The 72,089-nt window shown below is 38.0% G+C and overlaps 3 protein-coding genes and 1 pseudogene across 4 annotated transcripts in view; 3 read left to right on the top strand and 1 right to left on the bottom strand.

Annotated features, from left to right (window-relative positions):
- LOC141590534 (uncharacterized) overlaps positions 1-978 on the top strand; it is a 6,930-nt gene extending 5,952 nt beyond the window's left edge. Inside the window, exons 4-5 of the mRNA XM_074411119.1 lie at positions 1-79; positions 919-978. The exon at positions 1-79 is cut by the window's left edge and continues 700 nt beyond it. Coding sequence (XP_074267220.1) covers positions 1-79; positions 919-978 — 139 coding nt within the window. The remainder of the gene's footprint in view (positions 80-918) is intronic.
- A 37,355-nt stretch (positions 979-38,333) lies between these two features.
- On the top strand, positions 38,334-42,447 carry LOC141592559 (NAC domain-containing protein 17-like). Its single transcript, XM_074413292.1, has 4 exons — positions 38,334-38,665; positions 39,680-40,263; positions 40,878-41,457; positions 41,891-42,447. The coding sequence occupies exons 1-4, from the start codon at positions 38,467-38,469 to the stop codon at positions 42,280-42,282; spliced, it is 1,755 nt and encodes a 584-aa protein (XP_074269393.1). The 5' UTR covers positions 38,334-38,466; the 3' UTR covers positions 42,283-42,447.
- Positions 42,448-43,479: 1,032 nt separating this feature from the next.
- Positions 43,480-52,361, bottom strand: LOC141592560 (putative uncharacterized protein YDL057W). Of its 2 annotated transcripts, none has more exons than XM_074413294.1 (8): positions 52,174-52,361; positions 50,492-50,610; positions 50,145-50,227; positions 49,649-49,770; positions 45,271-45,438; positions 44,537-44,630; positions 43,837-44,045; positions 43,480-43,753 (listed from the first exon to the last, which is right to left on the bottom strand). In XM_074413294.1, exons 1-7 carry the CDS (start codon positions 52,328-52,330, stop codon positions 43,844-43,846), a joined length of 945 nt encoding a protein of 314 aa, XP_074269395.1. In that variant the 5' UTR covers positions 52,331-52,361; the 3' UTR covers positions 43,480-43,753; positions 43,837-43,843. The 2 variants fall into 2 exon arrangements, with proteins under 2 accessions (XP_074269395.1, XP_074269394.1); XM_074413293.1 differs by having other exon boundaries at positions 43,841-44,045; positions 52,174-52,360.
- A 9,108-nt stretch (positions 52,362-61,469) lies between these two features.
- LOC141590533 (uncharacterized) lies at positions 61,470-69,637 on the top strand (annotated as a pseudogene).
- The last annotated feature ends 2,452 nt before the right edge of the window (positions 69,638-72,089 follow it).

Below are 72,089 nucleotides of genomic sequence, written 5' to 3'. Positions count from 1 at the left end.
TCGTCTCCAAGATTTGATTGTGTGGTACTCTAAGGGCAGAGGAACTACAAAGCTGCAGAGGAACTACAAAGATTTGATTGTGTGGTACTCTTATTTCAACCAATACCTAACAAAAATAAAATTAAAGACACATTAAATAACTTATTATTTTTTAAAATAAAAAAATTCTTATAAAAAGAGGATAAAATTAAGTCAATTTTTATTATCTTCTACCCAAAAAAAGTACTTACAGTAAAAAAAAAAAAAAAAAAAAAAAAACATTTACATATCTCTAATTTTCAAAAAATTATGGATTTAAATGAATATTAGATTTCAAATTATGCCACTGATGATGAATTTGCTCAAAACAATCCAACTTTCGATTTAAATCAAATCTCCCAAAATTATGCCTTCTCCACGCTTCTTCGTTTGTCTTTGTTTTTTTTGTAGCCGTAGAAGGAGAAGGTTATGTTGACTCATCTAAAATTTGATTCGAGAGTTAAGACATTAAATTTAGATTTATGGGATTGAATAATTTTGGGAGATTTGAAAAGTTGAATTATTATAAGGAGAGTTTGTTAAATCATGAAAATCTTGAGAATAAGGATTATTAGGAATATTTGAATTATGTTGAGAGTTAGAATAATTTTGGATATTTGGGTTATTTGTTGATCTTGGACTATAAGATGGAGAGTTTGGATAATCTTCAGAATTCGACAAATCAATGAAATTTTTATCCTTTTATTTTGTTGCTTATATTTTTTGTGGTACTTTTTTTTGTTATTTTAATTTGATGAATTAAAGGTAATTAGAGAGAAAATAAAAAAAAATTAGAATGAGCATGGAAATATATCAAATTTATACTTTGTTTATAGATCATAAGAAAATATGAATATTGTTAATTTTTATTTTTAACTGTCAGATTTATTTTTATTGTAGTCACGTGGCATGTGGCATAGACCTTTCGACATGATAGATTATGATCATAGTGACCATTGATAAACATTAAATAGATTGACTAGGTCATGTAGAGTGATTATGAATATAAGAGTATTATTATATAGATGACCTAGATCATGAGTGGCCTTTGATAAACATAGTCTAAGACCATCCCAAAGCAAGGTCAATTGTTTGGTCATGACCTTGCTTGGTCATGGTTAATGAGTTAATTAAGCTAATTAATTGGTGACCAAATGGGTTAAATTTTGACCAAATACAATAAAAGGTCAATTTGTGACCATACTTGAACAAAATTGACCACTTTAGTGACCTCATATGTGACCAAATTATATTGGTGGAACAATTTTAAAATAATAAAAACTACTACACTTCCAATGCTACTACTACTACTACTGCGTGATGAAGTACAGCTAGCTTGCCAAAAAAAAAAAGTACAGCCAACTTGCACTTCAGTCTTCACTCTTGTCATACTATTGCCAGTGAATATTCATTCATTACTCCACTTCCCTTCATTCACTCAAACTCTTATTTCAACCAATACCTACCAACAATAAAATTAAACACACATTAAATAACTTATTATTTTTTAAAATAAAAAAATTCTTATAAAAAGAGGATAAAATTCAGTCAATTTTTATTATCTTCTACCCAAAAAAAGTACTTACAGTAAAAAAAAAAACCAAACACATTTACATATCTCTAATTTTCAAAATATTATGGATTTAAATGAATATGATATTTCAAATTATGCCACTGATGATGAATTTACTCAAAACAATCCAACTTTCGTTTTAAATCAAATCTCCCAAAATTATGCCTTCTCCACGCTTCTTCGTTTGTCTTTGTTTTTTTTGTAGCCGTATAAGGAGAAGGTTGTGTTAACTCATCTTAAATTTGATTCGAGAGCTAAGACATTAAATTTAGATTTATAGGATTGAATAATTTTGGGAGATTGAAAAGTTGAATTATTATAAGGAGAGTTTGTTAAATCATGAAAATCTTGAGAATAAGGATTATTAGGAATATTTGAATTATGTTGGGAGTTGGAATAATTTTGGATATTTGGGTTATATATTGAGCTTGGACTATAGGTTGGAGAGTTTGGATAATCTTCAGAATTCAACAAATCAATGAAATTTCTATCCATTTATTTTGTTGCTTATATTTTTTGTGGTAATTTTATTTGTTATTTTAGTTTGATGAACTAAAGGTAATCAGAGAGAAAATAAAAAAAATTAGAATGAGCATTGAAATATATCAAATTTGTACTCTATTTATAGATCATAAGAAAATATGAATACTGGTAATTTTTTTTTTAAATGTCAGATTAATTTTTATAGCTTTTACAATTACAACGGTATAATTTGTATAAAAATTAAATGAGTCTCTCACACTTTCTGCACAACCTAACGTTGCAGTGTAAGTGTAATTTTACTATGAGCCACGTGTCAGTCTTTAATTGGGTTTTTTTTGGGAGGTACTATCACCCTATTGCATTGTGATATGTGGCGGTCTTCAGTGTGGGTTTGCAAAGTGTTCCACCTGACAACCCATTTTCTCTCATTTAACAAGAACGGTCACATGCAAGGTTTTAGTTTTTCTTTTGTTTTTGCCTCTATATTCATCATGACCGGCCATGATTTTCATTGATTAAATTAGACTAAATTTATCATAGGCCACTAGCAACCTGGTCAAGATGTTAAAAAAAAGGAAAAGGCATAAAAAGGCAAACAAAAGGATGACTTGGTTGAAGAAAATGGTTGTCTGGCAACCATCAAGGCCAAATTTGAAGGCCGCAGAACAAAACAAAAGTAGCCAATCACCACATGACATGTGACATAGACCTTTCGACATGATAGATTATGGTCATAGTGGTCATTGATAAAACATTAAATAGTGGCCTTTGATAAACATAGTGTAATTGAGTTTTGACCATGTTTATCAATGAAAGGTAATGACCTAGGTCACACATACAAATATTACTTTTATATTAATGACCATCTTATTTGACCTACACCATTTATTTGATGTTTATCAATGACCACCTTGACCTACTCTCTCTCTTACTTTTTACTCAAGCTTCTCTCTTACCTTTTATTTTACCATTAAATATATTTTTCATGTCAAAATTTCACAAAAATTGAAAATATATAGTATATGGATCATAATTTTTTTTCGTAAGTAAAAGGTTATTTAAAGATTAAAGTGATTAAATTGAAAATATTTGAAAAAGGTATCAAATATTTACTATAAAGTTTGGTGTAACTTTTATATTTTTTTTTAATATGTAGAATTTAAATTAACATCGTTTTAAGATTAAAATAACTAAAATTTCAATGTCCCAATCAAAAGAGGGTTTTGGTACTTGCTTAATAGCTATTTGAGAAGGACGAATGAGAGGATGCCATGTGGCCGTGAAGAAGAATGGCAACAAATGTGGTCATGCTAGTTGTCTCACAATCGAAATATGCATTGATAGATTGACCGTTCACCACATTTATTTATTTTATTTTTTGAAGGAAAAGATTAATTCATTAATAAAACGACAAACGACACTTACAAAAGATAGGTATAATCGAAAATAATTCTAATAGAACCCAAAGGACAAATTTCTCCTGTAAAACTAAGGATCTCAAAACATGATATGACAATTCAGCTCGTCCTTGTATCGCTCTCTTCATGTAGCTTTTAAGAGGATCCTTCATTTGATTCATTGATGGTGAAAATTTACCTTCTACTGACACCATAGATCGCTGTCGAATAACACATATCCATGGTAAAGTCATATAATGAATCATCAACAAACCGTACTTATCTATAATTCCAATAATAATACTAAACCCTAGAAAGACAAGGACTGAAAAAACTCCGAAAATAAAGACGGAAAAACGGATCTTGCCAAAAGGGAGACTTTTATTGATTAATTCATAACATTTCATACTAGTAATTGATAAATGAAACTATTTGAGAGGCTTACCATCGATCGATGGTCGATGGAAGCCCCAAATTTGGTTGATGGAGGCTAGGGTTTTTTAGAGAGAAGGAGGAGAGATTTTTTGTCTTTTCTACGTCACCACATTTATTTTCATTTCCCTTTTCTTTTCTTGCTTTTTGATAGCATGACCGGTCATCAAATATTTGATAAAGATGGTCTTTGTAACACCCCCATATACCAAAGAGCCTTAACCAGACCTTCCTTAGCATATAAAGGCGTTACCATGTCGGTTGCCCGAGGTAAGTAATCATCAAAAGTCGATAAAAGAACAATTATAGTTATATTACAAGTATTACAACCAACTAATGAAATAAAAGTACAACTCGTCAGCTACACGTTATCTCTATCAGGACTCGTGATGACACCCCCTGCCAGGACTCCAGCTATCAACCACATCAACACCTGCTAAGACTGACTGCTCACCATAAGGGATCACGGCAGACACACAAACAAACAAGACAACCACACAAGGTCAGTAACTGAGACAAGACACAACATAAACCAACAACAATCGTCAACACAATACAAACACAACCAGTCACACACAATCACACCCACTCCAATCAATCTCAGTCACCGACTGTCCATTGGACCAGCCCTGCCAGTGGGGGACCGCAACCGTTCCCACCTAAGCCCCACTCATCATACCGAGGGATAACCCTGTCCCATTAATGTACACATCCCCTCCCGTGGCGGGTTCCACGGAGGGCGAAACTAGGGCGTGAAGCCACTCCCGCAAGTGACTCCACTCAGTCGAGGACGCACCTCGAGAACCACAGACAAACAATCACATACAGCTGCAATACAACAACAACCGACATCCAACATACACCAACCAACTACCATGGATACTCGACTATACGGTCACAACAACAATACAACATCACACAACAACCGACACTCTAGACATTCAATAAAACTGAGTAGGCGAACCTACCTTTAAGCGACTACGACGATTCCATGTCCATACACGCAATACCCAGCAACCAAGCAACGCCTATACACACAATATACTCATCTATCACTACCATTCTAACCCTAACTAAAAAACAAAGGTACGGATGATGATGACGACATACCAACATGAGGAAATCTGGCAAAGGACCGCTACCCGACTCAAGCTATGCACTCCTAAGGCACAAGGACCTTCAAAGGCTCCCATGGAAGGCATATGGTGAAGGGAAGAGGAAGGGACGACATCTAGGTTTAGAAGAAAGAGGCGGAAATAATTTGCAGTTTTAGGAAAACACGATTATAAACTCTCGCTGAAAAGACGCTACTCGATCGAGTAACTAACGTACTCGATCGAGTGGCCCCTACTCGATCGAGTATCCAAGCTGCTCGATCGAATAGCCTTTACTCTATCGAGTACCACCCACAACTCCAGACACAAAGTAACTATGACACGTACTCCTATGCACCATTACCGCTCTCAAGGTCGGTCAACGCTGGTCAACGGGTCCCTAAAAGGGCGAGTATTACAGTCTTCCCCCCTTAAAAGGAACTTCGTCCTCGAAATTCAACTCACCTATCCCAAAGCACAAGATACGGAAACAAGGCGACATCACTACTCCTTCGACATAGGTCACTATTCCCCAGAATTACCATCCCCCATGTCATCATCATCAATTGTCTAACACTCCACCTAGATCGACTTCTACTCTCTACCACATAAAGTACCAACCTCACAACATGAATCAGCACAACCAACGACTACACTGCTACTCCCAACTCTTAGCCACACACTACGAGATTACACCTTCACTAGTACACGACCATCAACACGAAACATGTCACATTAACACAACTATGTTACCCAACGATATGATTCTATTCAAACGCATGACATCACAACTATCTCTCTATGACCGCTTTTTCATAGTACCTTATTTAACCAGTACTTCAACATACAAATTACTCAACAAACAATGAAAATAATTATAGCTTTGTACTAGGAATGTAACCGAAATAATAGAAACATTATAAACAAACAACAAAATAATTGTAATATCGACCTTTTTATTTTGCGACATTACTCTTCCCCTCTAAAAGGAACTTCGTCCCCGAAGTTCACCACCGAATTATTACTCATATTACTTAAAACTTACCTCTTGTCATATAACCAACACATACAATGCCTTATGGACATTACTCATTAATTACACAAATATTAATTCATAAAATCATTTGCTACTTTATTCGAATAATTAGCCATAGTTACAATGCATGTATATATCAATTGTATATATGTATGGGAAATACGCGCCTCCTGTGAAATATAACTAGTAGACGTTGAGGAAAATGAATGCAATAAGAACAAACTACTACTTTCACTATTCATTACGGATCCGCATTCAAAACCCAAACACTACTTCCAACATATATATGAAATTAACGGTCCAAACATGTTACTAATCATAAACAACCATATTAAACATCGACACATGCAATGATATAACCATTAAAACAATTTTAATTAACGAAATATTCCTGTAACAGTGTCACTCGATCGAGTATATAAGGTGCTCGATCGAGCTGGCCCTACTTGATCGAGTGTCTTAGCTACTCGATCGAGTAGCCTAAAATCAGAATACTTCATCCCCGTCACACCTACAGCTACTCGATCGAGTGAAGGGCACTCTGTCGAGTGGCCACAGGTCAAAATCCTCGAAATCTTCTGTCATAACACAATATATATATATATATATATATATATATATATATATATATATATATATATATATATATATATAATGTCACACAAACGCGAGTCGGGATGACAACCCGACCCCCAGAATCCTGCAAACAAGTTTAATCCTAACAAATACGGCGTTACGGCCATCCATACAAACCAAATGCAAGAAGTACGAACTGAAAAGACTACTACCATCCAACACAACCAAGAACCATAAACAAAGACAAAGAAACGGAGTATCACTCCTGCTGCTGCTGCTCCTCCATCATCTCATCCCCAGCTCCATCCCCTCTCGAGGTGCCTGCTCCTGATGACCCAAGACCCGCGTCGACCCCCGCTCCCGCTCCTGGACTCTCATACCATGGGGTCAAACCACCAAAAGCAAAGGACTGTGGTGTCCTCCATGCTGCCATGTCCACTCCATAGGAGTAGAAAACCTCACTGTAGTCCCCAACTCCGCTCCACCACACTGGATGTGGTCCCTCAGTCCCAATACCCTGAGCATATGCCATCTTATTCATGTTTCGGAGCGTCAAGGTAGAGGACACTCTCTCTACCAAGTAGCTCGAACGTGTCTCCGGGGTATCAAGATAATGGTAACAAGGAAATGGGTACTGAGGTGGTGCTACTGGCTGTGGCTGGGTCTTAGCCGTCCTCTCCCTCACACAACGTGGTCCCCTCCCTAGCCTGGGTCTATCCCTTGCCGCTCTCACATTCTCCCCCTTCCTCGGCTCGGGCATAACCTGAAGGATCGTCTCGTCGATGAGGTATGTCTGACGCTGCCGAGGTACATCATCATCCTCTTCCTCATCGGAGTCAACAACTACCACCTCTGGGTCTAACGGTTCTGTCGGTGGAAGGTGCTCAGGGGCCGATATCCTCATCCAGCTCATACCCCACACCCTCCAAGCTAGGCTACCATCCTCCAATGTTCTCAACCATTTCAGGTCGAGGTAGTAATATCTGTCCATGGTAGGCACTGAAGTGGCTAGAGGAACATACTCAGAAGAGGCCTCAAAGGAGGTTAGCTTTTCAGCCAACCGAGTGGCAAAAGCACCACAACTCAAGTGCCGAGTGGTAGAAGAAGCCATCAACGCAAGGCTGGCACAGACCATGGCAGAAGCATTAAAGACCACCTTCTCGGTCCGCTCCGGGTTAAGATAAGCCATCAAAAGCAATAACTCGTGAGAGTTCAACTTACTCATGTCAGGCCTCTCATAAAGAAGATTCGATATGGAACGAAGAAAGATCCCCAAGGTAACATGCTGCACATCATTAATTAACATGTTGCTGGCGGTGGGAGCTGACTTCCCAGTAAGGCAAGGCATAAGGCGGCAAACCCCGCACTCAGCTGGAATCTCGCGGATGGATCCCTTGGGAGGCTTGGCCAAACCAAGGTGAGAAGCAAAGAGGTCCATGGTTAACACAAAACTCGTGTTCATAAGACGAAATTCGACAGACTGCTCATTCGGCTCGTATTTAAACGAGCTCATGAACTCCAAAGTCAGGAAGGCATAGGAATGTTTCCTTAAACGATATAGCCCCGTGAACCCCAAGGTCTTAAAAATGTGACGGACATCCGTCTCAATCCCTAGGTCATCTAGAAGTGTGGTGTCCACACAACGAGTGGGTCTCATCTTCCGTTTCTGTAAAGCTACAAACCTCTCCCTCTGCTTGTAGTCCACAAAAACTATTGAAGGGTACTCCGGTACAGATGGTACTACTGGTCCACTACCCTCCCCAATTTCGGGCTGTGAAGCCCTTCCCCTCTTACTCTGACGGGTTCCCAGGTTTAGTCTCGGCATCTGTTTCAGCATACAATTTAAACATACTTACATAGGCACTTGAAATATGTAATTTGCACAAATTGAACATTGTATAATCATCTATGTACACACTTTCCTCAACCAATTCCCAATTTTGATATATAATTTCAGTTTATTGCATCTCAGACGGTCTCCATAGCTTAGAAAATTTTAGCATAGTTAACATGAATTACTCGACTACTACAACTGTCATGACATGGCTTAATTACAACTCCATATATACTTGAAAACATGTGAAACATTCATGTATGCTCCTAAAAAGGGCAACTAAGTACACACCATCACAAACAATCAACATTATGAGTAAACTTCTCATATCTCATAGTCAGACGGGCTCTACAGCTGTAACAATTTTTGACATATTTAGCAAGAATTAACATCGCTACTACTATATCAAAGGTTTAACTCTTAAACATATATTCATATTCAACACAAAATCTCAATCATAGAGAACGAATTTCAATTTGGGGCACTTTTAAGACGGAGTTTTAAGGCAAATTTCGGGGTGAAAATCACAAAATTCAACTTTCAACATGATATATGCAACATATACTACTCAATTTCATCATCCACTATGTAAAAGGCACCGAAAAATTCAATTTGATTTCACAAACCCTAGAAAATTCGTCCTAAATTTTGCAATTTCTATTCAAATTTTAGCACAATACGCAACAACAATCATAAAAGGGAAGCATGTGGATCATATTACAACAATTACAAGCAACATTTCTTCCATATAAACCGAAATTTCAGATTATTTCACCATCCCAATTGATTCCAAGTGATGAAAACATGAAATTAGGAAAGAAATTCATACCTTGATCAAATAGGAAGTGCAAGAACAAATCAAAGTAAGGAAAACTACCCAAATCAATCACCACAAACACAAGGCACAAGAGCTTTAGAGAGGTTTAGGAGGTTAGGGTTTGCCAAAAGAAGAAGAAGAAATAGGAAGAATGAGGAAGAATAAGGGTTTTATGAAACCTGCGGAAGTCCTTGTACTGTAGCCTACTCGATCGAGTGCCTAGGGTACTCGATCGAGTGCCCTCTACTCGATCGAGTAGGCGCTATTTCATCGAGTAACCATAGGAAATTTCTACATCTCAACGTCATAGCTTCCTAACTAGATCGAGTGAGGTCTACTCGGTCTAGTAAGCACTCGCACTCGGTCAAGTAAGATTGAGTACACAGTCAGAATTACAAAATTAACTGAAGGTTCCTGCAAAACAATATCACGTGTCGATTCCAAACCAAGTTCGAAAGTCGCCACTGGTTATCGTACTCATTCATATATTACCGTTTCTAACCAAATATATCATACAGTCTTATCGAATGAAATTCACATCACATTATTCTATTATGAACTTCTCTCAACACGATTTACCTGCTACCGAGTCATCCATGCATGCAACTATCTCATTATATCATGTCTAAATTTGTTTTACTACCTTATTAACAAATTTATACTCACGCTATTTGAAACACATAATTAACGACAAATTCCCATGTATTGTCCAAGTGTATTAGCAACATATTCATGCCTCAACATAAACAAATTATTCTACACGAATTAATCACCACACAAGCGGAAACTTTCAACCATTAAACATTGCATATACCCATTACTATTTTGAAAATTCTCATTATAACTCAACACTTCCTTAGCTATCATTATTATGGCTACGGTAGGACTTATAAACTCGTATAGGATCACCATCACTAACAACCTGAAGCAAACACCAGCATTACCACATTTCATATCACGGCACACACCTCTACTCTTTCCATACACTTCTATCATATAGAACCTTCTACGTTTCTTATCATCGTCACATACGCACCTTAACTCCACCACAAATTCACCATACACGATTATAACGTAACTAATGTACCGATACTAACTTCAGCAAAGACTCAACCACAAACAATTCTCACATAACCACCATACACGTTAAGCACATACTTATTGACTCCACACTTCCATACCCAGTGACTGGCTTAAGCACAATGGGGCCAAGATTTTGAAATGAGGGAGCCTACTCACCCAAAATCTAGCATCAGCTGGGGCTCCCATTATACATACACCGGGTTCATTTTATTAGACTCACTACGTTCATTAGGTTCATTTGTTACAGGTTCCGAAATCGTTGCTCTGATACCACTTTGTAACACCCCCATATACCAAGGAGCCTTAACCAGACCTTCCTTAGCATATAAAGGCGTTACCATCTCAGTTGCCCGAGGTAAGTAATCATCAAAAGTCGATAAAAAAACAATTATAGTTATATTACAAGTATTACAACCAACTAATGAAATAAAAGTACAACTCGTCAGCTACACGTTATCTCTATCAGGACTCGTGATGACACCCCCTACCAGGACTCCAGCTATCAACCACATCAACACCTGCTAAGACTGACTGCTCACCATAAGGGATCACGGCAGACACACAAACAGACAAGACAACCACACAAGGTCAGTAACTGAGACAAGACACAACATAAACCAACAACAATCGTCAACACAATACAAACACAACCAGTTACACACAATCACACCCACTCCAATCAATCTCAGTCACCGACTGTCCACTGGACCAGCCCTGCCAGTGGGGGACCGCAGCCATTCCCACCTAAGCCTCGATCATCATACCGAGCGATAACCCTGTCCCATTAATGTGCACATCCCCTCCCGTGGCGGGTTCCACGGAGGGCGAAACTAGGGCGTGAAGCCACTCCCGCAAGTGACTCCACTCAGCCGAGGACGCACCTCGAGAACCACAGACAAACAATCACAGACAGCTGCAATACAACAACAACCGACATCTAGCATACACCAACCAACTACCATGGATACTCGACTATACGGTCACAACAACAATACAACATCACACAACAACCGACACTCTAGACATTCAACAGAAACTGAGTAGGCGAACCTACCTTTAAGCGACTGCGACGATTCCATGTCCATACACGCAATACCCAGCAACCAAGCAACACCTATACACACAATATAATCATCTATCACTACCATTCTAACCCTAACTGAAAAACAAAGGTACGGATGATGATGACGACATACCAACATGAGGAAATCTGGCAAAGGACCGCTACCCGACTCAAGCTATGCACTCCTAAGGCACAAGGACCTTCAAAGGCTCCCATAAAAGGCATATGGTGAAGGGAAGAGGAAGGGACGACATCTAGATTTACAAGAAAGAGGCGGAAATGATTTGCGGTTTTAGGAAAACACGATTATAAACCCTCGCTGAAAAGACGCTACTCGATCGAGTAACTAACGTACTCGATCGAGTGGCCCCTACTCTATCGAGTACCACCCACAACTCCAGACACAAAGTAACTATGGCACGTACTCCTATGCACCATTACCGCTCTCAAGGTCGGTCAACGCTGGTCAACGGGTCCCTAAAGGGCGGGTATTACAGCCTTAGTCTTAAGTAAGATCAACTACAGTGAGAATCTTCTATACATAAAAGGGAAGTCATTTAGAAGCATGTGATTGGTCCTTTAATTACAGAATTAAAAACAGAATTTTTACCCCATTACCCCCACTACTTAAGAAACACATTTTATTTCAATGTTAAATATGAGAATTCCATAAGATTTTTTTATGAAATATTTCTAAAAATTTAACATATTACCTCTAAATATTCGGAAAATTATGAATTTACATTAATTGAAAAATATAATTTTTCTTTAAATAAATTCAATTAGATGTAATATAACAATAGCCATTAAATAATTATAGATTTATATTAAGATATTTCCAAGTAATGAAGTTGTTAGATCTACTAATTTCTAACTTGTAAAAGTTTTTAACATTCGATTATCAAATTCTATAAATTTTACCATATGAAAAAAGTTAAAACATTCGAGTTTTTTGGGTCTTTCAAATTCAAGTCAAGTCCTAAGGCGTCACGCCGTCATTTTAGACCCCCTATCCCTAGTCATTTAGGATCTAGACATTTTTAATACCTCGACTCACATACTCGAGTCCAACACACCGAGTCCTCCTAATGTCACGTTCGGGTACACACATACCCAAACCTCGAGTCAAGTCTGTCCTAAACATACGTCTTAGCATCACACAAACTTTAAATCTGTCAATAAGGTCATTTGTCTAAATGTCACTCCGTCAAAGACACTCGAGTCTAAGGTCAAAGTCAAACACCGTGAGTCCAGACACGAGAAGTCGCTCACGACATTTCATGAATTCACAAGTCAAGAGTCTAGTTATCCCGTCTCATCCTCATATTTTCTTTTATATATCCCTTGTTTGTCGCCTTAGTATGCGTGATCTCATGTCGAATCAAGTTGTAGCGCGCATCATTTTCTTCTCGGTAGGAATTCTGCGATTTTCAATGAAAATGTTCAAGAACGTTTATCTGTCATCGTCGAAGAACTAAGTTCTGCAGTCATGAAGCTTCAGGCCATCGTTGAAGACTTGAGCACTCGTGTCGTCAATATGGAAAACTAAATCGGCATAATGAAACCTTTAACATCTTCTCGTACCCCAAGGCGGTTCATAGCTTCAACACGACCCATCCATCTAAGCAAGCCAATGAAGATAAGGGAGTCAACCTCTTGGAAACGCCACCCAGAAGGCCGGGACGAGCTCCTAAGGAATTTGTTGACCTCGGAACCACATATGAAGTAGCTCTACAAAGACTGGTCTCCCAGGGAAAACTCCATCCAATCGGTCCAATCCCAGACCCTGAAAAGATATTGTCTAGGTGGAAGGGCAAATCGTATTGCTAGTACCATCGAGGTAGGGGACATGATACGGAGGAATGCTTTTGTCTAAAGCATATTATCCAAGATATGATCGAGGATGGCAGGCTTCCTGTGCCACCTTCCATCAAGCAATCCAAGAAGATCGACCCTCTTGGGTCAAACATCATAAAACATGACCAAGAATCATTCCTTGATTGTTCTCACCTCCTTGCTCCTTATGATAACAAAGAAAACAATGTCGTCGAAGACGATGATATCCAGAGCAAAATGCTCATGCTTTCAGCCACAATTAACAATAAAGTTTCCAAGTTAGCGGGAGCCATCAAAGATCTGAACGCCATACTTTATGGTATAGAAGACAAATTTTTCTCCTTTGAAAAATAGCTTGCTGAAATGGGTAAGAAACTTGATATCCAACCACTGGGGAAAGGAGAGGGTGTTCATACAATCCCTCAACCTAACATTCTCGTGAAAAAGGCAAAAGAACCGTTTGTCCTTATTTCCTTTCATGTTATGCATCCGTCTTATCCAGAAGTCAAAATCAATTAAGGCAGCCTCATGGTGCCTTCATCGAAGAAGCCTAACCAATCTCCAAAGAAATTCACGAATCTAGACATACCTTATGCCGTAGCCCTGAACAAGTTATCTTCTCTAGGTATTCTCCAACCTATCAGTCCAACACCTCGCCCAGAAAATAAATCTAAGTTTTGGGATGGCAGTTCATACTGTCAATATCATAGAGGTAGAGGGCACGATGTTGAGGATTTCTACAAGCTTAGGCAGGATATACAAGATGGAATTGAGAATGGCAGGATTCCTATTTCTCTCCTAACCAGCCCCGACGCATAAACCATGCGACCTTATCAGGAGTTCAATCAAGATGGTGAGCGTTCCACCAATCACTTGGTGAAAAGAAGGAAAGTCGATTCACAAACGCTCGATCAGTCAGAGGAGAGGACTTTAGTCCAGCATGTCATTGATTGCCTTCACCCAAATTATGCGTCCCGTTTGAAAGGTTGTGACATTAAAACCGTCGAGGATTTATCAATGGAGATTGCACGCGTCGATGGGGTCATCCTCTTGAAGGCTTCCGACAAGAAGGGTACACCTCCTAGGAAATTTACCAACATTGGTATTACATACACCGATGCCCTTCAGATGCTCGTGAAACGACGAATGTTGAAACTGATAGGACCTACACCCGACCCAGAAAAGAAGTCTAAATTCTGGGATAGTAATGCTTATTGCCAGTATCACAGGGGCAAAAGTCACGATACTGAGATGTGTTATAAGCTCAAGCATGCGATCCAAGACATGATTGATAACGGGAAGTTTTCCCTCTCATCTATTAGCCAACGTAATTGTAACACCCCCCATATACCAAGATTCCTTACCAAGGACCACCCTAGCATATAATGGTGCTACCATCTCGGTTACCCGAGGTAAGTATATCAAAAGGGATCATCAAAGAAAAATTATTAAAGTATAATGTTAACCGAATACATCGTCTCAAAACTGAAAACCAAAGTAATAGGAATATAAATCCCAGTACAACAAAACCAAGTATCTAAAACTCGTGACACCGGAAGCTAAGACTCTAAGTGATGACATCTCATCCTCGTGCCCGCAACTAATATGAAATCATCACCTGTCATAATCTGCTCACCATCTCCGAATGGATCACCACAGTTTTATAAAACATGAACGAGGTCAGTTCACTGAATAATCAAGATAAGACAATCACAAAGAAACAACCAATGCAATCCAATCCAACTGTATAACCATTCTCCCAACTCTAATAGTATCCAGTAACCGGCTATACACCTAAGTGTGTAGCCCTGCCAGATTACCCATCGCAACAGGTAATCCTCACCGCCAATGGGGGACCGCACCCTTGCCCACCTAATCCCCGCTCATCGCAACGAGCAATAACCCATGTCCATTAATGTGCACATCCCCCTTATGACGGGAACCACAAAGGGCGAATCAAGGGCGTGAAGCCATTCCCGAATGATGACTCCACTCAGCCGAGATGATGAGGGGTTGGAACGTCGTCTATTCTCCCTATAAAACACTATTTATAATCTCAACAAACTACTCTTAGTAGAGTGGTAAGTAAAGGTCGGATCCCAAGGGACGGGTATTGTATTGATTTATCGGTTGTAGAAAGCTATGTCTTTGGTGTCACAATTTGGGTTAAGTTTGCAATCTGAACTACTTAACAAAGAAAATGTAAACAAATGAAACTAAAGCAAAACAAGTAAATAGGGTTTGTAAACAATTGACTAAGGAATTAGGGTATCATGGGTTCATAAAGGAATCATGGTGAGATCATAAAAATAAGTTTCATATATGCAAGCAATTTATTATTGTAATGGAATCGAGTTAGTTTATATCTTACAATTCCTAAAAAACTTTGGGACTCGAAGCCGAGTCGGTCAAGACTTTACAACACCTATAAGTCGACTTAATTCTTCCTATTCAACTATATGCATGTTATAATAAGCCTTGAGTTAGTTTATGTCTTACAAGTCTTGTTGAATGGATAAGAGATTCATGCTAGGTTGTCAATCAAACATTTCATCAAGCATAACATTGTAGATACCTCATTTCTGCACCTCCCGTAAACCACCCGGTGATGATTGGGCCGCATGTTTGGTATACGGAATGATTTGTGACAGTTCATAAGTTTATCGTCAAGTGATCGCTCAAACACTTGTGTCTACCTCTTAATTGTCATCTACGCGCCGATACGGTCGTTTTAGCAGTAATTAGAGTACATTTGGAGTCCGGGTCAAAAACCGTCTTCATTTTCTTATAACCGTTTTAAAATGCCGAGTCAGAATGCTCTAGAATGTTCCGGATATTTCTATTCCATATTTTCCAATCTTTTAATCTTTGGTAAAGTATCTCCCGTAATATTCACACAAAATATTAAGGAAACGAGATTAATCCACTTTTCTATAATAAAAACACGGAAATCTTTCTTTCGCAGGAGGAACCACTTGGGAAAGGACGCAGCAGGTGCTCGCCTCTTCCAAGAGACACAGTGCCTGCTGCGCCTCTTCCCAAGTCCTTTTCTGCGTATTTTTTTGTATCTTTTCATATCTTTTCGAGATTCACTTCCAAAGTTTCTCCGAAAACCCTACTTCCTTCGTGTGATTAGTATAAATAGAGACCTTCGGTCTCACATATTTCTCACGCGAGTGTCCGCCCTTCTCTTCTCCCTTTGCATTCTAGACCACGTTCTTACTTTTTGGCGTCTACGTGCTTGAACTTTCGACCACGTAAGCTCGGATCTTTCTGAGTACCGGCCTCGTTTTGCATGACCGACCAATTTGACCAACTCCACAATCAATAAACTTAATCAATCTGTTTAGTTCCTCCTAGAAGGCACTTTCGTCGTACATTCGAGTCGAGCATCACTAAACGTTAACTTAGTCAATCTCGTTTCATCAAACATGTAAGTCTGAGGGTGTAAATCCCATCTTTTATTATTGTTCTTTATTTTTGTAATCATTAATGTAAGATTTATGTCGAAAGTATTCTTAAAGACGATTTGTAAAACCTTGTGTTAAACCCTTTTTACGGATTTACAGGAGACAAACGTCGAGAAAGGACGCAGCAACTGCTGTGCCTCTTCGAAGGGACGCAGCACCTGCTGCGCCTCTTCCTGAGGCTGCCGCAGTTCCTGCTTCCTTTCTTCTTTCTTCGTCTTTTGTTGTCTGTTCGTTTTCGTTTTCGTTTTCTTTGTTTGTTCGTTGTTTCATCGACATAATAATTTCTAACATAATAATTTAACATGTAATTCATTATTAGTTTATCATCTTTTAATTCCCGACTTAAATCCCAAGTAATTCATATTTGCGGGTTTTCGTCATTAAAATCAAATTCGGTTTTTAGAGATTCGATTCATCCATATTGGGTCTCTGGAATTCATCTTTGATATATTTTCATCTGTTATTTATCGTCACCATTATTAATTCGTCATTAACAACTTGTTTAACCTAATTAATTTGTGCTTGTAATTAGCCTATTAATCTTGTAATAATTCCTTCTAATTAGTTTTGTTCATGTTTGATTGTTTTTATGACCTTAATCACATGTAAATAATTTGTTAATCACTTCCATCCGAGTCAATTATTCATAATCGATCATTAAAATCACCAACGAGTATTAACAATTTGCAATTCCGGCTTCACAACCAGAACTGAGCCAAGGAACAGACGCAGCGACTGCTGCGCCTCTTCAAAAGGACGCAGCTCTGCTGCGCCTGTTCCTGGTTGAGTTCTGTCTCTAAACTCCCGTTTCTGCTTTGACCTAGTTATTAGCTTACGTATTTAATTAACTATTATTCATTTTATCACCCTAATTTCTGTTCGTTTGTTTATTTATTCTTTCTTTTCTCAAATCATCCGTTTTAAATGTATTTTTGACATAAATCAATATATCCGATGTAATTATTGTAATTATTATTCATTGTATTTTTATTGTATTTCTTTTATCGTATTGTTTGTATGCTCTTACATGTAATCAACTTAAATTTCCACTTCGACCCAATTGTATGATAAATTACGTGTTAACCGACTTAGTATTAATTCACATGCTAGGATTAATCTAATGGATGTTGCATTGCATGCATATAAATCGACAACATATCGAGTATAAATAACTTCCCTAATCATTAGTAGAGGTCGCTATCGAGGCGGGCGGGATTAGGTGTTCGATCAAAAGAGCTTCCTAATACGTACCCTCACCCCTTACTCCAGATCTCTGTGAACATCCGTGTTCATTGGCATCCACGAGAGTCATTCTAGACATAGAATGTTAAGGGTAACGGGTTCTTGGTGTCTATGTCACTACTTTGTGTCTTGACATGACACGAGGTATTCGAACGGTTTCCAATTTTCCACAATAAATTGGTGGCGACTCCACAAATTCAAACGAAAAGCTTGCTTCGCTTTTCACCCCCGTGGGCCCGCGTCCACAGTTTGGCGACTCCGCTGGGGAAAATACACTTACGTGTAGCCAAAAGGGTAAAACTTGAACAAGGTTAGGGAATAGTTTGTACAAGACAATTGTCGGTTTTTCATAACTCGGTCTTCCTAGATCGTTTCATTCGGCCTTCCTAGGCCCAACCCAACCCATTCGACCAATCGTCCCGTCTAGACGGTCCTAATTCTTATTTGGGCCCAAGGATGGATAGCGATTGACGTTATCCATACCATGGTACTTACTCTTGTTTGTATCAAGGACTTTCACTACTTGAGGAAATGGACTAGGAATCGACCTTACTCTTGTTTGGTACGAGCCTCTCCACAGACTTCGGGTTTGATTGTTCGGTATGGCAACCCACCCTTTAAACCAAAACCCTTTTAAATGCACTCAGCATCCCGTTATAATGTCTGTATAAATGCTTGTACCTTATGTGATCACCATTTCTAAACAAAACCATGACGATTTTTGTAAAAATCAAAATCTTCTTCAAAATGTAAAAATTTCGAAATAAGCCCAATACTAGCGTAAAATCAGTCAAAACTCTATCCAATTATCGAGTCAAAATTTGGGCCTCAAAGCCCATTTCAAAACCTCACTTCGAGTCCACTCCTACAACTACACTACAATTGACTAGGACCAACTTTTTTTCAAACTTTGTCTTTCCTTCAAGATTCACTTGACACAAGTGGTACACACCCACTTCACAAGTCAAAACATTTCTTTGAGTAAGTGTGCTAGAATGGTCGATCGTGTTTTGATTCGTCGTCGATATCTTATCCAGTTTTCAAGATGCCCGGCACAAGCGAAATAAGCAACAACCATCCCCCGAATGGTAATGATCAAATCCTAGCCGCACTAAGCTAGCTCGTCTTCAAGTCACTCAAGATCAAGTGTATGATCGCCTCGACACAATCGAGGGCCGAATATATACCGTGGAAACAAGGATGCCTCCTCCCGTAGGTATGACTGTAGCTGAAAAACGACTCCAATACTTGGAGGAACAATTGATGTACCTCAAAGGGGATGACATTTATAGGGAAAATAATCGCAAATATGAGGCCGTGAGTTCCAAGTTGCCAACTAACTTCAACATGACGGATATCCCTAAATTCAAGGGGCATGAAAACCCTTTGAACCATATCCGTGCTTTCAAGGATTACATGTCTATCAAAGGCATTAAACCCGAGATGTTCTTAAGGATCTTTCCTTCATCTCTTGACACCATCCCAAGACAATGGTTCTATTCCCTAGAGCATAAGAAAATTGCTACCTTGGACGATGCCGCAATTGAGTTTGCCAAACAATATGCGGATAATGCTGAAATCCAAGTCAACATGCGCACTTTAGAGGTTCTTACCCAAAATGACAAAGAAGGTTTCACCAACTTCCTAAGTAGGTGGAGGAAGACTAGTACCCAACTTGTTGAACATCCAGATGAAGCTACCCTCGTAGAGAAATTCGTGGACAATCTAAAGCCCATCTATGCGAGTCATTTGAGGTACCAAAACATCAAGACCTTCAAGGACTTAACCGTACTAGGAACGAGGATCGAAGATGACATCCGTAAAGGGCTCTTGTCCAAAACGGTAGGTCGTGGATATCAAGGCTCAACAAGTCGTTCCTACGGCTCTACTAGCAAAACTGACGAAGTTAACCTTCTCGAGCCATCTAAGAAGAGTACCCCACCAAGGAAATTCACAAATCTTGGGGACACATACTCCAATGCTCTAAAAAGGTTGATGAAACAAAGTAAGCTTCAACCCATAGGCCCGACACCCGAACCAGAAAAGAAATCCAAGTTCTGGGACGAGAATTCCTACTACGAATATCATAGAGGTAAGAGACATGACACAGAAAAATGCTACAAGCTGAAAAATGTACTTCAAGACATGATTGAAGATGGTCGCCTATCAATACCGCCTGGAGGCAAGCCTAACAACACTCAGAATCCTCTTGGAATTCTAGTGATCACAAGTGACGAATCTACCTTAGATTGCTCACATCTTATCTCCCCAAAGGAAGAGATAATCAATGGGATATGGACGGATGACGAGAAAGATGTCTATCTCCAAGACCTTCCCCTAATCAAAAGCGCCGAAAGCATCATAGATGAGATCATTGCCACGCTAGGGACAGAAACCAACGCGAACCAGCAGAAAGGTGTGAGATCCATGAAAAAATCTCCTTTTTGAAAATAAGTAAATAATATAGAGTCGCCAGTAGGTTTTATAAAAAAACATACAAAAATAAGTTAACGGAAAAGGCCCCTTTTGATCCCTGGAATGGGGACTGAACCGTCACTCCGGTCTGAACCAAAGATTACGGATTCGGGGGTAAATGTACGATCAGGGAAGGTGTTAGGCACCCGGATCGCCCATCAAACTGACGACCTCTACTATTTATTTATAATATTATATATTTGACGAAATTAAGACAGAAAAAAAGAAAGTTAGTAACAAATTTTATACAATTATTTACACTGACAAATTAATAGGTTAGTTTATACAATAAATAGAGAAAATAAATAAAAGGTAAAATAAAAGATTTAAATAAAAACAAAGAGTAAAGAAGAAACTTATTTGAATCTGGTACCCTCAGGCCTATTTGGATGTTTGACTATTAATGAATTTCGACTTTGTCGATAATTATTGGCTCTTGTACGCTTATATGAAAACTAGGACAATTTATTTGTGTGATTTGGTTTGAAATTGGGGTAATTTATTTGAGATGGAGTATTAGAGTATTGAATATGGGACTCGTTTGATCTTGGATCTCTCGGGATTTATATTTGTGAATGTCGCTGATTCTTGTTCTCGATCCCCCCCACAATAGCGGCATAATTAGAGTATGTATAGTGGGGTGCTATTTTCAGTTTGCGGAAGTTTTGAATTAGAGGAATTGTACTTGTATTATGCCTTGTTAAACTACAGAGCATTTGGTTTATCATAGAATACTACTCCCTCCTATTCACTATAGTCTTCCCTTTTTCTTTTTGCATGAGAAATAAGAAAGTGAATTTGGACCACACAAAATACACTACCCATATGCAATTTAATTTGGACCACACAAATCAACCCAAAAAAGGAAATAAGGAAGAAAATTCAAATAATCCGAATAAGGAAATAGGGAAGAATATAGTGAATAGGAGGGAGTATTTTTTGTCACTGCCAAACATTATCTCTTTGCCATATTCTCTTTCGTCTGATGAGCTACATGACACGCTTTGGATTTTGGACCTTTATCTATTTTCGGCTCGGTCTACTGGAGCAACATGTTATGCACGTTTCAGTTTTCGTTTGTTTGGCCCAATATGTAATAAAACATCCATTACTTAGCTCCTCGCACCATCTCGACTCAATTACTATTAATATTCTGGATCATTCTTTAAGTACGTCGTTCAATATAGTTCGTTTTGTGCTAATAATGTCATATTTGAACGATATCCCAATGTATGTATAATCCCCATAATTTATTAAAAAGGCTAGGAATATGATAATATGCTGAAATGGACCGAAAGAAAGTGGTGGACTGTAAGGATGGTTTTATGCCATTTTAAGTGGTTTCTTGAAAATAAACGTAAAGAGCCGTTAATTATAACATTGTCAATTTACATTTAGTCATTTAGTTTTAGCCTCATCATCGGGTACCAGTAAGGCTAGGTAGACATTTTGAGGTGTCTACAAAAGGATGGAAAAAATCAATCAAGTGGACAAATAATCAAGGAAGACTCTTCAAGCTCACCACTGGAGAAGGAGAGATGTTCAAAGGAGAACCAGAAGACGATGAATTCGAGTCAGAGTCAGAGTCGGAGTCGGAGTCGGAGTCTAGAGAAGTTTCTAGAGAGTCTCCTCTTGTCGTCATTCCCATTCTCCTTGTGTCTCCTAGTTTAGCATCAAATAGTAACAGTAGTTCGGGAAATGTCCCAACGGCTATCCCTTTACCGCCATTGACTACAGATCAGATGGCTTCTTTGTTTCAACTTTTCTCGAACTTTAATATGAATAAATCAGGTTCTGCTTACTCTTTGTGTTATTCTGAATGCAATTCTGTTTACGCTGATACTGAGGATGACCCAGACTCTATCGAGATACCTCCCCACATAGCCAAAGAAATACTACAAGAGGGGGAAGGGGGACCAGTAATAGAGAACACTGAACCCATCAATATAGAAACCGAACTAGAACCCCAAGAACTTAGGATAGGGATGACCTTGAGCTCTACTGAAAGGGCCAGTTTCATAGACCTCCTACACGAATTCAAAGACGTTTTCGCTTGGTCCTACAAAGACATGTCAGGGATCGACAGGGATATCGCAGAGCATAGAATCCCAATTAAACGAGGTTTCAAACCCGTAAAACAGAAGCTTTGTCGAATGAGGACAGAATGGGCTCTCAAGATCAAAGAAGAAGTCGATAAGCAATTCAAAGCCGGGTTCATCAAAGTTTCCGAGTACTCAGACTGGGTAGCTAACATAGTACCCGTACCCAAAAAGGATGGGAGAATCCATGTTTGTGTTGACTTTAGAGACTTAAACAAGGCAAGTCCTAAGGATGACTTTCCTCTACCATATATCGACATATTGGTGGATAATACGGCAGATCACGCGCTATTGTCCTTCATGGATGGATACGCAGGATATAACCAAATCAAGATGGCCATAGAAGATATGCATAAGACCGCCTTCGTCACTCAATGGGGAACCTATTGCTACACGGTTAAGCCGTTTGGATTGATCAACGCCGGAGCTACATACCAACGCACCGCAACCACGCTCTTACACGACATGATGCATAAAGAAGTTGAGGTATACGTAGATGACATGATTGTCAAGTCCAAGGATAAAGAAGGGCACATTGCGAACCTTCGCAAATTATTTTCAAGGCTACGAAAATACAACATGAGACTCAACCCTCAGAAATGCGCATTCGGGGTAACATCTGGTAAACTCCTAGGATACATTGTTAGCCAACGAGGAATAGAAATAGACCCTTCCAAAATCAAAGCTTTAATCGAAATGCCACAACCTCAAACGGAGAAAGAAGTTAGAGGATTCCTAGGTAAGGTGAAATACATAAGTCGATTCATATCAAAACTCACCATGATCTGTGAACCTATCTTCAAGAAGCTAAAGAAAACAGATCACACCATGTGTGATGATGATTGTCAGAAGGCATTTGACCGAATCAAGGAGATACTAGCCAAGCCACCGGTGCTCATGCCACCTCAACGAGATCAACCTCTTGGTTTATATCTCACAGTAAACGAAACACCCATGGGCGCCATGCTAGCTCAAACCGTAGGAAAAGAAGAAAGGGTTATCTACTACCTTAGTAAGAAGTTCTTGGAGTACGAGTGCAAATATACATCACTCGAGAAGACATGCCTCGCTCTTGTGTGGGCAACGAAGAAGCTACGCCATTACATACTTAGCAACTCCGTCAAAATATACTCCAAAATGGATCCTGTCAAATACCTCTTCGAGAAACTCGTTCTCAATGGACGCCTAGCAAGATGGACCTTGATGCTCTCAGAGTTCGACCTCAAGTACGTACCTATGAAAGTCATAAAAGGGCGCGCCATTGCCGAATTCTTTGCAGAAAATCCCATCAATGATACACAAACAATAGACACCTGGTCGTTTCCGGATGAGGATATACTCCAAACCGATGTAGACTCCTGGGACCTTTATTTTGATGGAGCATCGAACTTAAGAGGATTTGGAATAGGAGTGTTGCTCATTTCTCCTGAAGGCGAGCATACACCAATATCTGTCAAACTCGACTTCGAGGTGACAAATAACGCTGCAGAATACGAAGCTTGTCTCATTGGATTACAAGCATCAGTAAGTTTAGGCATCAAGAATCTTCGAGTACATGGGGATTCATCTTTGATCATCAACCAAATTACGGGATCTTGGAAAATCCGAGGTGAAAGCTTAGCACCTTATCAGGCCAGAATAGACCAAGTAGCCCAATTTTTTGATCAAGTAACCTACCTACATCTACCTCGAGAGGAAAATCAATTTGCAGATGCTCTTGCAAAACTTGCATCTTTGGTTAACATGCCGGATAACATGGTAGAAATGCCTTTATACATCGAACGACGATCAGAGCCAGCTTATGTGCACCAAATCACCGATGAAGAGAAAATCACAGAAGAACCTTGGTTCCAAGCGATCTTAAACTTCAAGCTCAACGGCACATATTCACCGGATATGGACAAAAGGGGACAACGCGCTATACGCTTACTAGCTTCCCAATACGTTCTCATGCAAGGAGAGTTATACAAAAGAACACCTCTTGGTGTAATCCTACGTTGCCTTGATCATTCACAGGCACGGAAAGTGATGGAAGAAGTCCATGATGGAGAATGCGGTCCTCATATGAGTGGACCCATGATGGCAAATAAAATCACACGTATGGGGTATTATTGGACCACAATGGAATCCGATTGCATAAAATATGTAAGACATTGCCATAACTGTCAAATCTTCGGGAATGTGCAACATGTCCCTCCTTCACTGCTCTATACAATGACATCTCCCTGGTCATTTTCTACTTGGGGAATTTATATCATCGGAAAGATCACTCCAGCTGGAACAGGAGGTCACTGTTTCATCTTAGTAGCAATTGACTATTTCACCAAATGGGTAGAAGCGGCTTCCTACACTAGTCTCACAGCCAAAAATGTAGCAAAATTCATACAAACCAACATCATCTGTCGGTATGGTAGCCCACATGAGATCATTAGTGACAATGGATCACACTTCCAAGCTGAGACTGAGCAATTGCTAGCCAAGTACAAAATCAAGCATCACCACTCCTCGCCATATAGACCACAAACTAATGGCGCGGTAGAGGCGGCAAACAAGAACGTTGTCACGATTCGAAAAGAAAATGATTGACAACTATCGAGATTGGCCAAGCAAGATACCTTTTGCCTTATGGGGATATCGTACATCTGTTAGGACGCCCACTAGGGCCACCCCTTTCTATTTGACCTACGGTATGGAAGTTGTACAACCAGTCGAGCTAGAAATACCATCCTTGCGTATTTTACTCGAAAGTCAAATCCCGGAAGCCGATTGGAAGAGGGATAGATATGAAGAGCTCATCCTCCTGGATGAACGTAGACTACGTGCATTAAATAGTGTGCAAACATATCAGGCACGTATCAAACGAGCCTTCAACAAAATGGTTAAGCCAAGGAACATCAAAGAAGGAGACTTAGTCCTTAAGTCAGTTAGAGCTCTTTTACCTGTCGATCCACGAGGAAAAATCAAACCTAATTGGGCCGGACCATTTCTAGTCAAGTCCATACTTCCAGGGGGTGCGGTTAGGATCACAGACCTAGATGGGAATGAATTTGCCAGCCCGACAAACCTCGACCAACTGAAACGTTACTATGCCTAGAATAGGATCAAAAACGCGCCTCGCGTAACCTCACGTGTCGCTCCTGTGGCACGAAATAAACGGCCCCTGTCCAAGCTAAAATAATCTGATGTCACCTTGCTCTTGCATTTTGACAATTTGTCGTCCTCATATCATCAAATAAACTGAATTGCACCTTAGGAGTAAGTAAAAGCTCATGCTTAGTTTATAAGTTCATTACAAGCTCATGCTTAGAACAATTATTCTTTTACATTTACTTGAACTACGCGCAAGGGTTTGATTTCATTTTTTTTTTAAATGAATACGTAGGCAATCCTTCACAGGATACAACCCATTAATTTATTTTTAATGTAAATAGAAGGACATTTGCAATTGCATTTGAAATTCGACAAGAATAATAAAAGAAAATCACAACGGTTTCATAACCAATTAACCTTTTTTAATTTCTAATAATAGTACGCTACATAATAAAAATAATGCTAAGTAATAATAATAGGTTAGGATTCTAATAACCCCACCTTCTTATTACAATAATAATAATAAATAATAATAATGAAGACTTAGGCTATTCTTCCATTTTCCCTTTGCCTTTGTCATTTTTATCATATTTCTTGTCCCGACCTCGAGCCGGATGCTCTTGCGCCACTTCGGACATAATAACCAGCGGTCTCTCTCGTGGTCTAGACTTGCCATTCTTGTCAATCACCTTATCCACGACAGGAGACGTTTTCGGTTTCTTCGAAGGATGAACAACTCGAAACCCGGCTTCTTCCTCTCCCTCAGTTAGATGCTTCTCTTTCTCCTTTTCTACATCGCGAACCTTGTAGTCAACAGGCTCACGCTTCCTCAATCTCTCGCGCTCCTCCGGAGAAGTAGCTTTCCTCCACCGTAGATAGGAATCTGACACTCATAGAGCACTAACAGAAGAGTTCAAAGAACCACATATTTCTTTGAGCCCATTTGATGGCCCATTCCCTTCGACTATCAGTAGTAAGCGTCACGACAGTCTGCGGAATCATGTCAAGCTTCGGAATCATTTGTTTCAATCCAACCTGCCTCATCAATCTCTCCGGGAAGATGCATTTCATAAACTCCAAACCGGGAATGCGAACAGATCGAGTAGGATCCAAGGAAGATAATCCAGTGACAGATTTGAGATGCCACCACGGTACGATCCATCTAATCAACGGGCCATCATCACTCTTCAGTTTGTTTTCCCAATAATTGCAGACTCGAGTGAAATCCACCATGTAGAGCCTAGTCCTCATTGCAATTGAGCGAGCATGATAAGCAGGAACATTAACTGGGGGCTCGATCAATCGAAGGCGCTCCATAAGCCAGACCTACCAAAAGCGGGTATTAAAAAAGACAAAAACGGAAGAAGAAGAAAAAAAAACAAAAACGAAGAAAAAAAACAAAAAAAAAAAAAGACGAAAACGAAAAAAACACAAAAAGACGAAAACAAAAGGAAAATAAAAGAATAATTCTTTTACCTGCAAAATGATGGGACTTCCCAAATAAGGTAGGTCACAGTTGGCTTTCCTGTTATCTAAACCCAATAGGATCTCTCCTAAACACAAGCAAGTTGGGCTCCTGCGCAGCTCCATTTGCTCAATTATGCTCAAATAGCGAGGATCACCTCTTAAATCCTCATCAACATGCCCTTGAAGGACATATACATGTAGTAGGCAAAATCCGAATGCCTTTCTCCTGGCAACATAAGAGATGGTGGGATTCGCCCTGTTAATGAATCGATCAATAAAATCCAGCATTCGCACTCCTTTCGAGGTCACGAGACGGTCAACCTCAACTCTTGTCAACCCAAGCATATCTCTGAACTTATTTTTATACCCTTGGGAAGTAGAAGGAATAGCAGGCAAATGTTCCGGGTCCCAACCACCGATCGCAGCAATTTCTTCGGGAAATGGGCAAATATCGCCTCCGGGGAAGGCAAATACGTGATAATTCGGGTCCCAATAATCAAGACAAGCATCTAGGAATGCTTTGACTACCTTGATCAGCTTCAAGCTCAAAAGTGATCCAAAATTATAGGCACCCATGTCGTATTTCTCCACACTAGAGAACTCATTTGTCCACTCTTTTAGACGAATTTCGAGAGTATTCATGATGTATGCTTATTTTGAGAGCTTTATGTGATAAGACGAAAGAAAGACGAAAGAATTGTGTGAATAAAACCTCCCTCGACGTCTCTATTTATACTAAAAGCTGTTTCCTAAAATCGCAGACGGATACATCTTTGGGAACAGGCAAAGACTTCTCTGCGCCTCTTCCTCGGCCTCCTTTCTGTGATTTTCCGCGTTGGATCTTTCCTAATTCCTCAGATAGTAATTTCCTATTCATACGGGTTATTATTTTGGTAAATACGTCAAATTACTATATTTCGTGTTTCCTAATTCCACGGGAACGCATTTCGAGGCGATGTGGACATTTTCGTCATTTTAGCACACTTATACATTTCTTTTTTAATTTTCTTTTTGGGGGAATCATTTCACCAATTTAATTTATTCATTTTCAAACAATTTAATTTATTCATTTTTCAAACTTATACATCTCTTTTTTTGATTTTCCTTTTGGAGAATCATTTCACTCCCGTTCCATATTACATTTCAAACTTACATGTTTCTATTTTTTTTTCTTTTTTAGGGGGTAGCCCTCCTTACCATCCGGTCATTTCCGGCCAAAATTTTTGCATTTTGCATTTTGTTTTGCATTATTTTTGCATTTTGCATTTTGTTTTGCATTTTCGAGTCATCGTTTTGCGCTAATTTAGGCCATGTGTACAAATGTATATTCTACGTGAATTTCTGTGTAAATTTCGGCAGCATGACGGCATAAACCGTCATCTACCAAACCTGTTCAAAGCTAACCTGCAGGTACGAACAAGACAACCCAGCAGCAAAGGCACTCAGGCCATCATATATACAACCAAGAGGGGATATGTACACCAAACTGGGGGCTCGAGCCCCAAACAAAGTCCAAACATCCAAAATGTACAAATGTGCAAAATACAAAAAAAAAAAAAAAACAACAAGCAAACTACTGCTGGTCGCCGCCTAACTCAGCAACTCTCGCCTCGAGAGCGGCAACCTCGGCGTCGCAGACCTCGAGCTCCCTCAGCAGACGAGCTGTGTCCTCCCGAGACTGGGCTAGCTCTCGCTCTAGGTCACTCTCCCCCTTGCAAACACAACAATTGGCTCATGTCAATCATTTCAAGCGATAAAAGAAAGTTAGAAAATTCAAAAATGAAGTAAACGAAAGGTGCATACCTGACGTCCTCGGCCGCCAACAAGTGCCTCGATGGCAGTAGCTCGTAGCCGGTTGGCTACCCTCCACAAAGCCACAAACCGGGATGGCGCAACCTGCATTTCGATAAAGGTTCTTAATGATTAGACAAACTCAAGCAAATGTGTTCTTACACAAAGCTATACAAGTTAGGAGACTCACCCTCTGAATCAGATGCTGCCACTTGTCCAAGCCAGCATCCGTCACAGCCAAGTCAAAGTCACGCAGCTCGGAGATCGTCGTCCTCCCCGTCGCGTCAGTGTACTCAAGAGTCGCGGGGTACTCTGGGGGCTCGATGCCCGTCGCCTCGACCTCCTGCAAAGTCAAATGATTCCTATTAACCGATGATCATTCATCGTGTTTTCAAAAAACGATCAAAAGAAGAGTAAAACACTTACCACGACCGGCCAGTACGCCAACCTCCCGTAGAGGAGCGTCGAGTAGTCCTCACCAGGAAGAAGGAGGGCGTCACCACTGACGCCTGCCAAGTCAGCCTCCCTCTCGGACTTAGAAGGCTCCCTGAACATCGTCCGAGGAGGATCGATGGGAACCGTCAAGACATCCCGAGAGCACTGACGAGCCAAACGCTCACCCAAGTACCACACAGGACCCATCGACGTCCTCAGCAGCAACCGGCTCGAGCTCCTAGGTCGAAGGACCTCAGCCACGAAGGGAGGAGCGCCAGCGTAGTCCATCCAAGGTCTGGGCACCCACTAAGAAAAGCAAACAAGGAGTCATTCTTATGATCAATTCTAAAAAAGGTAATGAAGAAGCAAGTAAAGGTAAAGTACTCACGCCATCCAACTGAAGAGCTTTCACATCCCGTCGACAGACGTCGTGAAAGGAACGTCGGCTCCTCGTACGGCACATCACCCAATCCCTCACAACAGGATAGGCCTTCTCCACCGGCTCCGTCCTCTTGGGCGCGAGGCTCAGAAAGTAGGAGTACACCCACGCCTGTAAAGCAAGATAGTCAATAACGATCTTTCGTTATTCGATAAGAAAGGGAAATGATCTTTCATAAAATGAAATGAGGGTTCATACCTCCAACAGCAATCCAGGGCCGACAGCAGCAGGAGAAGTCCCCTTCTCCATCAACTCCGGACGAACCATGGCCCTCATAAAGCGAATGAGGACCGCAAAACCAGCAATGACCCAGTTCCAACGGCCTAGGTCACTCAAGTCAGAAAGAAAGGGAAGGAGCTTCGTCGACAGCCTCTCTCCCTTGTCTCCGAGGTAAATCGAAGACAAGAACCACCAGAGCCACAAACGGAGCCACAAACGAACTCTCTGCTCTGCAGTACAGGGAGGAGGAGCGATCTTCATCCCCTCGATCACCACTGACGTCGGGGTCTTCCCCGCAAAATAGTCCCGAACATAAGAACTAGGCACCAAACCAGGTACCGCAGTAGCCTTCGGCATCAAGTTCCAGCCGATCAATCTCCTAGCCTCAGCCGAGTCTACCCTCATGGCTGTCTCCGGCCACTCCACCACCTCAGTCCCGCACGTCAGACCAGAAATCATGCCGTAATCCTCCAACGTGACCCTCACCTCACCAAAAGGCATGTGAAAAGTGGAGGTCGTGTCCCAAAACTGGTCCAAGAAAGCTCGGACCAAGCTGAGGTTAGCCCGAAGCTTCCTCTTCGTGATGTCCCTCCAAGCCTTCACCAAGGCACTGAACGCCCCTCGCTCGATCATGGCTCGCTCCTCAGCCGACAACCTCTCGTAGCACCCCATCGCCATCGTGTAACCTGAGAACGATCTGATGTTCCCGACCTCCTATTTTGATTCGAAACAAAAGCTATCTTTAGCTTGAATGAAGAAGGAAAGGGATAACAAATGGAAATGAAAGAAGATAAGTGAAGAGTAACGAGTTCGAGTTACCAAGCTCTTCACCGTCCTGTAGGACAGGTGACCCTCTGCAGCCCAAAGTAGGTGCCTGCTGTCCCAAGTCTCAGCCCACGTAGGTGCTCCCCTTAGCTGGCGACCACCTCGTCCAACGTTGGCCCGTCTCGGGGCCTCCTCCTCCTCGACAACCTCCTCCTCAACGACCTCGTCCTCAGCAGCCGTCACCGCAGCGGTGAAAGCCTGCTCTAGCGCCTCTTCAAGCGAACGAGAAGGGTCAAGAGTGGTGTCCACATCCATGGGAGCTCTCCCAGACGTAGAAGCCTCATCACCTGCAAGGTTAAAGTGAATTTAGGCCACGTCAAATGACGACAAGCCTTGATTAGGGGATTTTTGAGTTTTCAAAGCTCTGAAATCGCTCTTTTCTCGCCATCTTTGGCCATTTTCCCACAAACCCGACCGCTCATGTGGTAATTTGGGTCAAGTCAAGCCTAAGTTGAAGCCTAGTCATGGGTTTGAGTCGGAATTTCGACAGCATTTCGTTATAACGGTGATCATGCCCTAGGAAGTGTCCTGAAAAATTCGTCACCAATAAAAATTCCGAGATGGTAGGGAGTTTACCCATCATACATGGATTCCAAATATCAAGTTTCGGCACAAATGGGCAATTCTAAGGCTATTTTCGAAGCGATTTACGGTTTAGCCGTGAGACCGTCACAATTTCACTTAAATGCTCAAAACTCAACGAAAATTCGAAACAAATACATGGTTATGATCCTTATACTGCCAATTATCCATCTGCAAGGTCAATTTTGTAAGGCAAAATAATTTGGGGGAAAAGCCCCAAATTTTCTACATTTTAGGTTTGAAAACCCTAATTTTATCGGTCCAATTTGATCCATTATAGAAGATTAATGCAAAAATAATACGCATACCTCGATTAGTCATGGCAAATGCAAGCTTTTGATCAAATTTTGACGGAAAATGGTTGAAATTTGAGAGAGAAATTGAGGATTTATGTTTCGAAAATAATGAAATAATCCCCTGTTTCATCGGGTTTTTACCCAGGAAAGCCGCATTCAGGAAAAGACGCAGCAGGTGTTGCGTCTCTTCCAAGAGACGCAGCTCTTGCTGCACCTCTTCCTCAGCTCCCCTCCATACGAATTTTCAAAAATTCGTTATGGGTTCGTTATTTGTGGGCCCATCTTTGGTGCGCCTCTTCCTCGACGCCATATTACATATTTGGTCCATTTGACATTTATTCTTCGCTCGGACCCGCATTTCCAAGCCAGCTGCAGACTGTCGCCATATTTTTTTACCAAGACCCGCACTCACAGCAAGTGTCAGACGTATGCGCCAAAGCCACCTGTGGAATAGAATCAAGCTTCGGGATTTTCTGCCTCATGCCAACTTGCCTCATTAGCCTCTCTGCGAAAATATGGACCATGAACTCCAGGCATGGAATACGAATGGATCGAGTAGGATCCAAGGATGATACTCCTGTCAACGCCCTGAGATGCCACCAAGGGACAACCCATCTAATCAATGGACCTCCTTCATTCTTTAGTTTGTTCTCCCAGTAGTTGCAAAATCGAGTGAAATCAACCATATACAACCTCGTCCTCATCACGATCGATTGTGATCGATATCCAGGCACGTCAACTGGGGGCTCGATCAATCGCAGCCTTTCCATCAGCCAAAGCTGCAAAAGGAGACAAGTATTAATGTCCCCGTCTCAACAACAAAACAACAAACAACAAACAAAACAAAAAACGAAAGAAAAGTGGGAAAAGACGGGAGCATTTTACTTGTAAAATGATAGGACTTCCAAGATACGGAAGCCCACGATTAGCCTTCCGACTATCCAACCCTAAGATAGTCTCTCCTAATACCAGGCAAGTTGGGCTCTTGCGTAGTTTCATTTGCTCGATAATACCCAAAAACCGTGGGTCACCCCTCATTTCCGCGTCAACATGGCCCTTTAAGACAAAACAGTGAAGAAGGCAAAACCCGAAGGCTCTGTGCCTCGCAGCATAAGAAATAAAAAGGTCCTCCCTATCTATGAAGCGGTCCATAAAATCGAAAATCCGTACGCCCTTGTAAGTTACAAGACGATCAACTTCAACTTTGGTCAACCCAAGAAGATCCCTAAATTTATTCTTATACCCTTGGGACCTAGATGGTAAAGCCGGAAGACTTTCTATATCCCATCCTTCAATTGCTGCAAATTCTTCGGGAAAAGGACAAATTTCACCTCCAGGAAAGGCGAAAACATGATACTCCGGATTCCAATATTCAAGACAAGCATCAAGAAACAGTCTTACCACTATCACCTGCGTAAAACTGATAATGGATCCAAAAACACCCATGTCATACTTCTCCGCGCTTGAAAACTCATTGGTCCATTCTTTGAGTCGGGATTCGAAAGCATCCATTTTTTTGACAATCTTTTTTTAAGAGAAATATTATTCTTGATGAATTACGGAGTAATAGAAGGGGGAATTGTGAGAATAGAAGCTAACCCGAGGACTCTATTTATACTATTCGGCCTTTCCAAAAATCGCTTAGGGAGAGAACGGCTGGGGAGAAAACGCAGTAAATGTTGCGCCCTTTGGAAACACCGCAGCTCATGCTGCGCCTCTTCCCCAACTCGATTTTTTGCAATTTCCAAAGGATCTTTCCTAAATCCGGATTTGGCTTAAACTCTCCTATTCCTATAGGAATATGTTTTTCTTCTAATATACGGAAATTTTTATTTCCTTACTTTTTATTCCAAATTCGTTGTGGAATCCTGTTTCGACACGGGTTCGCTTTTCGAAATGATATCATCATTTCACATTTCGTCAAATGCACACTTACCCATTTTTATTCTTTTTTTTATTTTGGGGAATCATTTCGACCCTTCACTCGTCTCAAAGCACTCCCATTATCCGTCGCGCGTCGAGTCATTCTTTTTTTATTGCTCACTAAAACGGGGCACTTTTTTTTCTTTCTTTCCTCTTTTCTTTTCGACTTGATCCAGTTACATTTTGTGCTATTTAAAGCTACATTCTTATGCTATATATGCTATGTTTGATTTTTCTATGTGAATTTCGGCAGCATGACAGCGTAAACCGTCAAAATGCCAAACCTGTTTCCAAGCTAACCTGCAGATACTAATATTTTACACCCAGCAGCAATAAATGGCTCGCAGGCCATGACATATATACGACAAAACATTCATATGCACAACAAAATTCGAGCTCATGCCCGAAAGTACAAAATTAGACATGACGATCAGCTAGATGATCACTCAAGTCAACTCAGCCACCATCACCTCAAGGGTAGCGATGTCAGTGTCTTGAACCTCCAGCTCCCTCGACAAGCGAGTCGTCTCCTTACGTGACTCCTCAAGCTCGCGCTCCAGCTCACGCTCCCTCTGAAAGGAAGGAAATTTATAAATAACAAAGCAAAAGAAGGCAAGTACTCCGAAAGTACTTCAAATGTTCATACATATCAAGAAAGAGAAAGGGAGGTTCATACCTGCCGACTTGGGCCACCTGAAAGGGCCTCCACATCCGTCGCTCGCAGCCGGTTGGCTATCCGCGCGTGCCTCGACGGTGGCACCTGCATTTCAATAATAAGACAAGGATTAAAACCGTGTTCTTACACAATTATTCAAAAAGGGAGAACAAGCCTAAACTCGGGGCTTACCCTCCTCACGACGTACTGCCACTCGTCGACTCCAACCTCTATCACCGCCTCAATAAAAGACGGAATCTCCATCAGCACCGTCGTACCAGCCGGCCTAGGGTACTCTAGTGTCTCGGGAATAACTGGGGGCTCGACGCCCACCACCTCGATTTCCTATCGAGATAAAATTATCATTTGCAAGCTATATTCGAGTATGTCATTTCAAATAGTCAAAAGAAGGTGTACTTACCACGATCGGCCAGTACGCCAGGCTCCTTCGTACAAACTCCGAGTACTCAAGCCCGGGAAGGAAGAGAGCGTCACCACTCGCTCCTGCGAGGTCAGCCGTCCTCTCAGCCTCTGAGGGCTCCCTAAACATCGTCCGTGGAGGATCGGTGGGAACCACAAAAGCGTCACGGGGACATTGTCGGTCCAACTGCTCATCTAGGTACCACACAACTCTCATGGACGTCGCCAGAAGCAACCTACTCGAACTCAAGTTTTATATATTATTCTTTTTTTGACAAAAAAACACATAAACTTAAAAACGTACGATACGAAGTAGAATTTAGAAATCATGCTATTTAAAATTTACCCTAAGGTTCACTTTCACTTCCTTTTATTACATGCCTTAATAATAGTTCATATAAAATAAAAAAGAAAAATATATGTTAGAGATGATTATACTCGTGAATACAAAAATACAAATTTAAATATGTTGATCAGAAAAGTATAATAGTAAAATTACACCACAATATACGTTTAATAACAAATTAAAAGAAATATTTTGAGATCAACAATCATCCATTACTTATCAGTTTCTACCTTACGTTTTTTTACCTTTAATTTTACCTCAGTTTCATGCCTTTTTTATTTTTTCCCTCTTTATATTACCCACGTGATGGTTTGCCTTATCTGCATTCACATACGTTTCATGGAGCTTTAAAGTTATATAAAAACTAAATTGACTAAAAGATAAAACATCAACCTGACAAAAACTTGACAAACGAATCAAAATATTGTCACATGTAAGTCGCTTAAATTAAACCAACTGAAAAACATGATTTCAATCATAAAGCAAATGATTCATAAAACCAACAACATAACGAATTAAAATATACTTTATTGGACAAAGCACAACAACAACAACAATACTCAACAATACTCCACAATAATACTCCACAATAATACTCAATATAATCAATATAATCAAATAAATAAATTAAATCATAAAATACAATCCACAACTTAGAAACTCATGACAAATGGGCATATTTTAAATAAATAAAGTGAATAGAAACTATTATAGGTATTGTAGGTTTTATAGTCATTACACAACCATAAATTCCCATATTTTAATTTAATTTTTAATTTATTTTGTGGTATTATTAAATTAGATAATTGATTGCCGAGGACCTCAAGAGATAAATTTAATAGGACAAAATGTTAATGAAATGTTGGGTGTTGAGTAATATAAGGAGTTTTAATAAAATTATTAACATATTATATTACAAAAATTAATTAAATAGGAAAAACTTTTAATTAATTTGGTGTGTGTTAAGTATTATGAAGAGTTTTAATCAATTTATTATCATGTTTAATTAAAAAAAATTAAATAGGAAAATGTTAATAATGGTGGGTGTTCAGTAATATGAAGAGGTTTAATTAATTTATTAACATGTTTTATTACAAATTTTTAAAAACAATGAATTAAATAGGAAAATGTTAATAATGGTGAGTGTTTAGTAATATGAAGAGGTTTAATTAATTCCTTAACATGTTTTATTACAAAAATTTCAACTTTAATTATAAATTATGAAATTTGAGGTAAATTTGTAAGGGTTATATAAATTTTGGAAGACAATATATTTAATATACAAAATTAATTTAAGAATTATAGATAAATAATTTAAATTAATGTCACGTAATAATAAATTGATAATCCATGTTACATTAATTCGCCTTGTCATATCAAAAATATGCAACATCACATTTAAATATGTCACGTCACATTAAATTTTAATCTAGGTGGCTTTTTGGATCCTACGTGGCTTTGTCTAGGTGGCATTTATTTGTCATTTTAGGGTAGCCTTTTAATTATATTTTATAGATGTAACCATAATAACAATCATTTCTTTTGCAAATAAAAGACTTTTATAATGATAACAAAATTGCATAAACATGGTCGCATATGAGTATGTGTTGTATATGTTATCAGTTTAGTTGTAAATGTAACCATGTTGAAGAGTCTTAAAATGAGAAAAGAATATGAACTCACGTAAAAAAAAAGTGATGAGATTGCTCATCTAAAAAAATAATGATTTGGTATTGCTTCTAATGTAAATTAGCATTTAATGTTCTTGTCCATACACATAGAATAATATTATATACAAATCCTATAAACAATAAACAAACTCACAAAATGGCCCACATAAATAATAAACAAATACACAAAATGGTCCACTTGTATCCATGTTAACATAATATAGTATGTATTCGCTCTCTCCCTTATGACGGATAGTGCATGTCACAAATAAGAATTTGTGATATTCATTTGAAGCCGGATTAAATTAAATTAAGATTAAGATAAAATAATCTTATACTCCGTATGTGCTAATGTTTTAGCAAAATAGGTAGAATTGAATGAAAGGTGGGTTAATAATTCAATTATTAGTTAATAATCAAATAATAAATATTTTAACTTAAGTCAATGAGAAAATGCCACGTGGAATAAAATTAAATGATTTAATAAGCCTTTTAACTATATTGTAAATGTAAGGATAAGTATCAAATAAAGTTGAGTCCATTTTTGAAATAATGGTCAAAAATAAAATATTTGTCGTTTTGGGTCGGTTTTGAAAATATTTGTCAAAATAGTGTCCACGTAGGCTCGGGATTTCTAGATCTGAAACACGCCACTACTAATGGCGTGTTTTGTGAAGGAAACACGCCATTAGTAGTGGCGTGTCTTTACAACAATTTTTTTCGTCAACTGACTGAACTTTAAAAAAAAAAAAAAAAAAAATTACATAAGACACGCCATTAGGGGTGGCGTGTTTCCCTTCCGAAACCCGCCATTCCCAATGACGTGTTTGTTTTAGTCCATTTTTTAATGAAGTTTCTTTCCGTACTCATTATAAACACGCCATTGGTAGTGGCGTATTTTAGGTCCAGAAATCCCAAGCCTACGTGGACACCATTTTGACAAATATTTTCAAAACCGACCAAAAACGACAAATATTTTATTTTTGACCATTATTTCAAAAATGGATTCAATAAAGTTTCACAAAAGTTTTTCATCTAACCAAATGAGTTTTTTTTTGTGGTTGTTCAGCTATCCCTAAATTATGAGGTCAAGTGTTTGGTATCTACCCATGAGAATAAAACAGACTTTTTGTCAAGTCGAGTACCTCTTTGTGAGAACATACCCGATAAGAGCATTATACACTATTATCCACAGTAAACATTTGGTAATACATTGAATAAAGACAATAATTTTCATTTTTTTTATTTTTTATCTTTAAATGGAAAAAAAGTTTGGGAAATCCCAACAAGTACCTTCTTGGAAGTTGTCTTTCGTTGAATTGTTTGACCAATAACAAGATCAAATTAATTAACAAATCACTTTATTACACAATTTAATACTCCCTCCACTTTTTTATATATGACGTTTTGCATTTACGATGTAAGCCTTTGACTTTAATATTTACAAAAATATATTTGTTCAAAAAATATAAAAATGGTACCATTAAATTCCTTACGAAAAACTCTTTCATATGAGTATACATATCATAATATTTAGTCTTATATTTTAAGAGATATTAAAGAGAGAAGTGGGTGTCTCGAAATGTGAGAAAGTCATATATAAAAAAATAGAGAGAGTACTCAATACTTTACTTAAGTAGTGGATTATTCCTCATTATTGTGCTTCAAGACTCCTATCCCCTCTTCCCTTCTCCCCCTCTCTCCACTTAAAATCAAGGGTTTTCTTTATCCCCAAATCACATTCAATTTTCAATTTTCAATTTTCAATTTTCAATTTTCAATGATGTCAACAACAACAACAACAACATCAACATCTGTAGATCTTTATGATGATGTTTGGCCACCTGGGTTTCGATTTCACCCAACTGATGAAGAATTGATTCTTTATTATCTTAAAAGAAAGATTTGCCGTCGAAAGTTAAAGCTTGATGTTATTGCTGAAGTTGATGTTTATAAATGGGAACCTGAGGAATTACCAGGTATTCATATTTTCCTCTTTTTATTTTTGATTCAAGATATATTTTAGGGTTTTTGATGGGTTATTGATTCTGATCATTGTCTTTTTGGGATTTCTTAATTGGTTTTTTTTTGTTGAGTTTGTTGATTGTTGTTATGATTGTGATTTGTTTGGCGTTGACTTGTATAATTGTTGATTTAGTTGTTAATTTGGGTTTGTTACTATGATTTGATGATATGAATGTTTGCATTCTCACTCGATTGTTGTTCTGATATCGCTCATTCCGAAGTAATTATCATCGTGTTACATAGTAACATTCTATAAGTATGATTCTCGCATATTCCGAGTCAAGGGGTGAAGGTACGTGTTGGGGAGGTATGGGTTTCTCTCACACTTAGGCCTTGTTTTGGATAAAAAAAAGGGAGGGAAAGGAAATGGAAGGGAAAGACGGAAGGGAAAAGGGAGGAAGGAAAGGGGAGGGGGAATGGAATGGAGGGTGGAGCTTTCCCTCCAAATATTTCCTTTGTTTGAGGGGAAATATTTTGTCATGGAGGAGGGAAATGGAGGGATCCATTTTCCTTCCCTCCAAATCCCTCTTCCCCCACTTTGCTACACAAACAATGAAAATTGTCTCCCTCGAAATCCCTCTCCTCCCTTTCCCTCCAATTTCTCCTATCCAAACAAACGGTGAACGTGCAAGACCGTCTTTTGACTTTTGAGAGACTAGTTACTCCTAGTTAAGGAGTGTATCTTGGAAAATTTTTGAGTAAAAAATTATCAGGAATGTATGAACATTAGCTGTTTGTTAAGTTTATATGCCGTTTAGTTGTAATTTGTATGTATTTGTTATAAGATGATAGACCTAGATTTCTGTAGTTTGATAATGTATAAGGTCCCCTGCTCAAAGATGTGATATGTTGATCATGGCATTTTTTATGGCTCTGTAGATGTTGAAACTTGAATGATCAGATTTTATATTGAGTTGTGGTTGTTTCTTTTGATACTAATAATTTGCGTGTTGATATTTTGGATACAGAGCTATCATCGTTGAAGAATGGGGACAGACAGTGGTTCTTTTTCAGCCCCAGGGATAGGAAGTACCCGAATGGTTCAAGGGCAAACAGGGCTACTAGACAAGGTTACTGGAAGGCAACAGGAAAGGATCGTACCATTACTTGTAATTCACGTGATGTCGGCGTTAAGAAAACTTTGGTCTTTTATAAGGGCCGGGCCCCATCAGGTCAGCGCACAGATTGGGTAATGCATGAATATGTATTGGAGGAAGATGAGCTTAAGAGGTGTCAAAATGTCCATGATCATTATGCTATTTATAAGATGTTTAAGAAGAGTGGCCCTGGTCCTAAGAATGGTGAGCAGTATGGAGCTCCTTTTAGGGAGGAGGATTGGGTGGATGACGATTTCGTAAAAAGTAGAAGCAAGTCTAACCTTGCAACTGTCGATCAACAGGTGGACTATCAGAATGCCTCCCTTGCCGAGACTTGTAAAAATGCTCAAGCAAATGTCTCAGAAACTGGTCTTGATATGATTTTGAACAATACCATTGATGTTAATGCGCCATGGCCTGTAAATCTTGATGACTTTGAAGAGGCATTAACTCAGGTGAGGAACTATCTCGTGTCTTAGTATCGTGCTTAACTAGATCTGTGTTTCTCTGTATACCAAACTTTTAATAAGTGGTGGTTGGGTTTGCCAGTATTCACAGGGCTGTCTCAGTGATTCGGTGGCCCTGTCTGAAACTGTAAAGTAGGCTCTCTGGATAGTTTGAAAAATGGTCAACTAAAAACATACTCCCTCCTATCCTCTATATTCTTCCCTATTTCCTAAAACAGATTATTCAGGTTTTCTTCCCTATTTCCTTTTTTGGAAGATTTGTGTGGTCCAAATTCATTTGCATGTGGGGTAGTGTGTTTTGTGTGGTCCAAATTCATTTCCTTATTTCTTGTGCAAAAAGGAAAGGGAAGAAAATAAAGGATAGGAGGGAGTATGTTAACGATCCCTTTTCACTGAAATGTACGGCAGCCTTCACCAGTTTGCTATAATAAAATACTTACTTTAAGACAAATATTAAGGTACTCCCAGTGTCACAGCCTCACAGGTAACTGAGGGCTCCAAAATCTGGTTTCCCTGTTTGTAGAACCTAATGGAAGAGTTTGTTTGATGGCTCTGATTACTAAGCTTGTAATACTAACTGTATGCCTGTAATTTCTCTGCAGTTGCAAGGTACTGAAGACACTCTTATCACCACAAATGCAAGGGCTGCTGAAGCTTTGTATGGCGAGCCTTGTATTACTCATACTCTAGGCCCTCAGCAGAATAATATGAATTCGAATTTCAGTGTGGGACAATCATGGGACGCAACTGAAGTTACTTCAGCTGTAAATCCTGACTTTATGCCTGGAGGTACTTCCACAGTTCGTCCGCTGTATGCTGATCGAGAATTAAGTGTGGAGGATTTTCTGGAGATGGATGATCTTCTTAGTCCAGACCCTGGTCAAGTTCCATCAATTCAAGCCCAACCCGATATCAACGATTATGAGGGTGGGCAGTTGAGAGATGATGATGGATTCAATTTGTATTATGATGCTGACCTCTTTCTTGGTGATATTGCTCTTAACAATCAAACAATGCCTCCAGCTCAGTATCCAATATCACAGGAAGAAGGTTATCTTAACCAGGATGGCTTTTATCCAGATGTTTCTACTTTCGGAAATGAGACATGGAGTTATGCGACTAATTCTTATCTTCAGAACCCCACCGAGGATACGCGGACCACTATGCCTTTGCAATCGTCAGGTATATATTTGCAGTTTTCATGCTGACATTTCAACAGACCATCTTACAGTCGGAAGATATAATGACTCGACTACTTTTAATAAGCTCCGTAATCAGTATGTATCTAGCTTTAGCTCTTAAAATCATTGGGTGGTGTTACTAGTTATATGGGTTTCATACCCTTCCAACATTTTTTTTTGTGGAAAATTCAAAACTTTCATTAAAATAGCCCTCCCTTTTTTTTAAAAAAGTAAGAAAATCCACAATTTTCCGCTCTTTGCTCTTGAACCCCTTTCCTGTTTTTTTTCCATTTTTGTGTTTCTCAAATGGAGTTTGAGACAAAAGGTGATTTGTTGTGACTGAAATGGAGGAGACAGCTCTCTTAGAGACCTATGCCAGCAATTTTGGATGTGATAATATATTTGTTAATGCAAGAGTTTGTGGGCATGTTCAGGTGTTGTATATACTGGCATTTCGGAATGTCTCACCCCCGAATCAAGTCAAAACCAGAATGAGAAACACAGCCAGGGAACTCAACCGTGGTTAACATCAGCGCTGTGGTCGTTTGTGGAATCAATACCAGCTGCTCCGGCATCGGCTGCTGAGAGCGCTTTAGTGAACAAGGCTTTTAAAAGGATGTCAAGTTTGAGTCGCATAAGGATTAATTCTAGAAGTACTGTCACAGTTACAAGTGTCGCCGTCAAGTCTGCAAGTGTAGGTGTAAGAGGCAGGGTAAAGGGATTCTTCTTGTTCTCATTTTTGGCTGCCTTATTGGCTGTATTATGTGTGTGTATTAGTTCACAATCTAGCTTTTTCGGGAAATTACAGTGCTGTAAGAATTTATAGTTGGGTTGAATCCACTGTATTGAGTGGATATTTATAGGTATATTATGCAGGTGAGAGTGAACCTGTCCTGACACTGTTTTGGTGTTGTACATATTTAATCAACACTATCTAATGTTACTTGATTACAATTTGGGCATTCACTCTCTTTTGTGACTGTCCTATTTATTTCTCTTAGTGTTGCTCTTTTAAGTAGAATGGTATCAGTAAAATTTTGAACATGAAAGTAGAATGTTTACATAACACACCAATTTGATACTTGATGTCTCCATGTCGGAATCAGTTGTAAATTGAATTGACAGGTTCAATCATAAGTGGCCACTCCTGTCTCCAAATGTGGTTGCACGGCTTGCACCACAATTTACAAAAATTAAACGAGGTAACAAATGGAGTACGGAGGTGTAGGTGGTGCTCAATAGTCTAACGAGAGAGGAAATAGGGGTTGACGATATTAGGGAATTAGGGATGTGTAGAGCTGGCAAAAGCTGCCCCGTCCCGCCCGAAACCTGACCCGACACGCCCGAAACCCGACCCAATACAACCCGAAATTTGGGTGAACCGAATCCGACCTGAACCGACCCGTGACCCGATATTTTCTCAACCCGATAATGAACTAGCTTAATAATGGTTTAAATAACACCAAATTGACATTCATCTTAATTATTTTCACTTAAAATTACAATTAATACACCTACTCATTATTTAAACATAAAATTACCATCTAAAACTAAATATATAAGATAAAATATATGCTGATAACCTGACCCAACACTAACCTGACCCGGCTTCCCACCAGTTAATGAACCGACCCGAAGACGACCCGACCCGAACCCGTCACTGACCCGACATAACCCGAACCCGATATGACCGACCCGCTTTAATCCGACCCGTAACTGACCCGAGTGACCCGATTGCCACCTCTAGGGATGTGCCTAGCAAGGCCAAGTTCCTCAGGTTAGAGACTCAGAGCAACATGGACATTGTGATCGGAAGTTGTCTAAATCACTTTTTTTTTTTTTTAGCAGCCGGTAAATCACTAACTTGGGAATCAACCAGTTACAGAAATTGAGAATTATTAGTCCTCAACAGTGCATGTAATAACGCACATAACCCTAAGCTTGCAGGGCAAGGGTTCAATATATGTAGCCATACCTTTATGGTCACAGACGCTGGGTGTTTCATTATTGTCCATTATGACACTTTTGTTTGGAGACGATCCATAACCATAACAAAAACACATCGAGTATTTGACTGTGTTATTTCAAGGTAAAAATAAGCATACCATATTAGTAAGCCATTTTGCTTTATTATATTTGATCAATAATTGTCAGCTATATGACACGTGGAAATAATACACAGAAACAATAATCAGGATATGGATTTCAACGAAGATCTCAGCTCTTTGAAGAATAACTTAAGTCGCCAGCAGACTCTTGAAGTAATGTACGTCTTGCAGGAGCCCGCAAAAGCCACCCTGTCCAGAAAGTAAATAAATAAGGCTTACGTAATTTTGCAGGCTTAAAAATGCAAGTCGTTGGGAGAAAGCTTTCAACGTACATACATCTTAGGCACAAGTTTCTTTGTCCTGCTCCAGACAAGCTTTGATAAAGTCGACTACAACTGGAACCAATTGGTCTTGATGCTCAGTGTAACTATGATTAGCACCTTCTATGATGTGTAGCTTGTGATTTGGTATTACTTTGGCAAATTCATTGGCGTCCTCAACCGGGATGATTTCGTCAGCAGATCCGTGAACTGTCAGCACCCTGAGAATGCAACTTCAACAATAAAAACAATGGCTGCAAAAATGTATATGAATGCTTCGCAATCCTGTCGCCCAATAGTTTGCAAACTTTTTCTCTGTCCATCACATCCAATAGTTTATGTTCCCTCGTTAGGCGTATTTTATGCGTCAGCCGATAATAAATTGTATCCAGTCACTGGAAAAAGTTGAGCTCAACCCACCACAAGAGACTATATATATCATGCACAAGTTGTTTTCTGTATATATGACTGCATCCAATAAACCGCGAAAATGCAAGCCGCATAACCACAAGAGACTTCACATTCATAAATGCTGATGGTTTATAAACTCAGTTGTAGTTCCCAAAAGTTTGTTTTGGGTTGCAGAAAACAGTTATGCAAGGGATTATGAGAATGATGATCTTTGAATATGATCAAATTTGAATTCTGATAAAGATCACACATAGGGCCATAGGGGAAAATGGGACAATGTTAATAGTTCCGTTTCTCAAACCTGCATTCTTTATCAATCTTAAGGCTTGATTCGTGCATATCTGTATTCCAGCGTTCCATCAAACTTTCGTATGTCACACGGTACAGTACCGTCTCTGCAACATATTAAAGCACTGTTAGAGCAAATTTATGAAGAATCAAAATAACATCTATGAATGAATCTAGTTAAGCACTATTTGTTAACTACCCGTGTATGACATGTACCTGTGTGTCGCATATCGACACACCAAATAACTCTAGTTGGATTCGGTTATTTCATCAGAATATACTTGTGTTTTTTTCTTAATGTAAGTGTCATATCCATGTATAAATGTCAAGTATCACTGTATCAGACATAGCACGCGGATACATGAGGATATGAAATGTCGGAGTAAAAAATTTTGAGCAAAAATGATTTTCGTCACATAAGAGCCATGTTAGACACTCCGACCTACACAAGGATCAGACGCATGCAGCCATCCAGTTAGAAAGCAAAATAGCTAAGTTGCCGTATCTTGTACTCCGTAACTGTGTCTCCAAAACCTGAATTCTCAGAAAAGTGAATACAAAGCCTTGTAGATAAAAGCTTTTGCAGAATTATGCTGATGTGATTACGTGAACATCTTCTCCCAGCAAGCTTAAAGCCACGCCTATCTTTTCGCTAGCATACATCTAATTTTTCTTGTGCATTATTCATAAATACGCAAAATGCCACAGTAAAAACCACGGGACAAGCAAATATGTTAGCAGTGATACCTGTTGTTTTAGACTTGACATCAATGTATCCATCGCTCTTGAGTTTTTCCATAAAGGTTTCTCCTATCCTTTCTGATATGCCTTTCTTCAAGTCATAACGCCCAGACAAATTTACAATAGTACGAACGTCGTGGTACTTAGAAGCATAAAGCAAGACAACATCACCTCCTGGAATCCAAAATAGCATTGTTGGTTTATACACGTCAATGAAGCACAATCACATTTCGCTATATGAAACCCTCCCTCTCTCCCTCTCACGCACGCGCGCACACACACACACATACATTAGGAAGTAGGCTGTTTAGATTTATCCATAAAGTGAAAAATGCTACTGGGTCAAGAAATCAATTTGCCACAACTGGAACATAAGATAGTTTACAATCGGTAGGTGTAGCAACCTTTCCCTGCAGTAACGGACTAACGGAAAATAAATCAAATAAGAGATAATTTAGTGAAATTCATTATAGCAGATATGAACAGGAAATTCATTTGAATCATAAGATACACGTACTTACAATGCACTTTCAGATGTCAATGACCAAACAACAACAACAACAACATCAGAGCCTTAATCCCAAAATGATTTGGAGTCGGCTGACATGAATCATCTTTTCGAACCGTCCATGGGTGAACGCACGCCTCAAAATGCGAATAAAAAAAGGGAAGATGAAAAACAAAAAGGAAGAACGAAAATGTAATGGAAAGTCAAGGTGAACTTAGGGGTTTTAAAATCGAATTCCGTCTTTCTTTTATAAAAACTTAAAATTTAAATCGAGAGAAAAGATTAAAACGATTTTTAAAAACCGAAATAGAGTTAAGGATCCGAAATGAACCAGGTAAAATCTATAAGAAAGTGGTTGGTGAAAAAGTGTAATAAAGGAGAGAAAAATAAATAGATTAATTTCTTTAAATTAAATAAAAAAACACTAAATCTGTCAAAAAACAAATACTAAAAATCCACATGTATCCTTTCCCTCCATTGTGCCCTCTCCGTCACCATACTCTCCTCAAGCCCCAGAACTCTCATATCGTGCTCTATCACTCTCAACCATGTCTGTCTCGGTCTTCCTCTGCCTCTAGGGACCCTTTCTGTTCTCCAAGTCTCCAGTCTCCTAACTGGTGCGTCCATAGGTCTCCTTCTCACATGGCCAAACCATCTTAATCGGTTTTCCATCATCTTGTCCTCTATTGGCGCCACTTTTACCTTTTCCCTAATCACCTCATTCCTTAACCGATATTTCCTTGTATGTCCGCACATCCACCTCAACATGCGCATCTCCGCCACACTCATCTTTTGAATGTGACAATGCTTCACGGCCCAACACTCGGAGCCGTAAAGTAGGGCAGGTCTAATTGCCGTGCGATAAAACTTTCCCTTTAATCTTTGGGGCATATCTTTATCGCATAGAAACCCTGAAGCCCTCTTCCATTTCAACCATCCCGCTTTAATTCTGTGAGCCACATCTCCTTCTAACTCCCCATCTTTTTGAATAATAGATCCTAGATATCTGAAGAAATCCGAACCCTCAACAACATTCCCATCGAAAATAATACTCCCCGCCTCTGTCGATCTCAACCCCACCACCTTAGTGAACTGACACCTCAAATACTCAGTCTTACTCTGCTCGGCTGAACCCACGAGTCTCTAAAGTCCGCCTCCACAATTCCAACTTTCTCTCCACCCCTCTTTTGTCTCATCAATCAACACAATATCATCAGCAAACATCATACACCAAGGGATGTCGTCCTGAATATCCCTTGTCAACTCATCCATAACTATAGCAAAGAGAAAAGGACTAAGTGCGGAACCTTGATGCACCCCGATGGTAATAGGAAATTCTTCCGTTCTCCCAACATTAGTGCGAACACTTGCACTAGCCCCCTCATACATGTCCTTTATGAGGTCAATATATTTTCGCGACACATCCTTTCTCGCCAAAGCCCACCAAAGTACTTCTCTTGGTACCCTATCATATGCCTTTTCCAAGTCAATAAAAACCATATGTAAGTCCTTTTTCTTGTCCCGATGGTATTCCATCAACTGTCTCATGATAAAAATCGCATCCATAGTCGATCTCCCGGGCATAAATCCAAATTGGTTTTCCGAGATGTCTACACATCTCCTAAGCCTTTGCTCGATTACCCGCTCCCATAACTTCATCGTATGACTCATAAGTTTAATTCCCCGATAATTGGAACACTCTTGAACATCACCTTTGTTCTTGTACAAAGGGACAAGAGTGCTTCTCCTCCAAGCCGATGGCATCTTGTTGCTCCTCCAAATCTTGTTGAAGAGCATGGTTACCCATTCGATCCCTTTCTCCCCGAAGCACCTCCAAACTTCTATGGGTATACCATCCGGCCCCTCTGCTTTCTTTGACCCCATCTTCATTAACGCCTTTCTAACTTCACTCTTTTGTATTCTACGCACAAATTCCCGATTAACCATGCTTGGTGTTACCTCTACATCCCCAAAACCTTGTTCCTGATGTCCATTGAATAAATTATCAAAGTAAGAACTCCATCTAGCCTTTATTTCGTTATCCTGAACCAGAACCTTGTCGTCCATATCTTTCACACACCTAACTCTCCCAATATCTCTCGTCTTTCGGTCTCTTATGCGAGCCAGTTTATAGATATCCTTCTATCCTTCTCTCGTGTCCAACCTGGCATACACTTCTTGGTTAATTTTTGCCCTCGCATCCCGTACGGCCTTTTTAGCGGCTCGTCTAGCCTCCTTGTACTTTTCAAAGTTCTCATCACTCATGCATTTCCCGTAACCTTATAGCATTCACGTTTAGTCTTTATCGCTTGTCTCACCACATCGTTCCACCAAGATGTGTCCTTACTTGATGGTCTATTCCTTTTAGATTCCCCTAACACCTCCTCGCAAATCCTTTACAACGTGCTCAATTTATCCCACGTTGCATCAATATCTTTCTCCTCGCAATCCGACCAAATATCGCTACTTCCAACCTTATCCAAAAACGCTTGTTGGTTTCCCCCTTATAGCTTCCACCACTTGATCCGTGCCTCACCGATTATCTTTCTCTTCCTCAAGTCTCTCTTACCCCGAAAATCAAGAACCACTAGTCTATGTTGTGTTGCGGCACTTTCCCCGGGTATGACCTTGCAATCGGTGTACTCTTTCCTCCACACATTCCTTACCAAAAGGAAGTCAATTTGACTAGCATTACCTCCACTTCTATAAGTGTAGCAACCTTTCAACATACAAATTGATACATTTAACATGATTAGATAGACCCTCAAATTATGCAAAAGCCAAACACAAATACACCAAATTGACTAAATATCACATGTAAATCCCAAGGTATCACTATACAACTCCTATGATGATGTTAAGCCTCGTGCTTTCTTGGAAGAAACAGGAATAGCAGAAATGTCATATATGTGAGAGATCGGGAAAGTCTTGCAGCCACTTGTTAATACCGTAAGAGTAACGATAATCAACTTCCATGTATTGCATAGTTAGTAAGAGTCTTGATAATCAAAATACATTTTTGAATGATTAACTAAAACATTAGGCTGATACATCTGAAAAGACATGTATATCTTTTCTTTGTAAACCGCTACCACTTAGAAATACATTTTGCTCATGTCAAATTAAAACGCTTTCATATCTTTTCTTTGTGAACCGCTTGCATGTTTAGACGTGTTCTTAGTTATAATGTAACTATTTTTTTGCATAAGAAATTCTTATGAGATAGTGGGTGGATTCCTTTGTCATCTTTTGGTTGGCAATAACACAAAAATTAGAGCTTTACAGATATTCCAAATCCCTCCAAAATGAAGTCAGTCCCTTCCCTAGCCCTCATAGAGTTATAGGTAAGCTGGACAAAATTTAAAACTACATCATGGCATAAAATCTGGACAACGAAACTGCATCACAGCCGACCTACAAGGTTTTCAAGAGTCAAGACTACTCTGTCCACATTTTAAGCAATATCGACGATCTTATAACACAACGATTGACACTGGACTGTGACAAATTGTGAGATTAGTGTTAAACAGATATTTAATACCACGCTTACTATTGCATAAGCCTAAACATGTACAATTATTTCATCCTAATCACCTGCCTTTTTACGGAGAGAAATAAGTGCAGCACTATCAGTTAACAAAGATTGATGCAGGCTAAAACAAAAAGACAAGCACTTCTTTTCATGTTTTATAGACGATGGTGATTAATAAATTGCAGTGGAGATCGTAGATAATGGAACACATACTACAGAAAAGGAAATCAAGTAAAATCTGGCTCGACTTCTAGAAATAATCATCTATATTTGTCTTTTCTTATTTTTTAGGAGGGTACGAGTCTCACAAAATTCAGTGTTTATATATTGATATAGGAGCTAACCTTTACTATGCCCTACAATTGCAGTCACACTGCGGTTAGTACCCTTGAGGTGCTTGACAACAGCACATAAATCTTCCACCTCTTTCATGTAGTTGCCATATGCAAATGAGCCATCACTCTCTCTGCATAAATACATTGGAGCAAATGAGAAAAATACTGATAACCAACAAAGAATGGGTATTTACCCATGCTTATTTAACGGGTCCCTTGCTAAAAGAGCAAAAGGAATGTGTTCAGGTGTACAGGGTACATAACCTTTCCCCATGCAATCATATAAAAGCTAGCCAGTTGGCTTAGATCATCAGATGAATGACAAAATATGCCTTGTCCTACAGTAGTAGACTAGCAAGCCATGACCATAGGATTTGGAAGTGAACACATGTCTAACCACGTAGCCATTATCTTCGCATTAAAAGTTTCTAAGTATTTGATAACTCTCCCAGGAAAAATATATAACATTCTTTTTTCATGTCCCTCGACGAGGAGGAATACTTACCCATTTCCAGAAAAATCAAAGCGAAAGGCACTTATCCCTTCATTTTCCAATGCTACAGCAGTACTCACCATGAGACGCTGCTCCTGAAAGATTAAACAGAAGCAAATTCAATACCTATAACGTAGGCAAAGTCAATTAATAGATATAACTATAATAATATCATAATTTTCACAATGTCTCTGATAAGTAACTTCCAAATTTAAATACGACAAAACAATAAAAACTAGTAAATGCTGCTGCTTTCTTCTCGCGCGCCTACAAAAATCATTCAAAGAATACCGGATATGATTTTTCTCCACTACAATATAACGAAGAAGGTTACTTGTCCACACATACTTCTTACTAACCTTGCTGCTTCTGAAACCATGGCATAATATTACAATTTCTTGGGATCCTGTATCATGTAACAAGCCAACCAGCTTTTCATTCTGATCATTAAGTACAATCATTTTCTGCGGCTGCCTAGCTGTACAATAATAGGCTTTGAGTAAGAATAACTGACGTTTTGGTCGAAAACTAATTATAAATCTCTTCAATATAATTGCATTTGAAGATAGATTCATGCCAAAGACGTATTGACTTGAACAAGTTGGATCTTTAAACTGACCCAATAATATACAATATTGGCCATTGTAATTAACATTCGAAAAGGCCTAAAGGAATTCCCATAAGTACACCATGCTAGACACCTAGACTAAAAGTCGTTTTCAGAACTTCTAAGGGGTGAGGGCTGCTGCAACTGCTCGGTTGCATCAACTCATCTTCGAATGATTTCTTTATCATCAGTCAGCAGGCAGAGTTATATCCCAAATGAACTTCAACATGTACATGCTTATTTGAGCTATTAGTAATGTATTTCAAGTCACTACAGATGCCAATGACATAGATATAGGCGATAATCATGTTTTGATTGTTGGATGTGTCCAAAATTACATATAGAAGATTTGCAGCTGTGCAGCGTGGAGATCGTGGTCGTAAACAAAATTTTAACCAAGATTCTTCATATCCTACAAATTCTAACAAGGATCTCGTATCGTAATTCTAACAAGGATCTCGTATTGTTGGATTGTTTTGGTTTGGATTTGAAAATAGTGAGATTCTATGATCGAGATCGAGATTTAATCATAATCAAAATCCAAAGCTAAAGATGCCACTGACACAATAGTACTTCAAACAAATATCCCAAAGCTAACACAATCCTTTAGGATTAAGTATGTAAAATCCCTGCTCCGAGACGACATGTTTTTTACTGAACTTTTTATTCTAAAATCGATTTTAAAAGAGCTCAAAACTCCTGCATCAGCCTTCCTCAATTTACCTTTATCTCCAATCAAAAGTAATTGTTTGTTGCCAATGATCTACCCTATATTACTTAGACACTTCATTTTAGTACAAAAACATGCAGCAGTGGAGATTAGGAGGTCAGGTATGGGCTGCTAATCTGCTATCCCCCCTAAATAATGGAACAATCGATATGAGACACCATGTCATGTCCCTTATTATATTATGAGAATTTTTTGGCCCTTCCGAATTCAGTTCCTGGCTACGCCACTGAAAACATGAAACATTTTCACAAAATAGCCGTGTCCGATATGAGACACCATGTCATGTCCGACACTTGCAGGAGTTACAGCAGTCAGCAGCCTTGTCAAACTGTGAGTGTTTATCACAAATATCAGTACTCCACAAGTCAAAGTTCTCCCCTTTCTTATTAAGGGTTAGTCTCTCTCAAGACGGATAACAGACTTAAAACATTAAATTAGGTCACATAGCATTCCACTTGCCATCCCACTTGCCCCTTTGTCTCACGTCTCTTCAAAGTGACGGATTTTGTCCGTCACAAATACGAATTTGTGATTCTCTAAATAATTGAGATTACAAAAGCCAATTGCTTTGCCAAATTTGTAATTGCATAAACATACTAAATCAAAATCACACAATTAACACAAGCACAACAATCTACCCATATCATATTAATATCATATGTCATATTATAAAATGAAAAAAAGGAAAAAAAGTGAAAAGAAACCTGGGTTAAGCGCCATTGTTAAAGAATTAGGGAAGCGAAAAGTGGGAGAATAAGTAAAGAATCGAGAATGCTGAAATTGGGAGGCGTTGTTAGGAAAAGATGCACGTCTTACAAATTCGAATGATTCAAAACTACGCAAATTTGGTGTTGCCAACATTCTGTATTAGGCTTGATAAGACATTTTAGGTACCTGATTTGGTCAAAGTAGCTTATTTGACCAAAATTTCAGATATCTTATTTTTTTGTAAGCGTTTGGCAAGTAGCTTATTTAACCAAATAAGGTACCTGAAATGAAATGCTACCTAGAGTAGCATTTGAGATTTCAGCGACGATTTGGTTTGATTTTCCTTTCTACCCCTTAAATTTATACAATTAAATAATTATCATATCCTTTTAAATCATTTCATCAAAATCGATTACCTTTTGATTAGTTTGCCAAACATTTTTTATATAATCGACTTTTTTTTGGTCTTAATTTTCAGCTACCTTATCGATTATCTTTTCAGTTTCGATTCCTTTTCGGTTTACCTTTTTCGAGCTTCAGCATTACCTTTTTCGATTAATTTTGCCAAACAGAGCCTTACTCTATCTTACTCTGTTTAGTTAGGTAGCAATAGAATAAAATAATAGATTGGGTTAATTTATGAGATTAATCCCAACTATTACTCTCCTTCTTATAATAATCCGCGTGAAGCGCGGTTTGTTTGAAACTTTTATTATTATAATTGAAGAAAAATAATATAATTTATATATGACATTTAATATTTTTTTTATAAATAAAATAAATTAATCTTTCTCAAATCTTATTTTTTTTAGGTTTAACTTCAATGTATTAAAATAAATACATACAATTTTAATTATAAAGACTAACTCTTAAGTGATAATTAGTTATGCATGATCAACGTTTTATAAATAATTTTGTAACTAATCAAATATCATATTAATTAAAATAAAATGTGTTCGAATAATGTAACCATCAACATTGAATTCTTAAATTAGATTTATACTCCAAATTAGTTAATATATGTTCAAAATAACGTGAATATAATTTTAGGCATTTTTCAATTTTTTATGTATGCTGTGTGATATTTATGGATCAAACATATTAAGTCCAAACTAAACTTATTTGAATGTTTTGTTTGTGCCTTGGATGTGCTATGTGTCAAACATATCTATTAGAAATTTGCACATTTTTTTTGAAACAATTACGGAGTATATATAATTATGTATAACATTTTACCTATAAATAATTAAATATTCTCAAATATTATTTTTTAAGGTTTAACTTCAAAGTATTTAAAAAATACGGAGTAACATATAAAATATTTAACTAAAATTAATATCGAGTTAGCCATAATTAATGTCGTTTTAACTTGACGTATACATATTTAATTGAAACTATTAAAGAAAAATGTAATATGTTTTCTATTTTTTCATGTCGTTTATTACACTATTGTACTTAATAATCGTTACTTTTGTTTTGATTATTCAAATGCGCTCGTGATCACTGTGTACATACATACTCGTTTTCACATTATTAAAACCCTCTCAAAATCTCATGTGTATTTAATTAGTCGCAATATAATTTTTTCATTTTCACACTATAAACACTTACTTTTAGTAGTTAGCTTTAAGTTTTGTTTGTAATAAATACAATGATTCTTCCAAATATATTTTTAATGGATTTAATGGTCTAGGTTTTAAAATTTTCTCAAAATATTTTTTACGTAAATGTAAAGCATTGTGATACACTCACTTTAATCATCTATGCATATCAAAATATTTCAATAAATATAATGAAAATTATACTCTATTGAAAGCATTTTTCACAATAAACGCAATGATTTTCATTTTAAAATATTTTTCAAAATATTTTTTTAATAAATTTAAAATCAAACCACCGTAATTATTTGATGTGATTTTAAAATAACATTTGTTAAATTATAACTAATAATTTGCTGAGATTTATGCTGCATTTATTACGTTCGTATTTAATGGTCATCTATAATTAATGATGGTAATTAAGGTTGAAACGCCGTGTGGCGCATCCACAACGTTTCAACCCAATTTTATATATATACTAGCATGGGTGCCCGGCTTCGCCCAGACTACCTCTATTTAGCATTAAAATATATTTTCAATTAACAAAACCTACTTAAAGTTGCATAACTCATACATTTATCATTGATATATTTTTCTATGATACGAAGTATATCTTAAAATTACAATGAAATAAATTATTAGACAAATTCACTATTCCCGCTATTAATATTTTACTTAAATCGATTGCTTAGATAATTTTTCATATATAATTCCTTTTATTCTTAGAATTGTCACTTTTATTACATTTGTTATTATTACTTTTAGTTTCACTACTTCAGCCGTAATTATTGTTACTTTCACTACTTGTACATTAATATTGATAATTTCACTACTCCCGTTGTTACTTCTCTTACTTTCACTACTTGACAGGGCAGTATACCTATCAAAAATAACTAACTATATAGCTAGGGAAGTCAGGTCGATCTCCTCAGGGAGGCAAGATATCTGCAAAGAGTCCGTCTATTTGGTCACAAAATGGGGGGGTTTGTAAATTGATTTTCTAAACTAAAGGTGTAAAAGAAAGAGAAGCAAGGAAAGAGCAGTAAAGGCAGAAAGTAGAGATAAACTATCAATAAAGAAGGGACATGTCGGGATTTCGGTTCACTACGATAGTCTAGTGACTCAATTGCAAAAAGTCTAGATAAATTACTGTGAGACGGATATGGAAAGGTCCTTCCGGTCCACTTTCTATCCTAGATTTCCACTAACTTAACTTTCGTCCTCGTCAGGGTAGTCTAATGTTCATAGCAGGTCTATTTAGTCCAATCTTCCGATCCAGGATTAAATTTAACCAGATTAAAAGGTGACTCAGAAGCGTGCACTCAACTAAGTCGGTAAATACAGTTATATTGTCATGGGGACAGAATCTCACAAATAATTCATCTAATCCCAACATGAAATGATTTAGCTACTCATGCTATTAATATTGTCAAAACTAATGACAACGAAATAACTAACATTAAACATGATGAAATAATAATGAAATTGCATAAATAAAGATTAGGGCAGGAATTAAAAAAAGGAACAAAACAAGTAATTAAAGCAAATGATTGAAAGATTAAGATTAAAAGAGAGTAAGATATTACAATCGCAAGAATCCGGCGTAAAGAACATCTAAATCCGAGCGAGAAAATCCGAAAGCAAAAGTTACAGTAGAGAGGAAAAAGCAACGTAGTCTTTTTGCAGTGAAAGATGAAATAAAAGATAATCCGATTATTAGATGCCTCATGACCTAATTAATGTACGTTTAAATAGAAAGATGCTAAGTCCAATAACTAAAAACAAGTTCACAGACTAATTAAAGCCCATGGAAGACAAAACCACTCGATCGAGCAGTCTGAAACAGCTCGATCGAGTACTTCTCCAAGAAATCCACTCGATCGAGTAGAAATAGAATTCGATCGAATAACACCCAATTCCAGCACTATCGATCGAGTAAAACAAACTACTCGATCGACCAACTCAGCCACAAAAACCACTCGATCGACCAATAAAAGGGCTCGATCGAGTGTTCTTCCTCTGAAAGAGCTTCAACTCGTAGTCGACTGCTTCGTAGACCGTTCCTTCATGCATCCCAATGCAAGATCTCGCTCTAAAAAATCCCGTCTTCTCAAAATGCATGCAAAGTAGGACGAAAATGGTACGATTCCACTACTTTCACGTTCATTTCTACAAAACGGACAAAACGAACCAAAGTAGCCAATTCGGGGCATAATGCGATATAAACAGTACAAAAGTACATGGAAATACGTGCTAAAATAGGCTAAAAAGACTATACAAAATGCACGTATCAAATCTCCCCAAACCGAACCTTTACTCGTCCTCGAGTAAACTGAAATGCAACTAATGGAACGGAAATGAAAACTCAGAGCTAGCTTAACTTGTCTACTTGAACCAGTTTAATGCAACAAAAATTAACGATTCTGACTATGCAAATCAATACACCTTGAGATGAGTTATAAGTTGTTCAGAAATATAGCCGACCTATTGACCTTGCAAGACCAACAAAATCGGACTCTCACGTGGCCACTCTTCTCTCATGAAGCAAAGGGTGAATAATATATGTGAAAGAGAGAAAGAGAAACAGTCACTCACCTAAACTGCGACCTACATAGCATGCATGCAACAAAAATGAAAGACAATTCAAGTAGTAATGCACACACTCCAACCAATAATGTCCGTCAGAGCCGAGGGCTTACAAATGATATGGGAATAGTGAGGTTCAGGTGAGAAAAGACAAAACAAGTTATGGAAATGTGGAGGTAAAAGCGTCAAGCTAGTTCCTAAACAGGACCATATAAGACCGTCCGAATCTCAACTGACTGAAAAATAAAGTACAAGTGCCCTTCATTTGGCACATAGCTCACTAATCACATACACTATCTCCTCAAAAATATGGAATAAGAACGGAGGAGTTAGACGGTCACAAACTTCCCTTTTTTAATGCCGTCTAAATGAATCAACTGATACAAATCAAATATTATTTTCAACTTTTTTTCTTCATTTTTCTGACATACGTGAATCATACATTTTTTTTTTTAATTCACGTTTCTCCTTTCTTTTTTCAATTCTTTTTTTTTTCTTCTTTTCTTCTTCCTTTATTTACACCAACTCCAATCAAAATGATACGGCCAAACTGCAGACGGAAAATCATACCACATAAGATATACTAAGCTAGCTTGATTAGGCAGGCTCAGTTTGGGATGTAGCTAATGGGTCAAAAAGGCAAGTTTTGGCTTAAGTGGAGCTAAATGGGTGAAAAATATAAGAAAATGGGGAAAATTTGCAAGCACCTCCTTGCATGTGACACCGACCACAAATCCGAATGTGTGCATTTGATAAGAAATCGAATGTCATAAAAGTGCAAAAATGATGAACATGCTATGCAAGAAGTACTACTCTCAATTCCTAATGAACTGGTCATGAATGTCACCAGTTATGGGGTCTAAATAGGGATGGCAATGGATTGGATCTGGATCGGATCCTACAGGATCCAGATCCAAATCCATTTCGCTGATGGTGTACCCAGATCCTATCCAAATCCTAAGGATCTAAAATTTTAAGATCCATATCCAGATCCTATGGATCCGGGTAGGATCTGGGTCCAAAACGGATCTCAACAAGTTTCTGAAATACAGTAGCCCAATACCTTAGTAATATCCAAGTTTAATGTTACAATAGCTAATTAGTGAATTAATTAGTAAGCCAATTTGATTGTACAAACAAAGTTGATAGGAAACGAACCTGATTGTACAACTGAGAAAACCAAGATCGAAGAGATGAGAGTATCGCAATAGAAGATCGAAGAGAGTCGTTGACTCGACGGTCAGACTGTCAGACGGAGGAACACAGCCGTCGTCGCATATTTGAGGGAGATGAGTTTGATATGGTAATTTGGAAAAATTAGGGTTTCAAAGCTTTGAGGAAAAACGGAGAGTCGGATCGAGGGTTTCAAATTAGACTTAAAAAAAAAAGGAAATGGGCTTAAGCTTATTAATTAGATGGGCTTGAGCTTGGGTGAGAAACTTAGACTTAGGAAAATATATGGATCCGAGTATCGGATCCGGATCTCAGGGGAAGGATCCAGATCCGGATCTTTAAAATCATATATGGATCTGGATCCGATCCGGATCCTACGGATCTAAAATAATGGAATCCAAATCCGGTCCAATGGTATTGGATCTGGCGGATCCGGGGCGGATACCCGATCCATTGCCATCCCTAGGTCTAAATCTCAGAAATTGTAAGTAGGTTGCCGATTTATCAGGTCAAGTCTAAACAGTCAGCTATATTTGAACAAAAACTCGTAGACTATGCGTATGACAAAGCTAATAACTATCAATAGAAGTGCAAGGCTCAAGTAAAATGACAAGTTAAAGTGCAATTTCATCACGGAAATCAACCATTCCGACTCAACCTATATGCAAAAATAAACGTGAAATTTTTTGAATTTTTCTAATTTTTTGGTTTTTTTTTTGAATTTTAAATAAATAAATAAATACAAACGCAAGCTGAAAAATAGAAACATGAATGCAAAACAAATGCAAATGCAAACTCAAAAGGATGCAATACCCTCCCCAAACCAAAACGGACAACGCCCTCGTTGTCCTCCAGCATACACCAGCAGTCAGCAGATATATACAGGGGAACGGGAATAAAGAATAAAAAACAATAAAATAAAAAGGAGACAAAAGAAATAAAAGAGCGAGAATAATCATACAAAACACGAACTTCCCCAAACCAGCCTGAAAACTGGGGAAGTGAGTGGACCAGCAGCTAATCGTCAGCCTCCTCCGTCACGTCCTCCACCGTCACGGTGTAGTCCGGGTCCACCTCCTGCTCTTTCCTCCTCCTCTGCTCAGCTCGAGCTCTCTCTGCCGCCGCCGTCTCGTCCTCGTCCTCGTCCTCGTCCTCCTCCTCACTAGCAGGCTCCGGGTACCCCTCAGCTGTGTACCGGTAAAAGGAAGGGTGTAGCCAACCCTCTGGGATCGGACGGTGTCGCCTCATGTGATACTCGTATAGAGGGAACAAAGTCAAAGCTATGTCCCGCTCTATACGAGCCTATCTCTTTGCAATCTCAATCAACAAACCGTCACGGCGCCCTTGGTCCATGACCGAGGACGCCTCAAAGGATGGAGGAGGTACAAAATATAAACCCAAAAGACAAAGCTAACTTCCTAGTAGTTACTTATTAAGATAGTGATAGCTTATGAGGAAAATATAAACGAAAAAAAAATTATATACCCTAATACTCTGGTCCACAGCAACAAATCTAGCATCCCTCCCTAACATGACAATCTCCTCAGCTATAAAGAGTAAAATAAATATTTTAGCTAGGATATGTTGCATCAAGTAAAAGAAAAAAAATAAAAAACAAAATAAAAAAACAAACCTATATCGATGTCCAGAAGAACGACAAGGTGTTTATACACATAGAAAAAAGTATAGTTTGTTCCAGTTCTCATCGGATACCAAATCCCATACCTGGCATACAACTTCCACAGTTTTGAAACATTGGATCAGTCGTCAAGTAATTTTTGAATAGTTTTCGGCACAGCAAAAGTGTCTTGAATTATGAGTGCGGTCGATAGTGAACCAACACAGCTCACAGCAGATACATTCAGAGCCAACCCATAAAAATAAGATTGCCAATGATTAGCATGACCAGAATGCAGATTATATAGTATCTCTCTGAGCTTAAGAACACCACCAACAAGTTTTCTAGGCCAAGTGAAATCTTCACTAAAGTACCTCACGGTAGCCTCTCTAACAGTATACTGGTTATTAAAGGCATAAAACCATCGCTGACTATAGAAAATCGCGTAAACATGTAAATTGTGCAAAGCAAGCAACAATTTGGTTTGATGTTCAACATTAAGGAAGGTGATGATTACAAAATTTTCGACTGCTGTTCTGTTAAATTCTGCAACAATGGGTTTCCCCAATATAACACCAGCGAAACCCCGATGAGTACAAAGATCCCGAATCCAAATGATAAGGTTAAGCATTGAATTCTTAGCGTCAGCCACACCCAACCCTAAGTTGACAGTTCTACGATTACAAGCGGGAATAAGATCAACATCTATTTCATGTACGAGAAGAGCATCAGCCATAACTGCTGCAAAACAAAATTATCATGAATGCATAGGTTCAATCGACACACTCTAGCATAAATTCATAGATTAAATTTGCAGGTTAGTAATTTAAAAAAAAGGAGGTAAATTGCTCTTTTGATTCGTATGATTTTATTCTTCGTATCTGTTATTGATTGTCAATTATTGATTGTGAATTAAATTAAATAAGTTAGGGTTTATTTGTCTTCTCTCCCACAAGACCACATTATTTAATTTCTATGGTAAATCATACGGAGTACAATTTAGGTATATAACCTTTCTTTACTATCCTTCAACTAGTTCTATTACCAATGAAATTTACGGGGCTAGTTATGTTGTCACATTGGTAGTGTTATGAAAGCCCGGATCGACGATCACACTGGGCCCTGGAAACAAAAGACTTTGTAAGAAAAATGTTTTTAATAATCAATACGTATATCCTCATAATATATCGTCAAAGTATATATTTATGTTATGTATATATAGCCATAATTTACTATGCCACGGATTATTGGTATTTTGTCACGAGTATTGTTACGCTTGTTAGTGGTTTCCTACGATTATTGTTATTATTGTTGTTGCTGAACTTGCTGTTGCTATCTTTGATTTTGCTTTTTCCTCTTTTTTTTTAATTCCCTCCGACCCGGTAATTTGTTTACCTCTTATTATTATTTCATTAAAAACAGTTAACTACGTAATTAATTCAGGTGATTTTCTTAGATAATGCTAAAATATAAAATAATTCCCTACATATAGCTACTTTAAAAGTATTTCCCACTATATAGTTGAATTAGCATTGGATAATCCAAAGCAAATGGTATGGAAAATTTAATACCCTTAAATAGTGTCTAGTCGAAGAATTATTCCCTACATATTGCTTATTTAACTCATAATTTATTTAATAATTTTAGTAAGTTATATATTATTATTTAACATATAATGTTATTGAATATTCAAAACTAAGTCATATTTATGATAAAATAATTTAAAATTTTCATTTATTGTTTCTTAAATTTATGTTTCTCCGTCTATGTAATTTATTTAAATACACATTTTCATAGTTATGAAACTTTGTAATCAGAAATGCTAAAATAGTTTTACACTAAATTTGACCTTATACTCCGTATTAAAATATTTTTCCAAGTTCGGATCATGTTTTATTTTCTTTTCCATTTTTCACAATGAATCAAATTTTTAGATTTAGTCAATCATAAATCAAGTGTGTTTAATTTTTAATAAGTTTTAACATTTAGTTTATTTGGACATATGAAAAAAAAAAGTACATATAAGTGAAACTCATATTTGACCATAAATATCAAGATACATGCAAAACTACAAAACACATATTTGGTCTCTTGTGAGATAGTTTTACACTATCATAGTGTAAAATGAATCTACAAACAATGAATACGGCTGTAAAAACCACAAAAGCAGTTATCGAAAAACTCATTTTACAAACAGAGAAAAAAAATGTAAAGTCGTAGTCCACAAGAATTTGTTCTTTCATTTAAATTAGTTAAGAGAATGATTGTTTTTTGAAACATTATTTAATTACGGTATTAAAAAAAATAGGAAAATGAGATGGCGCCACTGGTAGCACCCAAATTCGGTGTCACCGAGGACATTTTTGTAAATTACGTATAATTTTATTTTCCTTCCAGCTTTTAAAAATGTAAAATTAAACAATCTAAAGAAGAGTAATATTGGTATCTTATTGAATTTGTCGAGAAACAAACAGGCAAAATCATCTTCACAGCTCACAAGTTAGTTCCTTGTCGATCACTGTTTTATTTTCTTATTTTTACCTTTTTTGAACCTTCATGGCCGATCTCTTAATTTGTTTTGTATTGAAATTTGTTGGTAGTTTTCGTTAAGATTATCTGAAACTCAATGGCGTCTCGGGTTAATCCTTCTTCCTCCATTTTTTGTCTCTTGTAAACCCTCTTTCATCACCCGACAAGGTACTTATCCCTTTCCCCGTTTTACTCTTGTTATTACCTTTTATTTATGTTCAATACTATGGTATGATTCTAAGGAGTTCTATTTCCCTTCCATAATTTTGTATTGAAATTGTTGGTAGTTTTCGTGATTCGTGTTATCAGATGAAGAAATGCAAGCCCCTGAGCAAAGCTCTTGAAAAGGTTGAGCAAATGCTTCCTGTCTCAGAAAATGATGGGATTATTTCTGCAGGCTCCCGGAAGGTAAGGGAATCACTTGATCATTCTTAACTAATTTGAGATTTATTTCTTATTTTGGAGCTCGTTAGAAGGTTGCTTAAATAATTCTCTTATGAATTCTAAACCTAAGTTTCAGCCTTTGCACAAAGGCTGTGATCAGACTCTGTGCTTATGTCCTACTGCCTATGTATGTTTGTAATACCACGTCTATTCCAAGTTGATTGTTCCCATTTGACTTTGATGGAAGTAGTATTGGTTATTTATATAGTTGATAACGAAGACTCAAAGAATAAATGTTATCCAATAATAAGAGCAGATATGTCTCTAGGAAGGTTGGATTGGGGCAACTAATGACTTTATGCAATGTCACCAACTTGTGATTTATGGACACATAAATGTTTATTTCAATCTTGTGTATCAGGTTGCATGGGTTACAAAGAGTGGAAAATCTGAACTAGAAGTTCCAATTGTCATACGACCCACCAGTGAGACTGTCATGTACCCATACTTCTCCAAGTGGATTAGGGGACACCGTGATCTGCCCTTGAGATTTAACCAGTGGTGTAATGTTGTCCGCTGGGAGTTTAATAATCCTACTTCATTCATCAGGTAGCTGTGAAACTTATAGATTACAAACCAGGAATCATATTTTTGTTCTACCTCTCTTTATTTCTGCTATGATATTATTCTTGAGATAATCACTAAAAATACATATTAATTTTAAATCGAGTAGTGTGCCTTTACAAAGGGATGATTTCTGATAGAGTGATCCCAAGTTTGCAAAGCTATGAAGTGTAATAGATAAAGGAAGGGTGGGCCAAGGTTTGCCAAAATTACCAAGATATGCGTTATTTTTGAGTTTCCTCAATTTGGTATTGCACAAGAAATGATGCACCTTGTTACATCTATGAATGTTGTAAGGGTGACATGCTTTCAACTCTTTGCGGTTTCCTTAGGTTATTAAACAAAAGCCATTTTTCTAAAATGTTTTGACTCTTATACCTGGCTAAGAATCCTGCAAGTTCATTATGCTTGTCCCTATCACAACTAGCTTGAGCACATTATCCATTTTGCTTGTTATTGTGATAGTGCATGTAATCAAAGTTTAAATATGGAAGCATTTATGTATGATTAGTGTGACTAAATGACCAATCACATAGTGACGGATAAATCGTTTGTGTAACTAAAGCTTATTTTGTGTTTTGTGTTTATAGGAGTCGTGAATTTCTTTAGCAAGAGGGTCATACAACTTTTGCACCGTAGGCAGAGGCAAATGCTGAGGTATGACAATGTCACATTCAGTGAGTTTATGTTAGTTGTTATCCTGCTACTCGCTTAAAAACAAGGTTGTGTAGGTATTGGAGACTTGGAGGTAGTGAGCCATATACCCGAGAAGTTTGGTTACGTGCAAACAATGATGCACATCATAATCCGTGATAATTTATTAGATTGTCTTAACTTGTCAATAGCTGCTTATTATTATTATTTTTGGCTTCACCATTTGGCTTTAATGGTGGTCCGTCTTGAAGAAGAGAAGCCTGTAGAGATAAATAGGTGAGGACATTCTCTTGGAAATTTGGTTGTTGAATTGGAAAAAAGATACAACCAGGTCACCAGGGAGAGGGAAAGCAAATTCTGTATGCTGTCAAATTCTCTTTTTTTTTTGTCTCCCTTGCCATCCATGGATTTCTCTAAATCAGGAAATGTTATTGGTTTACGATGAGCGAAATGGTTCTTTCTTGAATTCTTATGGTTTATTAAAATTTTCCATTAGGTTCTTCAAATATTGGAACTCAACAGGCAGGTATATGAAGAATATTTAGCCGTTCCTGTTGTGAAAGGCAAGAAAAGTGAATTGGAAAAGTTTGCCGGCGGTTACTATACTTTTTCGAGGTTTCATACTGTTTGGTTACATAGTTTTATTTGGTATTTGCTAGGGTCAATTTATCTATGTGTTTTTGGTTGAGGTGATGAAGGTACGAACAACATGATGAGAACCCGTGTGATTACTTTTACATGCGATTAAGACAAAGGGAACTTATGTACCTCTTCGTCTTGCTTAACTGAAAGGACTGGTAAATACCTTCTCTATATGAATTTGCAATTTTTCTGATTTATTGTATGTTCGTGTCTTTGTAATATACTGTGTTTTTTATGGTTGAATGTGGTACGATTCCCACCGAGCTTCTTCCAACCGCTATCTTTCACTAGCAGCCCACTGCGCATCAAAATAACCTCTGTCGTTCTCGCTGGATGTCGTCTTTCCTTTTGTTTACTTTTGCTGATTGACTGTTGGATTAATTTTGTTCGTCTTCTTATTACTTTTAGATTTTTATCAAAGTTTATTAATTGTTAATTTCAGACTTATATTTTCCATTCCCCATTTCATTTTGCATTTAATTCATATTTTTAGTTGTCCATCGCTTAGGATAGCGAGGTTTGCATTTAATTTCCGTCGGTCGAATTTTGATAGTTCCTGGAATTACTTTTGATGCTCAATTTCTGCACAGACAAAATTAGTTGGAATCGCAATAAGTATTTTGATTAATACCAACAAAGCTGTCGATATTTAAATCACAAATTTTGATTATTTGCAGTATTGTTGTGGGTATCTAATGCAAGGATGGGGTCATCATGGTAGATTTTGACTTTGATTTGATTTTTTAGGGTTTTGGTGGTTTCTTGAGGTTTTGTTACTTTGATTTGATGAAATAGGGTGTGGAGAAGTTGACTCACAGTGGTTGAAATTAGTAGAGTAGTTGCCACTTGGCATGAGCTGCTTCCTCGCAGTATATCTGGCTCTTTAATTACGCAGTTTACTTGTAGTAGACGTGGTTTGCGATCATTTATGGTGTTCATTGAATTTGTTTTGCAGGATGAAAGCACTCTTTTATATGTTAACCGAAAAATTAAGGTAGGCGCTCGCCATGTGTATTGGTTTAAGTTTGCACAGTTCTTTTTCTTCTTTCCTGAGATATGGTATGAGAGATGTTAGGACATAATGACGTTTTCGTATACGCCCTTTTCTTTAGTTATCTAATAACCTGCCATAGGTATTCCAACTGTTTCATGTTTTAGACAGGCCATATGTTCTATGCTACATTCAATTGTTTTTACGGTAAATTTTGTGAATGACTGCAGGACATTAGGTATTTTCTATGAAACCTCAGGTCTCAACGGCGCCCGTTAATATGTGGTGTTAAGAAGATACCTGGATGTATGGTGTCATATATCAAACAATTATAAAGTTAAATCAAACTTTCAGCTTCGGAAATGTTTGCTTAATATGGAACTGCTACGTACTCTTTTATGATGTACGAATATTTCGAATCTGCAGGCTTATAAACATTCGATTTTCGTAAAGCAATCCCTTTTTACCCTTCAAGAAGGACCTTATATTGAGGATCTCTCTTGTCTTTGATGAGCTTTCAGGTTAGTCATCTTTCTCTCTCTTTTTTCTTTAACACTTAATGTTTCAGTATCTTCGCCTGATCAAATCATGCTAATTCATGCATTAGTATTAGCTTAGTAAATATGAAATCATTATTAGGTGTGGAGGAAGGGGAAAAATAAGAGGAGGAGGAGGAGAAGGAGGAGGAGAAGAAGGCTCTGCCATGTTTAATGCTCATCCTTAAAGAGTTTAACCACTTTTAAAAATAGATTCACACCAAGTTTTAACACCTTCCAAGGAGTAGAAGTTGATTTGGTCATAAATAAAATTTCTGCAGTTTCGAACATTAAGTGGTCTTATAGGTACCTCTTAGATTGGCCTTTTCTTATGCCAGTTTACTGTTAGATTGAGTTTTTTTAAGTGGCTAATTTGTGTAAACTTCTATTTTTTTGATAATGCATTGTAGTCTCGATAATTCTAACTAACTATCTTTATCTGTTAATTGTCCTTATATTTTTGGGAATCCTTGATCTGAAGCTTTTGATGCTTAATTTTCAAGGACTTGATACAATTTATTGCAACTTTAGTCATGAATTTTGATATTGCAAAGTCAAATAGTCTTGGATTTAGTTGCTTGAAACTCAAAATAGGCATATACTTTGATAGTGATGCCTATTGCTTCAGTGCATGCGTATTTTAACACGTTGTTGGCGTGATTTATTTGTAATGTTGTCAATCTACTGGTCAGTCCTTATGTGATTCCTACAACTAACATTATAACACATCTGTTACGAGTTTATATGCTTGTAATATTGTAACAGTAAGTATAGGCCCTGTTTTGAACAAACTGGCTGAAAAAACATTGTAACACATCTTCGCTAGAATGTTGGATTATGTTTGGTTGAGTTTATTGATTTATGCAATATCACATAAAACTAAAAAGGAAGAGTTGTTACTTGTGGAATTATGGAGCTGTCTTATTAGAGGTAGATTAGCCTCTTTTTACAGCCTATTAATCTCTAGTGGTGGAACAAGGGGGGCTAGCAGGGGCGGTTGCCCACGCTGGGATTTGAAAAATTCGAAATTTTTAGTTAAAATTTTCACATTTTTTCGAGGGCCCTTTAAATATTAACCTTTCACCCCCGTTGAAATTTTCGCCCCCGCTGACCTAAAATCTTGGCTCCGCCACTGCTGGCATCATACCACTTATGCAGGGGATTTGCCGCGTAGATGCTTCCATATTAGAAATCGGTGGATAACAGGTAAAACTCACAACAAGCATCGTACGATTTCCTAAGTTATCACTCACAACAAGTATTATATGATTTCTGAAGTTAATGAGGAGGCTGTGTGTAAGCTATTTGTTACTTGTGGTGTACGTATTATGGAAAAATGGTTGAATTATAATGGTTGTAACTCGGAAGTATAGCAGTAGAATACTTGTACATGTTCTATGTAAAGACTCGTTATAAGAAACCACTATTTAGTGAAGCTAGCTGTAGAGTGGTGTTGTAGGTCAAAGATAGAAAACAGAAATTTGCCTGTTTTTGTATATATTTGATAAAGAAAAACCCAAGTTCTTCACTCCCGAAAAAAGGTGCATAATCCATGGAAGTGAGTTCAAAATCAATATTGTTGCTTTTGAACGGAACATCTAGCTTTGTAAGAATGGGTGTTCCCAAAACACTACTACTTAGTTTTTGGGGCAGATTCCTACACATATGGTGCAAAAGTAGATGTCTGTCCCATAGTCCGAGAATGTTTCTGAGGTTGCCTAGGTTTATAGTATACATGTGACCTTACATAGAAACTATAGTTCTTGAGGGTGCTGCCTGTGGTTTGCTAACATCATGGTCGAGACTCGAGATCCTTCTGCCGTTTGCTTTCTATTGATGTGCTCCATTGTATTTGGTGTAGCCATGTAGGGTTATGTGCTCCCTTGAGCTGCGCATACATTACACTTACACAGGTCATCATCAAAGTGCAATGATTTTAAATATAATCACAGTTACAGAAGTTAGTGTAAAAATGGAATCACAGGGAAAAAACAGGCAGAGTTACCCTTTATTTGCACCGCTGGGTCCAATCCAGATTCATCGATATTGGCTTCATTCGCCAGGGGCCCAGGAATCAAACTCAGGACCGTTAGTTGGTCCGGCCCTTCAATAGTTAGCCAATAGTTGCATTGATCAGAGTGCACCATTTATTCTTTGAATAAGGGGCCATAAGATAAGAGGTCCAGTTAGCTTAACATTTAGAGAGAGCCTCTTAAACGGAACTTGAGTATGTTTCAGGCACTAATGGGACCTAAACATGAGCCAAAGACGAAGCTCAAGAATAATCTGCTTGCAGCATCAAGCGAGGTATCTTATCTTCTGGTGAATGACTGATCAATAATGCTTGCATCATGCATAACTGCGTAAGTATCAATGATATATAGTTATTTACTGAACACCCATATATCTCCTAAAAAGTGCACAAAATCTCATAAAAGATGACCTGATTAATACCTATGGTCAAAAGAATTCTCTCTTTCACCCAAATGAGTCTACACTTTGAAACTAAATGGGTCGTTACAGTGATACTCTATTTGGCTTATGTTCTGATGTGATCTGATGAGTTCAGGGAGAAGAGATTTGAAAGGGTAAAAAAAACTGGAAGGTGGCTAGAGTATTACCACATTGGTTGAACAGATGAAAGCAATTGGACTAGGACAACCTAAGCCAGAGATTGACGAATCTGAATACACTGATGTAGTGGCCCCAGTTGCCCTAAAGGATAGAAGTCCCGTTCTACTATTCATGGGTGGCGGAATGGAAGCTGACAAGAGAACTGTGCTTAAGGATACTCAGAGTAAGAAGCACTCCTTTTCTTTTTATGCTATGAAAATTCTAGACAATCATACTCGTATGCTTTCACGAATACTTCATTATCCAAGTACGACAACGACTCCGACAGTCTTATTACTGTGTTAGCAACACAAATAGGGTGTCTTTGGATGACGTATAATGGCATTGGTATATTGATGTTTCACAGTGAAGAGAAGCGTAGGGAAGTTAGTTAACCAGTTTGTTTAAAACTATCTATCATATACATAACTAAAGAATAATGCTGTCTATGGTTCCACTTGAAATGCAGTTCCTTGTTATATTCCATTGTGTTATATGCTTTCACAAAAATAGAAATAAAATTATATATATGAATATCTATGAAATAATGATGCTAGTTCTTGTACTCTCCACATATAATACTCAAAGAAGCCAACAATGAACTCTTTTTAGCTCCTAATGATGCTTTAAGCACAACAAAACCTTTTGTAGTGACAATACTTTGACTGACCTTATGTTGGACGGTGTAGACCGTTTTGGCAAGAAGCATCAGGGAAAGCGGTGGTAATTGATGCAGATGTTTTTAAAGAATCTGATGTCATTTATAGGGCACTTAGCTCAAGGTGTCATAATGACGCGGTCCACACTGCAGAACTGGTAATTGTACCTTCTTTTGGACACACATATGCTACTCCATAGCGTGGGCCATATTTTTATTTCTCTTTAATGCAACTATTATTGGGAGTAATAAGCTGACTTCTGATCTACCAGTAGAGAATTAGTTGTGTCAGCAAACACAAACTATTGGCTGGATGGAGTATTATGTTGTCAGATCACTGCATAAATCTTCACTGACTACAGTCTTCAGTTAAACCACGATATTTAGATCTCAACGAAGAAGTCCTGAATTACCAAAGTAGACACCCTAGGCTGACCTCACTCATTTTCCTATTTCCTAATCCTCAAGTATAATTCAAGATGGTACGGAGTACATTATAGCAGTAAGAATCTTATGAGATTATATTCAAATAGGTCCATCAATCATTTACAGACGCAACATCTTCAGTTCTTGTGACAACGCTGAACGGAGGACGTGATGTTATAATGGATGGAACTCTCTCTTGGTTACCTTTTGTGGTGCAGACAATAACAATGGCCAGAAATGTTCATCGTAAAAGATATAGCAAGGGGCTAGGATATCACATTGCTGCTGATGGAACTGTGATAGAAAATTATTGGGAACAAGTAGAAGATGAAGAAGAGCAAGTGGCGAATAAGAAAAGGCCTTCCAGAATAGAGTTGGTGGGTGTAGTATGTGACGCTTATTTATCCGTGATTAGAGGCATAAGGTAAACATGCTCCATACAATTGCTCACTTATGTCATTTCATCTTTACAAAAAAGTGTTTCTTATTTTTGGACAAATATGAGGAGTTGTCGTATCGTGTGATGTTAGGAAGTTGAAATGTTGGCTGCGACACTTAATTCAAATGAATGGGCAAAGTAACATAAAAAGCATGCCAAACGGTTAAAGTGCTCTCGTCTAACTACTTTCCAGATTGTAGCACGCACACTCACTCTCATTTCCTTTCACAATTTTTTGTCGAGAAATGAATGGAGAGACTCAGTCTTATTTTCTTATTTACACATATATGGGGAAGACTATGCATCTAATGACCAAGGAAACTGAAGTAAACATCAGGGCCAAAGACTTCTCCATACTTACCGATGGTATTTCATATGTGGAGGCACCATGCCACACTTTCCACTCCACATAACACAATCATACTTTCCGATAATGTATAAAGTGTGGAGCGGTCATTTCACAAAAGTTTATTTGAGATATATAGCAGAGACATGGCTATGTGATGGATGATATAATAACTATTTAAGAAAAAAACCAAGAAGAATAAATAATGAAGGCAAAAAACTTACAGAAAAGAGAGCTTCGCTAAATATTGTTTGGCGTGCCAACCGATCAGCTACCAGAATGTAAAAGGGGCCCATTACTCCAGTATGTTTCAGTGAACTGTTGTAGTAGGATTCTAGGAGTAGGGTCTCTCCTATAGGAACCTGGCCCAGGATAGCAGGCTGACATTCAAAAAAGACATCCAGATTCATTTACATCTTCCTTTCCATTTCCATAGATAGGAATTCATGTGCAAATAACACGTCCATCTTGAATCATGCTAAAAGACGAGGGGTTCATAACGGATGTTTATAGAAGAAAGTTCCATAGATTGGAATGGATATAAAAAGCTCAGGCTTTGGGGTTGTTAACGCTGCAAATATCTTCCTTGTATGCTCAATTCTCATCTCTTGTATGTCTTTCATCTCTAGTATGGAAGGACAAACCGTAGTAAAAAAGACAAACCAGACAGAAAAGCAAAATACAGCAAGAACATAAGTTAAATTAAAAAATGGAGGAAAATAAGCAAGTACCCCTTCATTAAAACCCTTAGTCATGTCATCTATCTCGCGGAGCACCTTGTTTATCGTTTCACACGTCTCTTAAAGCTTGCTTAGCAGCTCTTTCTCTTAATTATACCCAGAAAATTAAACGACACGCATACAAAGATCAGACAAATTATTAAATAGAAAGGATCTAATTGATGATTTGAGTATATTACTCTGAGAGGAAAGCCATCATCTTATTCTCCAGAATCCGTCCTAGTCCATCCGTAACAACCAATAACAAATTAACACAAATAATTTCTACTGCATATATGACAAATTGATAATTTGATGATTTGACTTGATCTATTGATAAAAGATATTATATTTATCAGAGCTAAAAGGAAGTAAAAAAAAAAAAAAAAAGTAGAACCTATAACTCTCCTTGATAAAATGACCCTGAAATTTAGGTGTTGTTTGGCCAAGCTTTAGAAGTGTTTTTGTAACTGAAAAAGTAGTAGTTAGGCCAAACACTCTAAATTATGGAGTTTTTAAACTACTTTTAAAACGTCAGATTCTGATTATTGACCCCAAAAGAAGAAGTAGATATTTTCTACTTCTACTTCTACTTTTCACATAAACTGCCAAAAATCATTACTTTTTTTTTTTTTTTTTTTTTTTTTTTTTTTTTTTTTTAACCATTACTTCTTTATATATTTTGTTCCTACACTTTTTCTCTTCTATAGACACAACAATACAACATCAAACTAACTTATCCCGGTGTCTCAAAAGCTCCTGCAAATACGATGGTAAGAGGGGTCGGATGTACATAATCTTAACACCAAAGAGAGGATGTTTGGGGATGACTCATAATGAAAATTGCATCGAGATCGAATGACACGCAATGACAGATTGACGGCTACTTTACCATAAAAAAAGTGTAATTAGTTTAGTGAACCATATTCCATTATAATCTAGAGTGAAAATTGTTAATTACCACCTACTATTTATCGTATTTTACAAACTACCACCTTGTATTGTGTTTATTACAACTTACCACCTACATTACACGATATATATCCAATCTACCACCGTATTTCATTCCCGATCATCAATTTAGTTAAGTTCTGACTCGTTAAGTTAATAAGCTATAAAATGACTAAAATACCTTTACTTTAATTTACTTAAAACCCTTGCTACCCTCTAATTAAAAGACAAACAAAATCAAAGTCTTTGAACCAAAAATACAATCAAAATCAAATTAACTCAAATTAATTTTGAAGAATCAAAATCAATCTGCCAAAATTGTGAGCACCTTCAACTAGGAGAACCAACAATCATTCATCATCAATCTCACCACATTATACAACTCCATCATCCCCTTTCTCCTCCAATCCACCATACATCATTCC

The sequence above is a fragment of the Silene latifolia genome, chromosome 7, assembly GCF_048544455.1.
Source record: "Silene latifolia isolate original U9 population chromosome 7, ASM4854445v1, whole genome shotgun sequence".
NCBI classification, from domain to species: domain Eukaryota; kingdom Viridiplantae; phylum Streptophyta; class Magnoliopsida; order Caryophyllales; family Caryophyllaceae; genus Silene; species Silene latifolia.
This window is presented reverse-complemented; position numbering and strand designations above follow the sequence as displayed.

Excerpts from the sequence above, each read along its gene's own strand:
- LOC141592559 (XM_074413292.1), top strand. The coding sequence starts at position 38,467 with ATGATGTCAACAACAACAACAACAACATCAACATCTGTAGATCTTTAT. Across the intron at positions 40,264-40,877 it reads TTGAAGAGGCATTAACTCAG|TTGCAAGGTACTGAAGACAC; the intron begins GTGAGGAACTAT and ends ATTTCTCTGCAG. Across the intron at positions 41,458-41,890 it reads TATGCCTTTGCAATCGTCAG|GTGTTGTATATACTGGCATT; the intron begins GTATATATTTGC and ends GGGCATGTTCAG.
- LOC141592560 (XM_074413294.1), bottom strand. The coding sequence starts at position 52,330 with ATGTTGGCAACACCAAATTTGCGTAGTTTTGAATCATTCGAATTTGTA. Across the intron at positions 44,631-45,270 it reads TGTCAAGTCTAAAACAACAG|AGACGGTACTGTACCGTGTG; the intron begins GTATCACTGCTA and ends AATATGTTGCAG. Across the intron at positions 44,046-44,536 it reads AAGATTGATAAAGAATGCAG|GGTGCTGACAGTTCACGGAT; the intron begins GTTTGAGAAACG and ends TTGCATTCTCAG.